At 45.0% G+C, this 62579-nt stretch overlaps 7 protein-coding genes and 2 long non-coding RNA genes across 44 annotated transcripts; 3 read left to right on the top strand and 6 right to left on the bottom strand.

Annotated features, from left to right (window-relative positions):
- Positions 1-13915: 13915 nt before the first annotated feature.
- On the bottom strand, positions 13916-16154 carry LOC120974733 (uncharacterized). The gene is made up of 4 exons (XR_005770081.3): positions 15573-16154; positions 15408-15486; positions 14547-15331; positions 13916-14130 (listed from the first exon to the last, which is right to left on the bottom strand). It is a non-coding gene; the product is annotated as an uncharacterized lncRNA (long non-coding RNA).
- Positions 16155-19170: 3016 nt separating this feature from the next.
- Positions 19171-20533, bottom strand: LOC141041344 (uncharacterized). Its single transcript, XM_073507485.1, has 3 exons — positions 20458-20533; positions 20077-20307; positions 19171-20018 (listed from the first exon to the last, which is right to left on the bottom strand). The coding sequence occupies exons 1-3, from the start codon at positions 20531-20533 to the stop codon at positions 19171-19173; spliced, it is 1155 nt and encodes a 384-aa protein (XP_073363586.1).
- Positions 20534-21736: 1203 nt separating this feature from the next.
- LOC109764728 (uncharacterized) lies at positions 21737-22993 on the bottom strand. Its single transcript, XR_002233232.4, has 2 exons — positions 22794-22993; positions 21737-21908 (listed from the first exon to the last, which is right to left on the bottom strand). It is a non-coding gene; the product is annotated as an uncharacterized lncRNA (long non-coding RNA).
- A 1820-nt stretch (positions 22994-24813) lies between these two features.
- Positions 24814-27656, bottom strand: LOC141042115 (uncharacterized). The gene is made up of 2 exons (XM_073509659.1): positions 27433-27656; positions 24814-26478 (listed from the first exon to the last, which is right to left on the bottom strand). The coding sequence occupies exons 1-2, from the start codon at positions 27646-27648 to the stop codon at positions 25834-25836; spliced, it is 861 nt and encodes a 286-aa protein (XP_073365760.1). The 5' UTR covers positions 27649-27656; the 3' UTR covers positions 24814-25833.
- A 2545-nt stretch (positions 27657-30201) lies between these two features.
- On the top strand, positions 30202-36724 carry LOC123497173 (uncharacterized). Of its 32 annotated transcripts, none has more exons than XR_012203485.1 (16): positions 30202-30508; positions 30626-30695; positions 30880-31111; positions 31476-31566; positions 31653-31722; positions 32317-32375; positions 32826-32894; positions 33525-33750; positions 34788-34897; positions 35020-35057; positions 35143-35303; positions 35444-35522; positions 35636-35790; positions 35878-36017; positions 36105-36185; positions 36456-36724. XR_012203485.1 is itself a non-coding variant. In XM_073509239.1 (16 exons), exons 5-9 carry the CDS (start codon positions 31706-31708, stop codon positions 34890-34892), a joined length of 378 nt encoding a protein of 125 aa, XP_073365340.1. In that variant the 5' UTR covers positions 30202-30508; positions 30626-30695; positions 30880-31111; positions 31476-31566; positions 31653-31705; the 3' UTR covers positions 34893-34897; positions 35020-35057; positions 35143-35303; positions 35444-35522; positions 35636-35781; positions 35878-36017; positions 36105-36185; positions 36456-36724. The 32 variants fall into 32 exon arrangements, 30 of the variants coding, with proteins under 30 accessions (XP_073365340.1, XP_073365337.1, XP_073365339.1 ...); XR_012203486.1 differs by having other exon boundaries at positions 32767-32894; positions 33623-33750; XM_073509239.1 differs by having other exon boundaries at positions 33623-33750; positions 35636-35781.
- Positions 36725-41400: 4676 nt separating this feature from the next.
- Positions 41401-43493, top strand: LOC120974245 (uncharacterized). The gene is made up of 5 exons (XM_073507484.1): positions 41401-41426; positions 42289-42513; positions 42707-43064; positions 43201-43368; positions 43488-43493. Exons 1-5 carry the CDS (start codon positions 41401-41403, stop codon positions 43491-43493), a joined length of 783 nt encoding a protein of 260 aa, XP_073363585.1.
- On the top strand, positions 41857-46708 carry LOC120973815 (putative ubiquitin-like-specific protease 1B). 5 transcript variants are annotated; one of them, XR_012203483.1, is made up of 7 exons: positions 41857-42513; positions 42635-45054; positions 45197-45375; positions 45493-45591; positions 45692-46038; positions 46155-46227; positions 46338-46708. XR_012203483.1 is itself a non-coding variant. In XM_040399994.3 (7 exons), exons 2-7 carry the CDS (start codon positions 45370-45372, stop codon positions 46440-46442), a joined length of 522 nt encoding a protein of 173 aa, XP_040255928.3. In that variant the 5' UTR covers positions 41880-45054; positions 45197-45369; the 3' UTR covers positions 46443-46708. The 5 variants fall into 5 exon arrangements, 2 of the variants coding, with proteins under 2 accessions (XP_040255928.3, XP_040255926.3); XR_012203484.1 differs by having other exon boundaries at positions 41857-45054; positions 45692-45826; positions 45935-46038; XM_040399994.3 differs by having other exon boundaries at positions 41880-45054; positions 45692-45826; positions 45935-46038.
- A 768-nt stretch (positions 46709-47476) lies between these two features.
- On the bottom strand, positions 47477-51041 carry LOC109777987 (protein FAR1-RELATED SEQUENCE 5-like). The gene is made up of 3 exons (XM_073507483.1): positions 50841-51041; positions 48622-50124; positions 47477-48508 (listed from the first exon to the last, which is right to left on the bottom strand). The coding sequence occupies exons 1-3, from the start codon at positions 51039-51041 to the stop codon at positions 47477-47479; spliced, it is 2736 nt and encodes a 911-aa protein (XP_073363584.1).
- A 646-nt stretch (positions 51042-51687) lies between these two features.
- Positions 51688-53919, bottom strand: LOC141042116 (uncharacterized). The gene is made up of 3 exons (XM_073509660.1): positions 53029-53919; positions 52617-52852; positions 51688-52493 (listed from the first exon to the last, which is right to left on the bottom strand). Exons 1-3 carry the CDS (start codon positions 53897-53899, stop codon positions 51810-51812), a joined length of 1791 nt encoding a protein of 596 aa, XP_073365761.1. The 5' UTR covers positions 53900-53919; the 3' UTR covers positions 51688-51809.
- Between the last annotated feature and the right edge of the window lie 8660 nt (positions 53920-62579).

Here is a 62579-nt window from a genome sequence, read left to right as displayed (position 1 = left end):
CCAGCACATCCTTGGCGCTCGCGGCCTGGGGTCGCTGCCGCCATTCTTTCTGGTGCTCGTCGGCGAGAGCGTGCCGGTGGACCTCCATGGCGGACGCCGCACGGCGGCACACGGGCCGGCACTGCTCCTCTACTTCGTCTCTCGCCAGGTGATCCACATCACCGATCCGGCCGCCGCATGAGGAGTGTCTGACGGCCCACGACATCGTTTCCCCAAACTGGCCCGAGCTCCCCTCCGCACGCCACCTCCCCAATGACTCTCCACGGGCCTCCTCCTCCGCTCCGCGGCCGTCCGCGTGGACGAGGTCCGCCTCCGACGCCTCTCCACCGAAGCCGCCAGTGCTCGGCGTGCTGGACATTGGCGGCGCCAAGCGGCGGCCAGTGCGGCTTCCGAGAAGGGTGGCGGCGCAGCGAGTCATCGACGAGCACCGCGCCTCCTTCGACGAACATGACGGGATGAGCGGCGGCAGGAAGATGGTCGGCGACCTGCTGGACATGCAGGCGGTAGAGGCCAGCCGTGACCACGCCGCCGGCGACGCAGAACTCATACAAATACACGCGAGGGGGGAGGGGGTCTGATTGCTTTTGTTTTTTAGATCTAGGGGTGTGTGTGTAATTTTTTCGCTAAGTCAATCCTTACAATCTGGGCCCACTTGTAAGAAAGTGATTAAACGGGTCAAATCACCCGATCAGTGCTTTTTACAACGACTTAAGCGATTTTGTGGTGTTTTTTGCAATGGATTAACGAGTTGATGGTTTTCCGCAAATCTAGCCACAAATGTGGTGGTTTCTTGCAATTGACTCGTTTTGGGTACTGCTGTGGTTGGCGAAATCCATTGACACTTCCGGAACCATGCGATATGGATTGCCGGTGTTACCCTGAACCCTGCTTGGTTGGCAGGTTTGATCTGGAAGTGGCAAAAGACCGTTACAGCCATCCGTCGACGGTGACGGCTCGGTATGGGACACGAAAACGCATCAGCCATTTGCGTGAATTCTGTTCCGCCTTAGCTAAACGGCAGTGTCCGCATTTAATGCTGCCAACGGCCTGATTATTTTAGTCAGCATACATCTCCAATACCCATATGAATACGAGTCCAGGCTCAGATCCAAATGCACATCTGACAGGAGAGATTTAGGGAGCATCGGAGCCCGGGCTCCGAATTGAATATCCCAGAAGCAATAGCATAAATTATTCAATTGTATATAAGCAGGAAGCATCATTGCATGATTTGCATCAATGGCAATATGACATGAACATGATGGACATCAATGGCAATATAAGGAGGAGCATTGTAGGCATCAATTATTCACCTTCATATTCCCAGAATTGCTAAGAAGAATTGCAGGAAGATCAATTGTACCTTGCAAACTTGCTACGGCAGGTCGACAGTATCTGTCTAGCGCCGCGGCGGAGGGAGCGATGGTGCAGACTGCGGAGGCCAAGCAGATTGGAGGTGAGCCGGCGAGGGGAGGGGGCTGTGCGGCTGCCTAGCTGGCGTCGGCGTCTCAGCCACAGCCAACAGGGGACAAGAAATGGGGAGCGGGGGGCAGATGGCGAGGGGAAATAGTGGGCCAGAGGGGAGCGGGTGGCCGACCAGCGACGTCTGGAACCGGAGCGCCCAAGCGGGGCAGCAGCGATGCCCAAGGGAGGGGAGCAGCACTGGCTGCATGCTCGAAGATGAACAGTGGCGGCATTAGGTCTTGCGTTCCTCTTGTTAGAGTAGTCATTATGGTATACGACTTCTAGTCCAAGTCAGTTTTGTACCCTTACCCTAAGTCGGTTTGTACCCTCTTATATACTCTTGTATGCCGCACCAAATCATCAATAAGCAACAGTTTTATTCAGCTTTCATGGTATCAGATACCGGTCCTAGGGTTTAGGGTATGGCTCCGCCAACGCCACAGCCGCCGCCGCCGCCCGGCTACTTCGAGCGCCGGGCCGCACTCATCGCCAAGGCTGCCAACGCCGCGGCCGCTTCTCTCTCGGCTCTCACCATAGCTCCACAAAACTACCCTGCACCCATCCTCGCCGCACCAATATCTCTTGCTGACACAATCTCCGACGTCAGCCCCTACATCCCCATAGTTCTTGATCTCGCCGCCCACAACTACTACCATTGGAGACATCTCTTCGATCTCCACCTCGGCCGCTGCAACCTGCGCTCGCATGTCGCCGCCAACTGTCTTCCCCGCCCCGACGATCCGCAATGGTTGAAAGACGATCTCGCGATCGTCCAGTGGTTCTACACCCGCATCACCACCGAGATCTTCAACATGCTCGATCACGACGGCGCCACCGCTGCCAACATCTGGCACTCCCTCCGTCAGCTCTTCCAAAGCAACACCGACGCTCGGAAAAACGCTCTCCACACCGAGCTTCGCAATATGGTGCAAGGAGACGCCCCGGTGAACCTGTTCTGCCAGCGCGTTAAGACCATTGGTGATGAGCTCCGCGAACTAGGCGATACAGTTAGCGACTCACAGCTAATCAATATCGTCGTCGTCGGCCTCAGCGAAGACTTTGACAAGCAAGCCTCGTTCATACCGATGATACGGCCCCCTCCTACCTTCGCTGAAGTTCGTTCCTTGCTACAACTCGCGGCGGAAACACAAGCTCGCAAGGACTCTCGCCCCAAGGTCTTTCATGCTGCGGCTCATCCTCCTCTGTCGTCTACACCAGCGCCGCCTTCCAGGCCGGCTCCTGCCGCCGGGCCGTCCGCATCGTCATCTGTTCAACCGCCCCCAGGCTGGCGTCCTAGTCCGAACTACCGCGGCAAAAACCCTATCTACAGGCCGCCGTCGACTCGTTCAGTTCCGCCTACGACATCACCAGCACCGAGTCCTGCACCACCCACCAGTGCTCCATCTGCGGTTGCATGGCGGCCTCCTCATGATCCTTGGACGGGGCTTGTTCAAGCATGGCCCATGCCCTGGTCCGCTCCGTCCACCCTCGGTGCTCCGCCGGCATACTCAGGTGCCTGGCAACCCGGCCTTCGGCCGCCTACTGGTGCTCCCGGGGTTCTCAACCCCCGACAGCCGGCCAATGCCTATCACGCCGCCCCGACGTATGCTCCTTATGGTCATTACAGCACCGACGGCGACGCCTACTACACACCTCAGCCGACCCTGCTCCCGACGCCACCCCCACCATAGCCGGCCAATGCCTACTACACTCCCCAGCCGGCCAATGCCTACTACACTCCCCAGCCGGCCCTACTGCCTTCACCATCGTATCCGCCGGCACTGCTTCCGACGCCACCCTCACCTACGACGCCGAGCTGGGATCAAGCTGCCTTTCTCCAGGCCATGAATAACTTTGCTGCACAAGGAAACTCAGGTACGGATTGGATCTTTGATTCAGGGGCCTCTAGTCATATGTCTGCATCTAGTAATTGGTTATCTTCTTGCACTAAATCTCCTTTCCCTTCCATTATCCTTGGAGATGGATCATCTATTCCTATATATTGTGTTGGTCAGGCTCAACTTCCCTCTTCCACCAAACCTCTTTTACTTCGCGATGTTCTAGTTGCACCCGCCCTCATTAAAAATCTTATCTCCGTTCGCCAATTTACTTGCGACAATCTAGTTTCGGCTGAATTTGACCCTTTTGGTTTATCTGTGAAGGATTACCTGACCAAGGCCGAGATCGCTCGCTTCAATAGCTCCGGTGATCTTTATTCTCTTAATGGAGTTCCTGCCGCCACCCCTCCAACATCCATGCTGGCCTCCGTCGATCTCTGGCATCGTCGCTTGGGCCATCCCAACCCCGCCGTCTTAGCTTCTATGCTTAGTGAATTTACCATACCATGTAATAGGGACTCTCATAATTCTGTGTTTTGCGAGTCTTGTCAATTAGGCAAACATGTGCGTCTTCCCTTTAGTTCCTCTAGTTCTTGTAGCACTTATCCCTTTGAATTAATACATTGTGATTTATGGACCTCTCCCATTGCAAGTGTTTCGGGTTTTAAATACTACCTTGTTATCCTAGATGATTTCACCCACTTTGTCTGGACTTTTCCTCTACGCAACAAATCCGAGGTCCATTCTCTTTTCCTTAATTTTCAACGCTATGTGTCTGTTCACTTCTTCCTCCCAATTCGCTTTATCCAATGTGACAATGGTCGCGAGTTTGATAACATTAAAAATCATACTTTCTTCTTACAACATGGCATCCTGCTTAGGTTCTCATGTCCCTACACCTCCCCTCAAAATGGTAAAGCAGAACGCTCTCTTCGCACCCTCAATGATATAGTTCGCACTCTCCTCATTCAATCATCTATGCCTCCCAAGTTTTGGGCTGAAGCCCTACACATGGCCACCTTCCTTCTAAATATTCGACCTTCTAAAACTAAACCCAACACTACTCCCTATTATTCCCTCTTTCTTTCCCACCCCGACTACTCCGCGGTTCGTGTGTTCGGCTGTCTCTGTTTTCCCAATGCCTACGCCACTTCTGCAAATAAATTGTCACCACGCTCTATCCCATGTGCTTTTCTCGGCTTCTCTGATGAGCACAAAGGCTATCGCTGTCTCGACCTTCACACCGGACACGTTTATGTCTCTCGTCATGTCACGTTTGCTGAGCACATTTTTCCTTTCTCACAACGCACTACTACACCATCCAACACCCCTAGCTCCGCAAACACCCCCTCTCCCCGTCCTTTCCAACTATATACTCCCCTACCTGCCAAACACAACTTATCACCACCACCATTAACACCCACCATAGCCAATCCCAACCATACACTCACCCCACCCGAGACGTCCCCAACACCCCCGACCTCTGCTCCCTCCCCAACACCCCCGGCCCCTACTCCCACTCCACCACCCAGCCCTGCTCCCACTCCACCACCCAGCCCTACTCCTTCGTCCGACTCTTCCGCTGCGCCGGACTCACCAGTACCCACCTTACCCCCTCGTGCTATTCCTACAGCAGCCCCGATTAATGATCATCGCATGCGTACTAGGGCCAAATCAGGAATTCATCAACCCTAAGACCGCCTAAACCTTCATACCTCTGTATGTCTCACTTCTCTTCCAAAGAATTACAAAACTGCTCTACTTGATCCCAATTGGGCCGCTGCCATGCAAGAAGAATATAATGCTTTACTTCAAAACAACACCTGGCAACTTGTTCCTCGTCCTCCCAATACAAATATTGTTTCTGGCAAATGGATTTTTCGCCAAAAGTTCCACTCCGATGGGAGCCTCTCACGATATAAAGCCAGGTGGGTTTGTCGTGGCTTTTCTCAGCAACAAGGAATTGATTACGAAGAAACCTTCTCTCCTGTTGTTAAACCTAGCACCATTCGCACCGTTCTTAGTGTTGCTGTCTCCTCTTCATGGCCCATTCACCAACTTGATGTTAAAAATGCTTTCCTCCATGGTTCCCTTCAAGAAACTGTCTACTGCCAGCAACCTCTGGGTTTTGAAAATCCATCCTTTCCAACTCATGTATGTCTTCTTCAGAAATCTCTCTACGGTCTTAAACAGGCCCCACGAGCTTGGTTTCAACGCTTCTCCTCCTTCATTCAAACAATAGGCTTCACTCCATCTCTCTCCGACACCTCTCTTTTTGTGTATCATCAAACTTCTGACACTGCCTATTTACTTCTCTATGTAGATGATGTCATTCTTACCGCCTCCTCTCAAAAGTTCTTAGATCATATTGTCTCTCTTCTTAGATCTGGATTTTCTATGACTGACCTAGGACTCCTTCATCATTTCTTAGGCATTGCTGTTGTTCGAGATTCCTCCAGCCTTTTTCTTTCCCAACGCCAGTATATTCTTGATCTTCTTAATCGTGCTGGTATGCTTGACTGTCAATCATCTCGCACTCCTGTCGATACTAGTTTTAAACTTTCGGCTACCGGTGAACCCTTTTCCGATCCTACTCTCTATCGTAGCCTAACAGGTGCTCTCCAATATCTCACCATTACTCGTCCTGAAATCTCTTTTGCTGTTCAACAAGCATGTCTCTATATGCATGATCCCCGGGTTCCTCACTATAATCATGTTAAACGCATTCTTCGGTATTTAAAAGGAACTCTCAATCATGGTCTCCACCTCAATAATTCTTCTCCAAACTCGCTTACCGCATACTCTGATGCAGACTGGGCTGGTTGTCCTGACACTCGAAGGTCCACTTCCGGTTTTTGTGTTTTTCTTGGTAACAATTTGATTTCTTGGTCTTCGAAAAGACAGGTTACAGTCTCACGTTCGTCGGCCGAGGCTGAATATCGCGCTGTGGCACATGCCGTTGCAGATACAATCTGGATTCGGCAGTTACTCTCCGAGCTACACAGGCCTATTGAGCAGGCCACTATTGTCTACTATGACAACATATCAGCAGTCTACATGACTAGCAATCCAGTTCAACATCGACGCACAAAGCATATTGAGATTGATATTCATTTTGTTCGTGAAAAGGTTGCTCTTGGTCAGGTTCGGGTGCTTCATGTTCCTTCTACGGCTCAGTTTGCTGACATTTTCACCAAGGCACTGCCTACTAAGCCGTTTCAAGATATCTGTTTCAGTCTCAACGTCGTCGAGCCTGCCGTTGATACTGCGGGGGGATGTTAGAGTAGTCATTATGGTATACGACTTCCAGTCCAAGTCAGTTTTGTACCCCTACCCCAAGTCGGTTTGTACCCTCTTATATACTCTTGTATGCCGCACCAAATCATCAATAAGCAACAGTTTTATTCAGCTTTCACCTCTCTGTCGATAGGAGACCAAGTGATGAGAGTGGGTTGCTGCCTTGCTGGGCTTAGCCTGATGGCTGCTGATTTTGGACCTCGAAATCTGCAAAATATGACATGATAAAATATTTCTTAGAATTCTGGGTGTGCCATGGCCAACGTTTTGGCTACCGAATCCCAACAAAATTCCGAGAGTGGGTTGCTGCCTTACTGGGCTTAGCCTGATGGCTGCTGATTTTGGACCTCGAAATCTGCAAAATATGAAATGATAAAATATTTCTTAGAATTCTGGGTGTGCCATGGCCAACGTTTTGGCTACCGAATCCCAACAAAATTTCGAGGGTGGGCGAGAAACGCGGATACCGTGGTTACCGCAAAATTCCGAGAAAAAACCGCTCGAATTTTCAAAACATAATTTGAATTCAAAATTTTCTGAGATAGGAATATATTAGTTCGGAGCTCAAAAAGTTCACAAAGTCGTTGTTGGTGCAGTGGCAGGTTCTCCCCATCTTTACCTAATATTAAAGGGAGGAGATTTTCATAGTTCTCCATACGCACTACTGGAATTTTTCTCTTTGCCGAGTGTTAGGCTCTTTGCCGAGTGCATTATATCGGACACTCGGCAATATTATCTTTGCCGAGTACCTAACTCGGCAAAAATGTGAAACACGGCAAACATGCAATTTGCCTAGTGTTGTGGATAAAACACTCGGTAAAACAATAAAACACGGCAAACAGGGCTTTACCGAGTGTCACACTCGGCAAAGGGGGTCTTCGCTAAACTGCATGGTTTTGGCTGTACAGGTTGCATACGACCTCGGATGAAGATGGTCCAAAGATCAAATTTGTTCATTTTGACGAGACGGATAGTTTTCATGTTGAAAACCTTTTCATTTAAGCCATATTAATTACACTTTTTGGCATGCTAAATATCAATATAGTCTCAAATGACCAAGGTGATGGCCATATTCATTGCATAGTTTATTATAATGTTCCCAAATTAGACACATAGGTGCATATTAACATTACAAACAATGTTGCTAAATAGAGTTTCCTACTTTTTTATACAAAAAAATCAATTTTCATTTTCTCAATGTCAAAACTAGGTGTTTTTTGTGAAGCAACTACAAAAATCAGGGTGCAAAATGGCACCACCATAATTATCACAGTAAGTAGACCATATTTTGTGCACAATTCCTAAGTTTCATGGATTTTCTAGTTTTCTAGCTACTTTCGCACATTTAAATGACTTTATGTCAATTTCCCGAAAGTAATTCAAAATTGAACTGCAAGTGTGTGATAGCTCAGTCATAAAAATTAGCAAAAAATATTTCTAGATACACAAGTAGTCATTATATGGGAGAACCACTTAGAGTTTTGTGAGATTCAACCCTTTGTGATGAATAGCCATGTTGACCATCTTGACCCGTGTTTGAAAAATGAAAGAAAAAGAATACAAGTTTAAAAAGTGCAATCCTTTCGCATGGAGTCCTTTTATGTGTACCAGTTGCGAGGAAAAATATCAAACTTTCAATATTATAAATTTGAAAAAAAAATCCTTCACAAAACGGGCTAACGTGTATGAACATTCATGGCTTTCAAGTCAAAGGACAAAGGTGATGGTCATATTCATTGCATAGTTTATTATAATGTCCCCAAATTGGACAGATAGGTGCATCTTGACATTAGAAACAATGTTACCAAATAGGGTTTTCTACTTTTTTGTACAAAAAAATCAATTTTCATTTTCTAAGTGTCCAAAATGGGTGTTTTTTGTGAAGCAAGTACAAAAATCAGGGTGCAAAATGGCACCACTCCAATTATCACAGTAAGTAGATCATATTTTATGCACAATTCCCAAGTTTCATGGATTTTCTAGTTTTCTAGCTACTTTCGCACATTTAAATGACTTTATGTCAATTTCCCGAAAGTAATTCAAAATTGAACTGCAACTGTGTGATAGCTCAGTCATAAAAATTAGCAAAAATTATTTTTAGATATACAAGTAGTCATTATATGGGAGAACCACTTAGAGTTTTGTGAGATTCAACCCGTTGTGATGAATAGCCATGTCGACCAATTTGACCCTGTTTTAGAAAAAAATAAAAGAAAAAGAATACAAGTTTAAAAAATGCAATCCTTTCGCATGAAGTCCTTTTATGTGTACTAGTTGCGAGGAAAAATACCAAATTTTCAATATAACTAATTTGAAAAAAAAATCCTTCACAAAACGGGCTATCGTGTCTGAACTTTCATGACTTTCAAGTTAAATGACCAAGGTGATGGCCATATCAAGTTAAACGTCCGAATTAGACATACAAGTGCATATTGCCATTAAAAACAATGTTATCAAATAGAGTTTCCAACTTTTCTGTAAAAGAAAATTATTTTTCATTTTTAAGTGTCAAAAATGGTATTTTTTGTAAAGTAAGGTGCAAAATGGTACCACTCCAACTTTCAAGTAAGTAGACCTTACATTATGCTTAATTCCGACGTTTTATGAATTTTTTAGTTTTTTAGCTACTTCCACAATTTAAATGACTTTATGCATTTTTTTATCAGGTCTTTTCCGAGAGCAACACTCGGTAAAATGTGCCTGTCTCTGATTAGTTGGGAGCTAGTGCCACGGATCGATGACATGGCAAGCAGACAACCACACATCTCGTATCTCATGCTTTCTCTCCATGCATCAGAACCACACACGTCTCTATCACAAACAAACACAAACACACATGCATGCCACGCACAGCCACACACACACCTTATCTTCTGTCCCTCTCATCTCTCTCGCCGTCTCACACATCCACACTCCCATACACATGCACACAACCATGGAGAATTCGATGCACGCCGGCAAAGGACTCGAGCAGCTGCAGCAGCCTGCCGGCGTAGTGCTTGAGCACCTCCAGCTTCAGGTGCGCACCGTTCGTTCTCCGGCTCGCCTGCATGCCATCTCTCAAGCAGCAAAGTAGCAGCACGTACGCCGGCGGCCGGCCACCAAGCTCCCTCATGCACGTAGCAGCGAAGCAGCAGATGCGAGGCAGCTGCAAGCGGCAGCGGCAGCACATGCACGCGGCGGGAAGGCAGCAACTCACCAACCACACGCCGGCGAGCGGCGGCACCAACAACCACGGAGGCCACAAGCCACATGCGTCGTCGACGGCGCCACCAAGAGCGGCGGCCAGGCTCATCTCGCATAGACGCATCTTCTTGCTGAGCAGTAGCACCCGCACGCTCCGGCAAGCCAACAACGGACCGGCCAAGCAAGCACACAAGCAACGGACAGGCTAGCTTGGCAGAGGAGAGCGCAACGAGTGGTGACTCGCGAGCTGTGGGCCACTGTAACTCGCCGGCATGAATCGACGTCGTCGTTGACGGCGGCGTTTTTTTTAAAATTTTGCTGAACATCTTTACCGAGTGTACAACTCGGGAAAGCCATCACCTTTGCCGAGTGCAATTGTATCAATTTTTGCCGTTTCCGTCGTCCGTTAGTTATGTTTCACCGAGTCCCAATATTTGCCGAGTACCACAAAAAACGCTCGGCAAAGGCGTTGCCGAGTGCGCAATGGTTGGTTCTCGGCGAAATTCTATTTGCCGAAAGGCTGTACGCCGAGTGTCCTTTGCCGAGTGCAACACTCGGCAAAGGCTTTGCCGAGTTTTTTTGGGCCTTCGCCGAGTGTTTACGGCACTCGGCAAAGCCGTCGATTCCAGTAGTGACGTCACCCTTTTATATCCGTTGACTTTGTATTAACCATAAAGTTTGACGGTTGAGATTTAAATTTTAAAAGTAGATCCACATAAGAGTTTGTAAAAAAAACCTCATCACCTCCTTCCACTGTACGTAAAGAAAACAGGAAACAAAATATGTACGCACAAAAGGAAAGAAAACCGAGAAGGAAAAAGTGTTGGCACAGGTTTATGTTAAAAAAAAGGTGTAGGCTCCTTATACAATATGTACGTGAAAAAATTGCTGCCAAAAAAATATATATACGTGAAGGAACCCAAAATTTTCTCAATCCGGCCTCTTTCTCTCCCGATCTCTCTCTCTCTCTCTCTCTCTCTCTCACCTCCGCTCGGTCGCACATCAGGGAAACAAAAAAGCACCCCCGATCTCTCTCGTGCGCCTCTGCTCGGCAGCAGATTGGGGAAGACAAAAGGCACTCCCGATCTCTCTCGCGCGCCTTTGCTCGGCCACAGATCGGGGAAACCAAGAAGCACCCGCGTCAGCCATCGCCAGAGGCCATGAGCACATGCAGAAGCATGAATAGGCCGTTTGGGGTAGGAGCTGAGCCGTGTGATCCAACCAAGGGCACTTCTAAATCACCGCCGTCCTCACTGTCAAGTGCGCCGGACGTGCACGACACCGCAAGGAGGCCATTGGGGATGAGAGCCGAGCCGTGTGATCCGAATACGGGCACTCCCAGATTGCCGCCGTTCTCACCGCCGAGCCCACTGTACGCGTGCAACACCACAAGGACGTCTTCTAGGTAGCCTGCCGCGGCATCGAGTTGGCTGTCGACTTGATCAAGCTTGCGCACCACCACACAATGCTTCTGGGAACTATCCAATGTCACCTCCACAGACTTCGCCGACACACCATCCGCCGTTCCCGTTCGCCCCTGCTCCACACACGTCAAAACTCCATCTACCGGTTCTGCACTCAGGTATTTACTGAAGCGAACCTTGCAATTTTCTGATATATCTTCATGATTGCAGAAGCCAAGCTCGCATCTCATCTGCTTTTCAATCGTGCCCTATCCAGACCTGAAAATTCGTATTTATGTGGTTAATAAATCCTGTCAAGACTCTACTATGTACGAACAGTTTTGCAAAATTAATTTTTGTGAACCGATGGTCTCTTGTACGTGGTTGGATATTGCAGTGGCGGATTTTTCTGATGTACAACTTATGTACTAGAAAAGATTACTCTTGGAATGATTTGTCCCAGTTATTACTTATTAGTGTTTGTGGTCATGTGTTTCCTGTAGATCTAATATCTATTTGCAAATTTGGATCAGTATACTTGCTTCGAAAGTCAGAATTTCCTGTGCCAGACAAGACAAGTAGCTCAAGAAATAGTTAATGTTTTTCTTTTTGGCAGAGAAAGAAGTGGTTACTGTTAAACATGTGGTATACTGAGCTACTTACCAGTGGAAATTTGTCTAAAGAGCTCATGTTTTTGTAGACTTTTGTGGCTGAAAACCTTTAACGATTTTGTGTAAAACACTGACTGATAGGTCTGTTGCTTTCCTCCTACACACTGCTTAACCTGCGATTAATTCTGATATTTGATTTGTGGCAAGCAGATAATCGGACTATAGATTATTGATTATGCATGAAACATTGTAAAGCAAAAGAAGCTACATTTACATGCTCGATTTGAAGACTTCCCAGCTGGGTGAAGAAGCTTTCGGACAATCATCCAGATCACTCCAATACGCCCAAGTTGAGCATATGTTAGATGGTCTGCATGCAAGGCGTAGTATTTCACTTGGTTGAGAATGCAATTACAGTAGGGACCTCTTCTTTCATCTGTCCAGAAAAATTGATCTATGTATGTGTGTGTCTTGTGTGTTATGCGTGCTTGTGCTGCTTGCGCATATGGCCGAACATCAAATCAAGATGCTTAGCAAATGTACTTGCTTCCCTGTACATTTATATTTTTCCGGGAAACTCACCATACAACTGCCTTTTTATTTAGAGAAAAACATAGACCACAAAGTTGCATATTTGCTCCTGTCCATTTTGAACTCGCTACTCTCGGAGGGCCTCAGTTGGACGTCGTGCAGCGGCAGGGCTGTGGTTCACCGACGATGACGGCGGCGGCACTCCGGCCGTCCATCTTCTCCTCCCCTTTCTTCATCTCTTATCCCCCGCCTCCGCCCAAATTATATTCCACCATTGCCCCTCACAGCATGCATCTGCCGCTGATTGGCACAGCCACAACACAATTGGGCACCGTCCTCTGCCCCTATCTTGAGTACTTCTCCTAGGTCGCCGCCCTCGGGGTGCCTGTCCCTTAGTTACCACCCCATGCGGCATCCCCACCTAGCAGCTGCTGTCCCCATATGACCATTGCACACTACAACTCGCCTCTCTCAGTTTCTATACCCCGCATCCCCCCCCCCCCCCCCCCCCTCCCAAGCATGAAATTAAAGTGTTACGAAAAAAATCAAGGGATCTAGAGGAATAGAGATTGCTCATTGTAACTGTTGGAAAATTAGATAATTCATAATTTTGTTGTTATTTAGTAAGATCGCTCACGGTAATTCAGTTGCAATAGTCCTAAATAAGATTGACTGTTTTTTCACTGGATAATCTACCCACATATGCATCAACATTCCTATGAGGAACAAATGCATTGGCATATCATGTGCAGGGGGAGACATGCAGTATTATGGAATTTTTTATTTGTTTCTTTCTATGTTGGATAAGGTCTACTCCTATTTTTCATAATTGGTACATGTAATTTCAGCACACATATCACAATGGATGGCAAATATATGTACAATTTGTTGTACAATGCATCGCTATTTCTTCAATCGTTGTAGTTTTCTAACCATGGTAAAACTGCTCAATTGTCTAGCCCAAATGATGTTGAAGCTGAGAAGCAACAACGGGTAGGATGTATGGTCTGAATTTTTGCACCGAGATTCAAATGATATCATAGCTCATATGATGCACAACGTTTCTGAAAATCTAGGAACCTATGATCGAATTTAGTTTAGGACTTAGGAGGACGAGAATAAATATCACATATCACGAACCGGCGTCCCGAAGAACCCTACTCTCAATATGTCCATCGTTCTTGTCATCAGCAGCCCGTCATTTTTCTCCCGTTGCAACGCACGGGCATTTGTGCTAGTCTGTCTTTAACGTGTGTGAGGTCGTGGGTTCGATTCTTCTATTGTGTGCGAGGAAGGGAGCTCCATATTTACCACCAGACCACATGCAGCTTCTTGATTTAGAAGAGTTTCTGTCATACTTGACCTCACTGTAGCCGTTCAATTTCAAAAAATTCGAATTTTTTTGCATGGTACGCAGCTTTCTCGTGGGGTAGCGAGAAACGCGGATACCGGGCGATATCCGAATTTTCCGCCCGGTACCCAAAACCTTGGCCATGGCCCACCTGTGCTGCCCACTAGCTACACCAGTGCTACGGCTTGAATGTAATACTGATCTTTCAACCATAGAGATGTTGATAGATGGATATAACAGGAAGAAAATACCATGTTTAAAGGAAATGCTCATCACAAAAGTTACTTTCTTGTTTCAAGACTTCCAGAAAAAAAAGGTTTAGCGCTAACAAAATCGGCATGGTATAATAAACAGATTTCTGCGACAAGGATACAAATTAGCTACCTGCTTCAATGAATCTCTCGGCCAAAATAGCATTTTGGCAGGTAAATTCGCCAAAAAGTGGTAACCTGCATTCAAAAAGATTCCCTTGGTTGGCATAAGTATAAACTTACTGGGCAAAAATGAATATCAACTAAAATATTAGTGAAAAATATGGAAAGATAGGTGAAATAAACATCTACAACACCACCATCTTGCCAAAAATATATTTTTGGATTGAATAAAAAAACTACTGAGTGCAATAGACATAATTACACCCATAAACACCCAAAATAAGAAATAATAAATGAAAGAGTTCTGTTAAAAAACAAAAAAGATATGACAGCACTAGAGCATAGTGTGTTCTAGTCAAACTTAGTTGCGGATTTCAGATGATTATATGTTTGGATTCATACTAGTTTTGAAACCTACCAAAGCATGCTAGTTGAATTTACAACGTAGAAGAACTAAAATTAAGGAATAAAGAGAAGCATAAATAGCTGACCTGAGCTGCTTTAAGACTCCAGGCACTGGAGAAGAAACAGTAAGTGGGCGGTTAAGAATTGCTACCTTAAGAAGTTTGCTCGAGTTCTTCAATGCCCATGTCAAACCATAAGAACCTGCAACAAATCCCTATATATAAGGAAATGAATGAGGTGATTCAGACAGTCCATATGAGAACTTTCATGGCAAGGATTTTCAAAAAAACTTCCAAGTATCTACCTGGACAACTAAGAAGAATGGTTCAGTGATATTTAGAGTACAAGAAGTTCATCAAATGCCTTGTGGAAGTCCTCTTTTACAAATGGTACAACATACATATGCATTTTTTTGCGAGTGATACATGTATCTTTGATTAACTCCAGTTCTGTAGACACATTTGTACTGGGAATTTCATAGACATTTCCTGACCTTTGAATCGAACCCATATCCAGTCTGTCATCTCACGTGGATCAGGAGAACCTACAATTGTATTGCGAACTGTATGATAACTAACAAGCCAAGGATTGTGTTTACAGAACATGGAGCAAGTATTCTGATGATTCTTAAACATTGAAGGGCGTGACACAGCTGACAAAGATTACAGACTAAAACATCAGTTTTATACCAGCATCGAAAGCATGCAGCAACAAGTTTGTTTTCGCGTTTCATTGCCGAAAGTGAGGGTTACATCATACATAAATTGCATTAGGAAAAAAAAGATCAACAGTTTCAAGTTTAAGCTCCACAAAGGTCCGTCACAATCGATCGCATGGTGCAGCACTACCCCCTCCGGATACAAATGTTACCCTAGGAAAGTCTCCACGTCACAAGGATGAGCAAGCAAATTATCTGTTTCCTACTGTCAAAACAAAAAGCAAATTACCTGTTTCCCTCACCAACCATCCCAGCTCTCCTCATCTCATGCTATTGCTGCCATACTCCCTCTCTTTGTCCTCTGTCGTCTACACGCAACAAGGCACGTCAGTCATCAGCCGCCAAAACGCACAGCAAGAAGGATCAGACAAGAGGAAGTGGAGGTCGGCATTACGTAGAGCATCTGGCCGACATTGCCGTCCTGAGCGGGCGACTCCACGGCACCTGGATGGCGCTGCGGCTCCACGACTCCACGAACCCGAACAGGTTGAACGCCGGCTCTCCCTCCTTCTCCTCAGCCTCCGCCTTCTCATCCTTGCTGCTGCAATCGCGCGTGCCTCTCGGTCGCATCCCGCTCCTCCGTGGGCCGCACGAGGAGGAGAAGGCGACCCTACTGCATCTCGGAGTAGAGGGGGCGGAACTGGAAGGCAGGAGGGAGAGTGGAGAGGAGGAGATGGAGGTGGAGCAGGGGCAACCGGACATGGCGGCGGCGGCTGCTCCCTGGATCCGTGGGGCTACCAGCGGCGCCGCTCCCCGCGAGCCACGGGAGCGAAGATTCACGGTTCGGCTCAGTTTTTTTCTTTTAGAACTCTTGCCCCATTTTTTTATTAATGAAAATGTTCATGGGTTTTTACGCATGTCATTCCATTGATAGAAGGAGAAGAAATTACACCGGCAGGCACTAGCGAGGATGCTTTGGAGTAGAGAGGGGCAAGGGTTGCTCAGCCCCGAGATAGGAGGAGTTTATGTTACAGGTAAGATGTTACTAGTACGAGCTTCCTCCTGTATGCAGTTAACCAGGTGGGTATGAGAAGGTGTGACGCCATAAAAAAACGCAAGCGTTCCAGTGTCTCCAAATAGACCATGAAACGAGAGCTGTGAGTGTTCCGATGCCCTTGCGGTGGCTCGGGGGGGGGGGGGGGGGGGTTATCCTTTTTTTGCGGGGTAAAGAGAGATTTCTATTAACTCAAGGTGGCAAGTCAGCCACTGCCAGTTTTACAATATCGCTCATATCCGAGCCCAACCAAACAGCAGTACGAGGCGTACTTCTACCATATACAGCAAGAGCATGGCTCACTTTATTCTGCGAGCGTCTAATAGCAGTAATCAAAATCTCCCTAGGGTCATCCACAATCATCCTCTGGATGTCTGTGACAAGTGCACGCGATCCTGAGCGGTCCATAGACTAAGCGTTTAGCATCATGACCGCTTCAGTGTTGTCCATCTCAACCACAATGGGGCGGTCTGTGCGGTGTAGGGCAATCCCGAGTCCTTCCCTACACGCCGCAAGTTCAGCATCTAGGCTGTTATCACATGTGCGTATCTCTCTACAGGCGGTAAATATGATTTCGCCCGCTTCCGAGCGCAGCACCATGCCGCCTCCGGCTTCTCCTGTAGCCGGCACATAGCTACCATCAACATTCAGCTTGGTCCATCCAGCACGTGGTGCCTCCCAACGCAGCTCTTCCTTCTGCTTCACTGTGCGAGAGCTAGTAGCAACTACCACCTGGACGACCATCTTACCCTTCGCCATATCTCCTTGAGGACATTGATGGATACATAAGAGAGAGTTGATATACCCATGGAGGAATCTGCGGGACGCTTCGGTCGGTGGAGGGATCTTCCCATGGGTTATTTCATTTCGCACGTACCACACACGCCACATGGTCATAAGCACAACCATGTGTGTGGTATCCGGAAGTGGCTCCAGCAGCGAGAACAACCATTCCGGACCTGTATTGATGATGCTCTCCGCTGCTGGAATGGGCCAGTCCAGCGCCATAGCCCTCCACAACTCCACTGCGAGGGGGCATATGCACATTGCGTGGAATCCATCCTCCCGTTCCATTTCACAAAGAGGACATGCATCAGTAAGCTCAAGGTGTCGAGAGAATTTATTTGCCCAAGTAGCAAGCGAGTTGGACACCAGTCTCCATGCAAAGACACGTACCTTTGAGGGAGTAAGGCACCCCCATATGGTCTTCCAGATGGCGCGACAACCATCCGGTGCCCTGCTCGATGCCGTTGCCCTTGGACGCTCGCGCTCATCCATGGCTAGGCGGTAGGCGGAGCATACCGTGAAGATACCGTTATTCTCCGGGGCCCATGCAATAACATCATCAGGGATGTGAGGCGACGTATGAATGTTGGTGATGGTCGCGATGTCCGCCGGGAGGAAGTACTGCTGCAATATCTCCGTGCGCCACGCGCCGGAGGCATCTAGGAGCTCAGAGACCCGCCGCAGTCGGCAGGTTCCCTGTTGTGTGATCGACTTGCCTGTCGGTGCTGTAGGGAGCCACCGGTCACGCCAGATCCGTATGTTGCTGCCGTCGCCGACGCGCCACACAAGCCCCTTTTTGAGGAGCTCCAAGCCATACTGAATGGCTTGCCACGTAGGGGATGCATTCCCCATGAAGACTGTATCCTCAAGCCGACCCTCCGGATAATATCGAGCTTTGAGAACTTGCGCACATAAACTGTGAGGATTAATCATTAGCCTCCACACCTGCCTCGTCAGAAGGGCTTGGTTAAAAAGACGGAAGTCTTTGAACCCCAAGCCGCCCTTCATTTTATGCGCCAGAATATTCGGCCACGCCGTCCAATGCATTTTCCTTTTGCCTTGAGAAGAACCCCATAAAAAATTACGCATCATCCTATTGAGGTCGTCGCACACTGACATCGATAGTTTGAAGACCCCCATGATATATGTTGGGATCGCCTGTGCAACAGCCTTGATCATCGTTTCCTTCCCCGCACTCGACAGTGTGTCACCCCATGCAATAATCCGCTTCAAAAGCCTTGACTGTAAATTCTGAAATTTTCCCCTTGACATACGGCCGTCAGGTGTAAGCAGGCCAAGATATTTCTCCTCAAAAGTGACAAGATTGACGTGCAGCACCGAGCGGACCTTCTCCTGATTGTGTTTTGTGCATGACCTCCCAAACAATACGCTACACTTGGATGGATTAATGCATTGGCCCGTTGCCTTCTCATATGTATTGAGTACCTCGTAAATCCTTGTAGCTTGTGCCTCTTCTGCTTTGAAAAATAAGGGAGTGTCATCCGCGAATAGCAGATGGGAGACCCCCAGTGCACGCCGGCATACTTTGAGGGTAGTGAAATCGCCCCTATTTTCACCTTCCTTCAACAGAGCCGAGAGCCCGTCAGCCACAAAAAGGAACAAACACAGGGATAGAGGATCACCTTGCCGAAGCCCACGCGTCGGTGCAAACGAATTCAAGAGGGTCCCATTAAATTTCACTGTGTATCTCACCGAGGTGACGCAAGTCATAATCCAGTCCACCCACCGGCGAGCAAAACCCAAGTTTTGCATCGTTCGCTTCAAGAAGGTCCAATCTACCCTGTCATAAGCTTTGGACAAGTCCAACTTGTAGGCACAGAAACTCTTTTCCGGGTCTCTTTCCTGCTGAATGTAATGTATGCACTCAACGGCAACTAACGCATTATCTGTAATCATCCGTTCCGGGACAAAAGCACTTTGAGCAGGTGAAATAATATCATCCAATAAAGGCCTCAAGCGATTAACCAAACATTTAGCAACTACCTTGTAGATGACGTTGCACAAACTGATTCTCTAGGTTGTCCACCTTGGGAATGAGAACGATGGTTGTGTCATTCACCCCATCCGGCATTACTCCTGTGTGAAAAAATTCTTTCACGCCGCGGACGACTTGCTCTTTCATGACTGACCAATTCCTCTGAAAAAAATGAGTTGAAAAACCATCTGGCCCAGGCGCTTTCAGGGGCCCAATCTAAAACAATGCATCGGCGATTTCCTTGTCCGTGTATTCTGCACACAGCTGGACATTCATATCATTAGTAACACGTGAGTTAATCAGATCAATGACCGGATCAGCACATAATGAGGTGTCTGCAGTAAACAGAGAAGTGAAATAAGAGGTCGCCATCGCTGCCATGGAGTCATGATCCTTGTGAGCCACGCCATCATCATCCATCAGAACCTTAATACGATTTTTTCGTGCCCTCCAGACTGCCTTCCGATGGAAAAACTTCGTGTTACGGTCACCTTCTCGCAGCCAGTCAATGAAGGATCTCTGCATCCACAACATTTCCTCATGATACAGGAGCTCATTGAGCCGATCATTTGCCTCCCTTATCTCTTTACGATCTGCATTCATAGACATGTGCTCCTCAAGACGAGAACGAGATTTATTTATTTCTTTGATCACGTTACCGAATTTTTTGCGGCTCCAATCCTGAAGCCTCTTCATCATGCTCTTGAGGCCGTCCGCAACCTCACCCAAATGAAGTAGAGATCCCAGCTCCGTCCAGGTGTCCATGATGACCACCAGAAGAGACGGATCCCTCTCCCACATCACTTCGTACTGGCGACAGCGCCTGCCCATCGCCGGTGGGGGTTCTTCCTGGACACACTTGAGGAGAATAGCAAGGTGGTCCGAGCTTGGGGCCACTAGGTGCTCCACCTTGGCCCACGCATTGTTGGCCACTGCTCGGTCCAGCCGGACCTTGACATTGGCCCTCCCGCTACGCCAGTTATCGTATGTGTATGGGAGTCCTGCAAAACCAGGATCATCGAGACCACACACTTCCAAAACATCACGAAAATCAATCATCTGACCTGCCGAATGAGGTGTTTCAGAGAAGTGTTCAAAACTCCACATAGCCTTTGAAGTCACCGATCACCATCCATGGCATGTCCGCTTGCTGATGAAGATCACGGAGGAGGGACCACATAAGATGACGGTCCTCCGTCCGGGGCTCGCCGTAGACGCAGGTAAGCCTCCAAGGTGGTTCACCCTCAGCAGCAGTCACATACGCATCAATATAACGACTATTCATAGCTTTCGCATCCAGACTCAAAGACTCATGCCAATACAAAGCAAGACCACCACTTAGACCAACACTATCTATGGCATCAAAACCACTTAAACCTAACCGAGCACGATATCTTTTCATTTTATTTCTAGACTGTCTAGTCTCACAAAGAAAAACGATACTAGGGGAATGAGTCTGAACCAGACTCACAAGATCTCGAACTGTCCGAGGGTTGCCCCCACCTCGGCAGTTCCAGCTTAGTATATTCATTGCTCCTGACGGGGCTTCGCTGGCCCCGTCAGGTCGCCGGCGGCCCATGGTCGGCTGCCTCCGTAATGTTGTTCCTCTCCTCTTTCTCCTAGTCCTGGATCAAGCCCTCCATCCCGGTGTGCTGTATCTCCTGGTTTCCCTCCATTCTGCCATCCATCCCGGCCTGCAACCGCGGGTTCATTGCGGTAGGGGCCTCGGTTCTCCCATCAGAAGGCTTCGGGTGAGCGGCTACCACAGAGGGCGCCCCATATGCACCCCCACCGACCTCTGGGGTCCCTTCGGTCTCTGGCATAGTCATGCCCGCAGGGGTCGAAGCCAACGACATCACAGGAGGAGCGAACTTTCTCGGCGGCGCCGTTGCAAGAGAAGAGCGATCTGGCGGTTTGCTAGGTTTCCAGACGACCCCCGTTTCGGCTTCAGGGCGTTTAATATAGGCAGGATCCTCCGATTTCTTGCAGGAGATGTCAAGGAGTCCTAGGCCTCCCTGGTTGCGTGGACTAGCCGGACTCCTCACGAATCCAGGCTGCGGGTAGAGGACAGCGGGATCAGCACGGCCAAGGGTGCCATGCGATCTGGTGGCGGACGGGGCCGCCGCAATTCCGACGTCCTGCCTAGGCAGGGACACGGAGAGCAGGCCACCCGTAGCCGGCGTGGCGTCCGGCGGCGTGGCTATCGCCTGGCGATCGCCAGGAACGGGGAGCCACTACCACACTGAGCCCCTATGCCGACGGCCCAGGCCATCGGCATAGCCCTGATACCCGTCGGCATAAGTCTATGCCGACGGCCTCGTCGGCATAGGGCCGTCGGCAACATATGCGTCGGCGTACCCCAGGTCCCCGTCGGCATAGGAAGGCCGTCGGCATAGATGCCTATGCCGACGGCGTCCGTACATCTATGCCGATGGCCCTGGCCGTCAGCAACACTCCGCGCCTAACGGTGATTGCCGTTGCCGCCGTCAAGTGCTGCCCATACAAGAGACGCCACGTGGCAGGGATATGCCGACGGCTTAGCCGTAGGCATAGCTTCAAACCTATGCCTACGGCTATGCCGTAGGCATAGCCCTGCCACGTGGCGCACTCTAGTAGCTCCTGGTGCAGGGCTATGCCGACGGCTTAGCCGTAGGCATAGATGCAAAACTATGCCGACGGCTTTGCTGTAGGCATACACGCCACATGGCAGCTGCTGGTATCACGAGAGCCATCTATGCCTACGGCATTGCCGTCGGCATACTTGCTCACCAGAACCAAAAAAAAAGATTAGCCAAAAAGGCTAGCTATTTACAAATGCTTATACAGACATGATTCAACAACCATGGATTTGCAAACACAGACCATAGAATATTTTTTATGTACATAACATTCCCATTCTAAGACTCCACAGCAGCATGAGAGGAGGTCGAGGGGCGGTGGTGGGGGAGACAAGGCTGCAACGATGGAGGTGGCATACAGTCAGTATAACAAACCGAAGATCCTACATATGAGGATAAATATGTAATCTACACACTGAATTTACCAAAAGAAACCCGCCTAGAACAGGGGCATCCAACTAAAAAGGCAGAAAATTATTGCCTTTCATGAAGATGCTCCAGTTTTGGTTGTATCTATCAAGCATGAGTTGTTCAAGGCAAGCTCCAAAGAGAAAGAAATTGAGCTCCAAAGAGAAAGAAATTGGTCTCTGATTGTGACTGATGATACTTACTCATATAAATTTTCAGTCAAAGTAAAACCAAAAAATTGATGCATATAAACTGAACCAGAATGTGGTGCTGCTAATTCATATGTATATACAGAAGATGCAAGTGTCATTGAGTTGGTTTTAGTCAAAGTAAAAACAAATGGACACATAGAAAACTAAACGAAGGTGGTGTTGATTCATGTGCATGTACAGATTGAGGTGCCATCCAGTTGGTTTCAGTCAAAGTTCAACCAAAAATATTGACACATACAAACTGAAGAGAAGTGTGGTGCTGATTCATATGTATATACAGGAGATGCAAGTGCCACCAAGATAGATAGTTTCAGTCAAAGTAAAAAAACAATTGGACACATACAAACTGAAGCAAACCGTCATGCTTTTTCATGTGTACATACAAAAGATGCAAGTGGTATCCAGAATTTGGATATAGGTAGTACGCTCATGTGGTGAATTTTGTGAATCTATACTCTGCATCTACCAAAAGGACCGCTCCCCTCACATGCAAATATAATTCAGTCCAATGGCTTTCTTCTCCCCTCACATGCATAAGACAAGAGCAGACCATCTAAACAAGCGGATCAGACCTTCACCATGGGAGGGAGGCGAGTGCTACCTGTTGCCGTGCCGTCGTCGAGATCGGGTGGTCCTCCTCCTCGAGCAAGACAAGGTTGTTCCTCCCCTACACTCCAATGGCCATCTTCTCCAAGGACATCTACAAGGGCAGAACACACCATCTTGTCCCACCACTGTAGGGTGAATGTACCTCGGCAGCATGCCGGATCTAGCCGTTAAAATCCACGGGAAATCATATGATGCCGGAAATCCTCGGGACCTGGCATGGTGTAGTCATATGGCCCTTGTAGGGTGTGGTAAAAGTTTGAGCATGTTTCACAGAAGCCTGACCAGAGACCGCTTGTAAACTACACCATCTCCAAGGTAGTATCTAGTTATCGAGAGAGAACGTGTCCGGTTTTGTGAAGGAAGTGTGCTGCCCGTTAATCCGTTGGCTATTTCAACCCTCCATCACGCTTGTATACATATATTAAGACACAATGCAAGTTTTGGTGGCATTGCTACCCCCGAAGGCCCCCAACCGGCCTTACCCTGGCCCCGTTGACCCAGAGATCTAGGCCTTTGACTTTCACTGGACGCCCTTTGATAAACGGACTTTTCCACCTAGTTGTGATAGATCAGCCCATAGGAACATTTCAGAACAAGGTCTGGGCCCAACCCACCATCGGATCCCCCTCGTGTCGACCCGGCGCGGCAGTTTCCCCCCTCCAAGTGCCGACGGTAGCGCCTTCCGTGAAGGGGGTCACACTCCAGAGCTGCATGACGGGTGTTTGCACCCGACACCACACTTCTAGACATGTAAGAGGATCCAACGCAAGATTTGTGGCATAGCTAGCCCCCGAAGGGCCCTGACCACACTCATAGACACGCGAAGAACAATCCGTAGTGGGGGATTTTTTTTTCACATACTCTTGCATCTTTAAAAAATATAAGAAATTGCCACACCTATTATATCACATGTGTCTACACCGTGTAAAAATTTCATGAATTGATCACACTCCGAGTGTTTAGAAATATTTCATGCAACGCCAAAACCGCAGAGGGATTACTTCGATTTCATTGCCATCCGTTGGGGGGGGCTCACACCGGAGCCGCGTATTGCCTCTTCATACATGCCACCACACCTTAAGACGTGTATGAGGACCCGGGGCAATGCTCTGGTGGCATTGCTACCCCCGAAAGGCCCCGACCGGCGTAACCCTGGACCAGTTGACTCGGAGATCTACGCCTTTGACTTTCGCCGGACGGGATTTGACCAACGGACGTTTTCACCTGGTTGTTATAGGTCAGCCCATTCTGATAAAAAAAACATATAAAATTTGTCAAAATTGATCCAAGCATCAATTACTTATGCTTTTAACAAAGTACAAGGACCTATATGCAAAAGTACACGAGGTCACATTTCTAACATACTCAAAAACAAAAACAAACTAGATATTCATAATCTATGGAAAATTCTACCCCGAGTCGACGTATAATTTGTGTATGTTTAACTTTTTTAGAAAAGTTAGATTTAAATGATTCAAATTTTAACTTTAAAAAAATAATAATAATTTAAAATAAAAAACAGATGTCTATGCCTACGGCCATACCGTAGGCATAGTTGTCGGGGCTACCAGGAGGCGCCACGTGGCAGGGCTATGCCTACGGTCTTGCCGTAGGCATAGATGGAAAACTATGCCTACGGCTTTGCCGTCGGCATAGCTCTGCCACGTGGCAGCTCCTAGTAAAAAAAAAGATGATATTTATGCCGACGACCGCCGTTAGGGCCGTCGGCATAGATTTGACGGCGTCAACCCGCCGTCTGTCCTCAGGCGACTAGGGCCACCTCTATGCCGACGGCCTATCTATGCCTACAGCTGCCGTAGGCATAGATCGATGTATGCCGACGGCCTTACTATGCCTACGGCTGCCGTAGGCATAGATGGAGCTATGCCGACGGCTTTTCTATGCCGACGGTGTTCGCCAGGCCGTCGGCATAGCTCCATCTATGCCTACGGCAGCCGTCGGCATAGTTAAGGCCGTAGGCATATAAGGTTATTCTGGTAGTGAGCCCTAATGACATCTCGGTGTCCGATCGTACCTAAATGGTTCAATCTGGGGGAGAGGGGGGTGTGTTATCAATAGCCATGCATGGTCCACCAGTCGAAGAAGCCAACCGTGTCGTCCGGAGGAGTGGTGGTGAGCCGGCATAAATGAAAGATGTCATGCCACACGGTGCGTGAGAGGACGGAACCAACTAGGAGGTGGTGAATAGATTTTTGTTCCTAGTCACATAGGATGCAAACCGACGAGTGCGGAAGTCCATGGCGACCAAGGCATTGTCCTGTCCAACATCCATCCAAGCCGGTCAGCCAAAGAAACATCTGGATGCCAGTGGGTGCACCATGTATTATCAGAAAACTAAAAAATGCTTCGTATCCAAACGGGGCCTTAGTGTTATTAATACATACCACTTCTTAAAAAAAAACATACCGCTTCAGTGACTTGTTGGCAGATATCCTTCTCTGATTGCATGAACTTGATTGCTTCAATTGGAAACGCCTAGTTTTGTCGTTGCTTACGGGAGGCAAATTTGGTCGCTCACAAGATTGCTAGGCAGAGTTATGAGAAAAAAAATTGGGTCGATGAACCTCGAAACTTTATTCTCGATCTTCTCGTGAAAGAGGTAAGCCTTATTTGATTTTCAATAACGTAAGCCATGATGCCGTTTCCTTCATATAACCGTGTTTGTTGGTTTCAGAAACATCCTTCCGTGACAATGTGCCCAAAGTAACTACATTGTAAGCACCAAATTTGATGGCCTCGGAAAGCAGCAAGGGACCAACGGGACAACAAATAATTAAAAGAAAACTTAAATTTTTTCCAGTAAGCAGTGACATTAACAAGGATGCAGAAGTTAATACTATGCCAAATCAGGGGGGAACATATCACAATTTAAATATTCCACATAACACAACACAATATATAAATTATAGTCGGTACATAGTCTGTAGACACAACGTAATAGTTGGACAACAGAAGAAACAGTTGAGCATCTTAGAGCTACACAGACACTTACAGTATAAGTTAATAGCCCTCTACACTGGGGTAACATAACCCTCCAGCACAAGATCCAGCTTATCCATAGCAAGAAGGGACCAAGCAACAACGATCTCAACCGTCGAGTTACCAACTGTACATAAACGCTTGGTTGTTTGGCATTGCTGCACAGGGAAGTCAGCCTCAACATTATGTAGATATTCAAGGCCAGATTCTGAATAGGCTTGAATGACCACTTCCAGCGTTTGCTCTAGTTGCACTGAAACAACATTTCTTGACAGATTTACGTAACCATCTGACTGTTTCTCCATTTCCTCAACCTTACAGTTAACTAACACGACTTCCGTAGGTGTAGTGGGAACAAGATCATCATCAGGAGAAAAGTAGCAAGAAACCCGGCATCCATATTGAAAAGGCCACTCCCCTTCAACAACACGGACACCCACGATAGTGGCCTGGGCTGCTCTAGTAAGGCGCTCAACACTTAACTCTAACATACCACAGCAGCTGTGGATCCTGGGGTTGGCATACTGCTGCATGGAATAGTAATTATAGGTAGAAGAGAACAATACTGTATCTTTGGTATCTGCTCCAGCATACATAATTCTAAGCTCAACTTCAAATTTAACCGTGTCCGCAGCCACAATTGCACGAGAAGGGCCAGTCAAGAGCAAAAAAGGATCCTGCAAGCATCGTTATCATCATTATCATTACTCTACTTAATAACGGACTAATCAACAAGATAACATGCATGACGAAAAAGCAAAGGAGGATGAAGAGAACACTTATGCTGCGTTTGGGTATAGAGTATTTTCAAAGCCATAGTATCCCAAAACCACAATATTATAACATGTAGGCCCTGAATACCACACTACACAAATACTACTGTAATTTCCAATGTTAGAAAAACTAAGTGCACTTGGCATGTTACAATATTGACCAGAGTAAATTTTTTTTATTATGTGTAGTTACTTTGTTTTGAATTATGTCAACTGACTATGAGGGAAAGAATAATTCCAATAACTTTGTGTCAGGACGTGCACAATTTGGTTCAACGCAAGTTAAGATATCTTTGTGTGTCAAGCCTTCAGCTTATGTCGGTTTTAATTTACTTGTGGATAAAGTAGCTATCTGCTAGATACTAATAGATTCAAATTTACATGTCAAGGCTAGCCGCTAGACGTATCAATCTGAGATGATGAGTTATGTAAACTTTGATGTGTAATATAGATAGAGGTTGCTAGGCTGACAGGTTTATGTAAACAAGAAGTAGAAGGCACGAAGAAACATATTCATTAAGGAAAAACAAACCAGGCGATGGCTGCACCACATGCTGTAACTCACTACTGATCAGTTGATCGAAAAGCCTCACTTCAGATATATGCCACGTATGAACAAACATAAAGCCTTTCCAATTCTCTGTTTAAAAAGAAGAGGACAGAGGTAGATTTATTAATACTTCAAAATTACCACAGTTTCGGGAATACTCCTGTTTGTTGGACTATATATGGTTTTCCTTGGATCCAAAGATCTCAAAGTATTTAAAACTATAGTTTTTTCCAAAAACCATGGTATTATCATAAACACTCAAAAAATACTTTGTATCCAAACAGGGCCTTAGTGTTATTAATACATACCGCTTCAGTGACTTGTTGGCAGTTTGCCCTTGACCGGGAGAAGAGAAGGTTGCGATTGCGGTCCACGGTGTCTCGTGCAGCAACCACCCCGTACACACGGAGCGGCCAGCCCAAGTTGGCATTCACATTCACAATTTTGATGGAGAAGATCTGCAGGGCTGGGCCGGCAACAGCAGCGTGTGGCAAGATGCCAGGCGTGGAGTGCGTGAATTGCATAGGGCTCAACGTGGCTGCAGGACCAAATGAAGTCAAATGAATTACTAAATTAACTCAAGTAAAATATTTGATCATGCAAGAAAAAGCTGGGAGTGATCTGATTGCACTGATTGAGATATGTGTAGTCAATTGAACTAAAGTAAGCAAAAAGCTAGCTAGAAGAAAGAAACTTACTTATGTCATCGAATGAACCACATGCTGCTATCCCACTGCCCCATGTGGATTTCCAGGCGGCATGGTAAGAACTAAGGTCATCTACATTCAATTGTCTGCATGAATCCATTATATTTTTCGAGATAGTCACAAATGCTTGGGATATAAGACGAAGCTTCTTGACCTTGTCCAGCCGGATAGGGATACTGGATGTCCTCAGTATAGATGCGAGAGACTGGATCCGGTAGTCGAATTCCTGACACTCATGCACGAGAAAATTAAGTGCCTCCCCATGGTTCCTAACAAGATAGGGCAAACTTACTATCCCGAGCAAGTTGATTTCACTCGAGACCGACAACTCAGACATCTTCTCTATCATCTCGGGTGGCAACTGCTGTGGGGCGTAAACCCCTCCTTTTTTCCTTTGCCTCTCTAGATAAGCCTTCTTTCCGGCGATCGTCGCCAACCCTCGTGATTCGACCTGCCTCTCCAGGGCGGTGATCTCCCTCCTCTGGATCACAATATGGCGACAAAGAGCGTCGGCCAGGTTCTCAGGTTTTGTGAACGTGTCCTCCCTCTTATTGCGGACAAGGTAGGTGGTCCGCCCCATGTCCTTCCTCGACTGGATCTCCATCTCCTCCCTGTATTTCCTCTCCATCCTCCGGAATCTCCGAACCCATTTCATCTCCGCCGCCTCCACTATCGCCTCGCCGTAGTCCCTATCCAGCTTTCGGAATTTCCGAACCCACTCCATCTCCTTTCCGGAGTCCTCCTGCATCAAATTCACTCCCTCTCGTATGCCCTCTCTATCCTCCGGAGTTCCCCAACCGAAACCCTCTCCTTCTCCTTGCTGGATCCCCTCTCCATCTCCTTGCCGAATTCGGGTTGAGATTGAGGTCGGAGGCTAACCAGGCTGGGATACTCGCCGCCATCGCCTAGATTTTTTGTCGTTGTCGAGGGGACGGCCGCCATGTTGATTGGACTAGGGGATTTCAACGAGAAGGCCGGGTGAGGATACTTGTGGTCAGCCCGGCACAGCCGCGAGGGCTATGTCTTGCACAAAACAAATTCCTAATCGGAATCGCGTACGGGCGGACGACTACGGGCTGGCCCATTAGCTGTGGTGGCTCGATGACTTCGCTCTTTTCGCGTCCGGTCGCAGTTTCGGTCGATCAGCCCAGTTTTCTTCGTTTTTCTTTTCTTGCTTTTTGTTGTTGTTTCGATGGGTTCTTTGAGTCTTTATTTTTTCTTCATTATGTTTTCGGTTTTCTTTGTTTCCATGATTTTCTTTGGTTTTCATTTTCTTCTTCTTTATACTTTGTTTTTCTCTGTTTGTTTCTTGGTTTCTTTCTTCGATTGTGTTTCTGTTTTTTGTCGGTGTTCTTTGATTTTTGGTTTATGAACATGTCTGCTTCTTTTATTTTTTAATGCATCTCTACTTTTTATACACGTTATTTTTTGTATACATCTAAAATATTTTTATACATATTTAACAATTTTCAAATCCAAGTTTAACATTTTTACAATGACATGTTTTTTTTTTCAAATACATTTACAAAATATAAAAAAACATTTTTTTTGAACTACGCAGCAAACATTTTTTTTAATATCACGAACACATTTTTGAAAATTGTAAATATTTTTAAAATTTGACGAACCATTTTTTCAACGTATGAAAATTTTTGTTTGAATTACACAAACACTTTTTACATTGCATATATATTTTTAGAAAATGTCAACTATTTTTTTAAACGTGTGACATATTTTCATTGTCACAAAAAATTCATACATATGATTTGTTTTTGTACAGATGATAAATATTTCTAGTTTTTCGTTCACGTTATACATTGTTGGCATACATCAGATACATTTTTCTATATGCATTTAACATTTTTCAAGTGCAAGACTAACATTTAACAAATATTTATGTAAAGCATTTTTGTATACAATAATATAAACAAAATTAGAAAACAAAAATAAATATGTGAAATGAAACAAAAATAAAATAAAAACAAGCACGATATCATCCTCGGCATGACACGACAAGTGGTTAATGGGCCAGACTAGTTCGGGTTCCCTCCAGGCAAGCCGTGCGTAGGCATCGGTGTAGAGAACACATACCCACACCCCAGTACAAACCCCAATCCTACCTATCTATTATCTCGTAGACGAGTTGGTTGAATAGTCCCACAACTTTCAACCGGTTTATTTTCAACCGGTTTATTTTCGTCCCCTCCCCCACCCCACCCCACGCAACCAAAAAAACGCCCCACGAATTTTTTTTTTACGTTCCGTCCACCACCTCCCCTCCGTTGGTTTTACCGTCGCGACAGAACCCGTGGACTCCCCCTGTCAATCCCTCGCTAGCCCTACCTCGTCTCCCGTCTCCAGTCGCAGCCGCCGCCACACCTGCCGGCCCCTGCGCAGCACACCCACGCCGCCACACCTGCCGACCCCTGCGCAGCACACCCACCCCTGCGCTCGGCCACAGCGGCGGCGGCGGCGGCCGCGGTCCGGCTCCAGCGCGCCGGCGGCCGCGACGGAGGCCCCGGAGGCGGTCGTCGGGGCGGGCGGCGCGAGGTGGGAGCCGATGGGCACGCGGGAGTACTACGAATACCGGCGGGCCATCTACGGCGACATCACGCACAAGGCCATCCTCGTCGACGCCGCCGGCACCCTCCTCGCCCCCACCGAGCCCATGGCCCAGGTCGGCCTACGCCCTTCCCCCATATACCGCAGCTCCAATTCATGTTCCTCTGTTTGTTTCGCTCGATTCTGCTGGCCGTTCCCATGGTTGACGGAGGCCGACATGTTTTCTATGCAGTGCACACGCTGAGACAATGCGTGGCGTTTGGAACGACCTGATCCGTGCTCCCGTAGCCCGTTCCATTCGTGTATGTTCGTAGATTCGGGTTGTGAGAACCTGGGCAGATTTGTTTCTGCTGTTCATTTCTGGGTTGTGTGGATTTGTTTCTCCATGCATAACGAATTACTGATAAAAATCTCCCTTTCCTCTGTTAATTGGATATGCATACGGTGGTTTGATTAATATGGCTTGTGTTCTGAATGTTAATTCAGGTGTACAGAACAGTAGGCGATAAGTATGGGGTGAAGTACTTGGAGGATGATATCTTGATGAGGACCTCGAGGCCTTGGAGAGCCCGAGCCCCTCCGAACAAGACGCTCACGGGAGCTCTGCCTTGATGGGGAAAGCAGCGGAGTTGGTGCAGTGGCGAATGTGGGCGGGGTCGGCCGTGGAGGGAGACTTGCTGGTCGGAGCAGCAGGAGCAAGAAGATTGAGGCGGTTCAGGTTTGTCTCTATCTTCCTCCCCCCTCTCTTTTCCCCCTTGTCTCATGGATGAGGTCTTTGGTGCACGCAAGGAGTGGGTCGAACACGAACCATAGCAAGAGCAAGGAGCTGCACGTGGTTCATGGTTTGCCTTTAGTTCCTCTCTCTCTAGATCTCTAGACGTGGGTCTTTTTGTCCATATACTGAACCATTAAGTTGTAAGTTCATGTTCTTTATATTTGTACAGATATTTAACTGCATTAGTGAATGTTCTGGGTCTGATACAGCAACTAAGCTTAGGTGATTCCTCATGTTCTATGTGGATCGCATAGAAAATAGAAATCCTAATTTCTGAAAATAGACTGAATCATGTATATATTTGCAGGGCAAGACAAGAACATTAGTTGGATCCAAAGTATTGAGATTGCAGAGGACTCAACAAAGGGTCTGCACTTATTCTATAAATTCAGTATCAGGTTAGTGCCTCTGTTTAGTGATTATATAGAACTACCTTTAGAACTTGCAGAAACTGAATGCATATAAGAATCGAGGACCTTTACAGTTGATGCATGATGATGATCATCCACCGAGCAGCACATCATCTTGGAAAAGCAGATGCGAATTTCTGCTAGGTATGCTTCGGTTGTCCCTCCCATCAACTCTCTCAACTCCCAAACCATTAACCCCGTCCTGGTTGTTCCTATATTTTCTTTTTGTTTTGTTTTTACCAATGCACTTTTCTTGGCATGTTTTAGTGTGTTCCTTCCTACGGCCAGCTCGACCATTTGCTCTGCAGGGAGCTTTTTAGCTCAGAAGGAGCAAATAATTTGAGAATGCATTGGTCTTTTCTGCAATCTGTTGTACAGGGGGATCTTTCATGTTTTTCTGCAGTTCTTTCTTCTCTTTGGCAATTCATTTGGATTGTGTCTCTCTCAAGCTTGGGATATTAGTTGTATGGTTGACTTTTTTTAGTAGCAGGGAGTAACTAAGTAGTTCACAAGCCAAGCATTTGTAAACTTTGATCATTTATTTGTGGAGAGTATATTTCTTTTTTTGTTCACCGTTTAGATATACATTTTTTGCTTGGCCTGCTGTATTTTCTTGAAGTAAACACTTTATTAGCTCTTTTACAGTTAAAAATGCATGCTTGCAAGTTGCAATATATAGCTGCTAATCTGATGCTCCAATCTTTAATTTGCTAATCTGATATTCAACTTTACTTTCAGGGATAAGCTGGTCAATGCAGGAAAATCTAAAAGAAAGCGACTAAAATCAACATTTGAAGGTACATCCTGTATTACGTTACTGCAGAAATTAATATTGTGGTCTGTTATTGGGAATCATGAGTTTCCTGATAATGAGACCCATTAGTAAGGGTTTGTTCAGAAGGCACTGCCTATATAAATGTGATGTACTGATGTTTTGATCGATTGTCTCTTCACCTATCTGGATTACTTAGCTCGAGCAATTTACAGAATCTTATACTTTAATAAGTACAACATTATTAATTTTTGGAGTAGTAGAGTAGTCATATATAGGTATATAAAGTTAGTCATGATCAGATTCCTATATGTTATGTAGGTTCGGCATATCCTAAATAGTAGAGCATAAAATCGGTGCCATGAAATATTAATTTGAGAAAATTTAATTTACCATTTCTTTCATATGAACTTAAGGAGAAGGCGCTTATTTCACCGGCTAAGGTTTCTGTTGGTTACTTCTTTTCGTCCTTCAGTTCATCGAAAAATGAAGAGGATCATGCCTTTCTGTTGGAATTGCTTTTCTGGTTTAAGCAATCATTCAGGTTATTGAAACACTCTCATGCCTCTTTTGTTCAGTCATTACTAATGATGAGTGTCGTGTGTCTGATATGGTTTCATGAGAGTAATTACCAGTAGTGAGAGGGTTCAGATTAGGGATTACGAATATGAAGTAGATGCCTTATATATAGATGCCTAACGATTCAAAAACTAATACTTATCTCTAATCATCCTTACATGCATGCGAACTATCTCTCTTTTCAGACCCTCTCTCTGTTACACATTTGCATTAAAACAAAAAGTAAAAGGGAAAACTTACTTTGGGTTCATATGGTGCAGACCAACAACAAGATGATTGTTAATGAAAGGTTTGAGTGTAGGTATACTCAAATCAAGGTCTAATTGTTTGGATGACTACTTTTCAGGTCTATGCCTTTAAGTAAAACTATGCATTTAATTATTGTTCTGTTGTGTTATTGATTTAACCGTTTTTATGTCAGCCAATTAGTTCTGAAGGATCCCACATCAGCTAATTTAGATCATGCTACTTTCGACCAAAAATTGCTTTCAGTGAGGCATGCCCTGAAGATGATACAATATCATTCCTCTTGGTGCCCGTGCTAATATAACTCTTATTTTGAAAAAAATAACAATTTCTTTGTATTTAGGAGCAGGATATTAGGTAGAAAAAAAAACAATTTCTGGCGAGTTCTTTGTTGGTCTGCTCCACCTCCCTTGGCGCTTGACCTAGCAGATGTGTGTGCGTGTGCAGATCACCCATGCCTCCACTACGCCACCTGCTGTTGGATGGCACTGGCCGTCCAAGCATGTGGAACTGGAAGGACTGTCCGTCATGGCGGCACAGCTCATCTCAGAGGAGAAAAGACCAAGGTCCTGCAGGTAACATCCCATCAACTACCTGTCTACTAAATAGAAAGCTTCCATCTTGATGTAATTTTCTAGAGGTTAATCCTACTTGCTTGTTTGATAAACCTTGTCATATGCTTCACGTGAGGTTTCTTGTATTGGTAGCAGGCAATGAGTTACTATATATGATATCATATTCCAAATACAATTATTGAACTCATCAGTTCAGCAGATCCTACATAAAAGGTGAAGTGAACAAACAGCATGCATTTGCTTTGGTTTATGGTTTTTTACAGCATCACTGAGTTTGCCAAAAGAAATTTGCCCAAAACAAACATCACGACACTCTGTTTTAGCCTAAACAGAAGTGGCTTTAGTTTATGACATCTCTGAATTTTGAGAATAGTAGGACAGGATCTGCAATTGCACTTTGCAAGTTTTACTGATTTCTTGTGCAAGATCCTAAAATAGTTTACCATTTGATCCCTAGATTTTCTTATATTGTTGAAGTTTCTATAAATATACAATATGTTTGGGGTTTATCTGTGTGCCTAGCATTGTGCAATAGTTATATTTTTCTTCAAGGACGGTGAAAGAGCTATAACTTACCGATCTCCGATTCAAGTTCTTTTTTTGTATGGAGGGCACTGTAACTATCTCATGGTCAGAACATTCATCCTGTTAGTAATTTAGTCTATATTATTTAGTTTCAAAAGAAAATTTCTCTTCAGTGAGAAGTTTCCATTTCTCTTGAGTGAGAAATTTCCGGAGGGCGGCGGTGTTGAAGGGACCCGCGGGCGCTGGCCAAGATCCCGATCGATGGACGCGCCTGGTCGCTGGAGCCAGATCACGCGTCGGCTTGGGGACACCTCGGGGATGTCCACAATAGTGCGGGATGGGGACCGAGCGTCGGGGCATGTCGCGGGTTCCGGTTGAGGGCTTGATCATATAACTGAATTATTATTGCTTGCTTTCTGACATTGTGACATTGAACACTAGAGCTGAATTGACTCTCTTCACAAGATTCACTTTGATACAGCCATTTTCTTAATGACAGTCTTCATGTGAAGGTTTCAAGTACTACATATAGGAGGAGGCAGGAGTGGCTGCAATCTTGCTACGAAATGACACTTACGGAGCTTCTTTACCTAACATGGCCAAGAAGTGTGCATTGATTTAGGTCAGCCTTCACGTCATATATATTTGACCTACATCAATTATCTTGTTGCTTATATCTACTATTCAAACAATATTATTTTAAAACTTCTTGATTTACTGTTAACTTAGTTTATTGGATGGCAGGAGGAGTGTACTGTTGAGATCAATGTCGGGATCCGCAAGTACTACTATTCAGAGTTCCCGTGGACTTTTCGTTCAGGCAAATGATAGCCTTCTTAAAATTGCATTTTGTTGTTGGTGTTTTAGGTTTCTATTGCGTAGCATCAGATTAATATTGCCAAGCATGAGCTGGCGGGGCATATGGAAGATATCCCATGGGCCAGCAGCTGGAGCCTGGAAGCGGATGTTAATGCTCCATAGCAGAGAGTTTAGGTTTACAGCAAGCAGCGACTACCAAATTTTCCATGGTTAGTGTTGATTCCTAATGATCCGTGGTTTATAACATTGACGATAACATCTAGGCTATCTCAAATTTACCATCAGAATAGTGATCTTTGTGCATGATTGGTTTAAATTAATTTTTTCATCCCAGCTCTTCTGTTTACAGTAGGATATAAACGGAGATTGTCATGGAGATGGTTGCCATCAGTTCCATTTTGTTGCACATCACAAGCCTGCCATTTTAGGTTGATATATGTTTTCAATATCTTTACCTCTACTATTTCAAGAATGTGTGATGTGTCACTAGCTTATTCCATTCTTGCATTGTAGTACCTTGAGGTCTGACTCATGCATGCAGATGGGGAGATGCATTCATGTGCTTGCTGTTGCGTGCCAGTAGCTTCGTTCAGTTGCTTCAGTGGGATAAAGTTACTCGATGTGGATTTTGTTCTGTAAACGTTCAACAAATTTGCCAGCGAGTAGTTTGACACATATGAGCATGAGGTTCTTCTGGTAACAAGTTCTTGATGCGTCGATAGGATAAGTTTTACAGAAATGAGATGATCTTCTTAAGGGAGGCATTTTTACATCTTTGCACAGGTGTACTTTTGCGGCTGTACTTTTGTTAATTGAAAGTGGAATTACCCCAATTGATAACCAAATTTTGTGATCACTGCCGACATGGGGTTGACGATGACGTCCCAGAGCCCTTGCCTCTGCTTGATGCTGCGTCGAGCAAGGTCCACCCCTGCTACCAAATGCATTTGGACTCGCATATTTCTATCATAGAGGAGTAAACCTACAAATCTCATCTCATTCTTTCACAGATGAAGCCATCAGATACGTGTGGTGTGTAGAGTCCGTTCTAATCAATGGAAAGGAAGTGGAGGAAGGGAAATTGCCTACAGGTGATACTGATAACTTTAAAACCATTACTATGGTTACAAAATGCGGTAAATATTGCAGACACTGATAACTTTAAAAACATTACTATGATTACAAAATGCGTAAATATTGCAGATACTTCATTTTTCCTATTTGGTACAGTTAGATCCTTATTCGCTTACTTGTGATGTATTTCTGATTGTTTTGACGTGTTCATGAATTGCAAAATGGGGCTTCAAATGCATATCAAATCATGATTTCCAACATGATCGATTTTCATGTCTTTTTTGCAGAGTTATTTACATTTCAACCTGATCACAAGGCCATTAGAGATTGGACTATTCCACTCGGTCCGAACTACATTAGGTCAATTGTACATTTTATTTCAAGTTACGAAGAATACGAGCTGAGAACATATAGGAGCTCTATGTGGTTTAAATATTTTTAGACGAAGTTTGATGTACTTCTCATGAATATCTTCGTAAACAGAAATAATGGTAAACCATGCACTGCTACATTATGTTTCACCAGAATCACTCTTTATAATATCTTGTTGCTTTCATGTTGTGGATACTAATTATCTTCGGCATCTACTAAGGTAAAGCTAAATGTTTTACGAGTATATTTCCATCATGTTGAGTAATTTATTTTGAAGATGATACTAATATGTTAATCGGCTACTTGGTGACCTTAATCGTCCCATTAACTAAATTATTGACCGGTATTGTGAAGAATTACTAACGGCAAAGGTACACCTTTGCCATGTGTTTTGGACAGTTCAAGTTTCCGTGCTTGTAATTGTGCCAATGGATGAACTGATTCATGAGACGTTGGTTCCAAGAACCCAAAAGTGTAAATCGGCCATGCTTTTATCTTCACATCGACCCGCGAAATTCTTATTGAATTAGAATACTTTACCGCGATTCAATAAGAGTAAAAATAGACCTGAAGCTAATGACCGATGTCCATATTTTTTTTGCAACTCATGTGAAAGTGCAACAGGAACATTATATTTCTCTTATTAAATAAGTTGGCTTCTACAAATTCCATGTATGCATATTTGAAAGAAAATATTATTCTCACATTTTTAGTTCCAAGTTCACTATTGAAAATAATAGCCCTTGGAGAGGGAGAGAGAAGGAGGGGGGGGGGGGGGGGGGGGGGGGGTAGGCTTACAGTCATGAAATCGTAAAATGCAGCCACACTTTACTAATACAAGATGTGAAATTTACCGCATCTGCACCATTATGGGTTCGAATTTCAAAATGTTTGTCTGAGGGACACATGTGGCGAGTTTGGACCGGGGAGGTGGAGAGGTAAAAATAGTGAATGGAACAAGAGTGATTTCACGGGAAAAAGGAATAATCGACAATATCGGACTATGTGTGCCCCGGTTGCAACCCACATGCAATTAGCTATAGAAGATAAAACGAGAGAAAAAACTTTTTTTTTCTCTTCTCTAATGGATAAATAAATTTGTACCACGAACTAGGCATGCGCGTGTGAGGGCGGGAAGAGGAGACACATTGACATTTTTCAGGCTTTGGACGAACATTTCTATTCGTAGCTTTCTATTTTCGTGGCAACGCATGAGCATAACGCCATCGTGATAGAATCCTGGATGAAGAGTGGGTCCGGTATAGAACCATGAGGTACTAGCACTAAGATAGGAAGATAGTTGTCGCCCTTGTCCCTTGCTGCTGGCTTGCCACAGCTGCGGCGATCACTAGCTCACTTAGAACACGAGTTAGTGAATTTTGTGGTAAGTGTGAAGGTCGAGATTGAGCGGGATGGGGTTGATATTGGTTCGTTCAGTTACTGTTGTTTGAGCGGAATAATTTTCATACTATAGAAAATGTCGCAAAGTACATTTCATTAAAGATGACTTTGCCGTCCAACGCGACCCTGCATCGGTCCGCCGATGGGTCCGCACACAATTTTTTCCGCAAATTCGAGACAAACAAAGCGGAGCTTTGCCGGAGCCCGGACATCCGACTGGCCTACAAAAAGCCACCACGTGCCCTTGTCCGTGCAGGATGGCGTAAGACTGGTCTTATTCGGCGGAAGAAGAACGTGATGAATAACTGATTAGCATGATGTCCGGCGGAAGACTTCAAGCTAGCGAGCTTGATTTGGCGAAAGGGACACGGCTATCTAGCCAAATATGATTTACTTAGTACAAATCTCTAATTATTATTAAATACATGGTTTGTGCGAAATATTAGAACACCTTCGGCCAAAAACACTGATGTTAATCTATGTTTTCTCTCCAAAAGGCAATGCTTTTGGTCAAGTGTGTGGCGGAAGCTGCTTGCAATGCATTGCATTGGTTGGCCGAAGGTGCATGTAACATGTTAGTTTTGTGTTGGTGGAAGGTGTTTTTTTTAATTAACCATTGTTTAGCATGTTTAAAGTTAGATTGTTACGGGCATTTTTGGTTATGGTTGGATGGCCGGCTCCCGTATCATTGTCTGTGGACTGGTTCCGCATCCATGAACGAATATGGTGTCCGGTTTACGGGTCAGCGTTGAAGATGCCCTTAAATTATCTTTTTAATCAACTTACATTGCACCGTGAAATGAATTTCAATTATTACTCAATTGTTACGGTTTACCTTTTCTATACATGTTTATACTAATTTCAGCAAAATGCTTTAAAAGCCCGTGGCAACGCACGGGCATTCTACTACTATAATAAGGGAGATGAGTTTCTGCCTGTCTGTCATTGAAATTACTCGTACAGTTGTCGACAATTAACAACCCCCCCGGGCGCCGCCGCCAGCCATTGCGAGCGTACTCCAGGCTGGGCTGGAGCAAGGCGAGTTGGAGCTCTACGGTCGGATGGGTCAGTTATTGCTTGCTCATGCATGTCCAACCCATAGCCCTGGTAACAGGAACGTGCAGAGGAGCATTTAGGCTGGCTATCGTGTCGTGTCCGGCTTCTTAGCATAGTTGTATTAGGTTAGCTTCTTTATATACGGCTACGCACGAATCGAATCTAGCACACCTGTTTTTTCATCTTTGCCATGTCTTTACTTCATGGCGGTAGCAGATTGACGATGCAAGGCGTCGAGAATGAAGCCACCCTGGTCGTTGGTACCACACTCTAGTTGAGACTCACATGGTTGCACGCCTCCACCCGTTTGATCGCAAAGACACCATAGACGACGACTTGTTTTTGGTCACTGAGAGCAAAAACAACCAGATCATCAACTGCCATGAAGGCTTCAAAGTCCGGCACCGTTGTTGATTACATGTCAAATAGCATGTTGCTTGATTGCTTATCTACACATGCTAATTTGGATATCCCTAATAGTTATGTACATATGTTAGGATGGTTTAATGATGAGTGTTACAACTCAGATGATACGAATATACGCTTCACTTATAGGTGCAAATTAAGTTGCAATGTAATACGTCGGTATCTTGTTTGTGACGATTCCTTGACTTTTAATCTCACAAGATATATTACTGAATCCTACATAAAGATATTAATTGTGCAACACTTGAGAGCTACAATGAATGATATATTTATATACCATGCGTACACATTGTCTTTTTGATTAGTCTATTTTCAGAATAAGCAAACCCAAAGACGGTTTTGTTTTCAATAGAAGGGAGGATGATTTGCAAATGGACCTTACAAATATAATCACAACTGTTCGCGTAAAAATAATTATCAATGAATTCTAATAGAAACTACATGAATTATTATTTTATTATTCAAAACAAAAATACAACACAATATTTTATAATCTATAGGATGACAAAAGACAAGCACAAATCTTGATGAAGACACTAGGACTAATTGATGGGGGGGTGCGTGCGTGCTAGAGCCTTACTAAATCAACATGCATCAAGTGGACCATAGGCCAACAAGCATGCGAAGATGAGGCACATACGTGTGCTAGCCCAAGACTACGAGAGTAGAACATGTGCACAAGGCCTTGGCCCGCAACGTGGTTCGAGGTGCAGAGGCAGGTGCCGATTGGCCTCATCTGTCTGCTAATAAATAAATAGATTCTCTTTTACTCAAAAAAAAAAGATTCTCTAGCTTTATAATTTAGGCTTTATTGTATTGTCTAGCCATTGCTACAATTTGCATCTAAGAGACGTGTGTACTCAAGATGGCAATGGGGCCTCGAAACTCATTTCTCCATAGGTTTTTATCATATTAGGGGACGGAGATGGGCCTATTTCTATTGGCCGTGGGGCTGCTCTTGGGTAAAATTTAAAACATGCCAGGTTTCATGGGTGCAAACCAATTCCAGCACTACTCGCATCCAAAACCCATCAAAACCCGTGAAACAAATGACATGGGGTACCCATAATAGACCTGAGCTGGCCAAAACCCCATTATCCCACCTCTGTGGACCTGAAACAATCACTTGTAGCTGCCAGGTTAGCACACTCCCTCGTCTAAATCGCATGCTCATCCCCAAAAACTCTAAAATCCACACACCCATTTCTTACCTCCTAGTGTCCCCTCCCAAATGTTGCTGTTGTTTTTATGGTTCATGGGGATGGGTTCCCCGTGGGTACGGAAAACTGGATGGGCAAAAAACTGTCCCCGCGCACAGATTTGGGGACGGGGACAGGCTTGGGTTTCTCTCGCCGGTGGGAGGATGGCCAAGCAAAACCCGAAGGGTCTCGTCGCCGTTCCCATCTTGATGTAGGACTGTCGTCTTGTTAAATCCACAGTGGGATCCGAACTCTTTCATCTTTTGTGTGCTCAGTTTATTATCTGCAATTTCAGATTCTAATTCATCATAATTCCTGCTAGTTCTTTGGTTTCTTGCAGGAACTTGAACCTCGTTCTTCAAGTTGATCATGCCTATGGCAGGATCAACAACTATCAAAGGTTTATCGATTGTCAAGGCATATCATCGGGGGGTATAGCCGGATCGTCAAGATCAAAATGGAAAACGCTTCTTTCCAACCGACTGATCTCTCGCTCTCGTAAATCTCCTCGCGCACCGTCCGATCGCGAGAGATCCGACGGACCCGGTGTAGCGCCCGACGCGAGCTGAGGACGCGTCTATCGGGTCGGCGTTTTCCCTCACCCGCACCCCCTTCCGCCACACCGCAACATTTCCCCTTTCCCCTTCGTTCCTCTCGCCCTCGCTCCAAATCTCTGATGCGACGGTCGTCGCGGCGTCCAGCTCCCGGGGCGGCGAAGCTGACGCGAGGTTGACGAGGGGAGGCGCGCGAGGAGGTCCGCGAGGAGGCGGCTGAAGACATGGACGGCGACAATCTGCAGGACAGGTACCTCGGATCCTTCTCCAAAATAATACGGAAATCCGCAGCAGAAATTCGTAGTAGAAAGGCCAGACGATCTATTTTAGGGGAGGCGGATCGCCGGCTCGCTAGAGTTTTAGGGGCGGGCTCGTCGGTAGACATCTATTTTTGGGAGAGGCGGGGTGGTCTTTGTTCTGGATCTGGAGCAGGAGTATTGCCAGAGCCCATACACTCTCTCCGGGATCTCGCGCTCGCAACTACCTCTGTTTCAAGCTTGTTGCAATCTTCCACGTCTTTTGCACTGCACCTTGCTGAAGGTCATCAGTGATGGCATGTGTGTGTGCTGCTGCTTTTTTGACAGGTTTCGGTGGTGCTCACGACTAATGCTGCAATGTCGTCGACTGCATGTGGATTTATGCAGACGGTTTGCTGCTGTTTTTATGTGTGTAGCAGGTCTGATGATGCAGAGATATGATTAGACGATTTTTTTTGCATTTGTAGTACTTGCGAGTTGTAGATTTTAGTGTAGTTTTGTCTATTGTTGTGTTTGTTCAGGAGGCAGTTGTGTTGCATTGCAGTACATGTTACCCCAGGATTTTTACCCATATTGCATGGAAATTGCAGAAGTAGTTGTTTGTGTTTGTTTTTATTTGATATCTGTTAGTGATAGCTATATAAGTTTTCCCTTTCAGAAGTTAGTGAAGATGCTACATTGCATTTTTTATGTGGCCTCCTAAAATGAATGACCAACCAGCATTTTCATGCAATGACCAAGTACATTTCAGATTTTTTTCACGAGTTTCAGATTTTTCATGCATTCCTTCTCTATAGCTTTTAGTGTTGTTAATGGGTGTTCTGAACATTTCCTTTTTGTTCTTTTTTTTTGCAGTGATCCAAAAATGGATGATGATGAATCTTCCGATAGGTCGTTTTCAACGCGCTTTTCAGCTAGCCGTTTGCGTGAGGTTGCAGAGAAGGAGCTGAATGCTAACAAGAGGGCAGTGCTAGAGAAGTCGAGTTTTGGTTCGTTGTTGAAGATCAGACCATTTTCTGTACCTCTTGAGCTGATTGACTGGGTAGTTATGAGAATTGACACTAAGCATTCTTTGTTCAGGTACCTTCAAATCACCCTCTGGCCCATTTCATTTTGTGTGTGTCTCTGTTGCAATGTTCTTTATTTGGAATTGCATAGCAATGTTCTTCGTCCTCAAATTTGACATGTGCCTTTTGGTCAGCCATAAAAAGAAGACTATATTGTTCACTAGAGACATGGTGCAAAATTTTTTTAATGTCCCATCCGGACCAAGGGTAGTGGAGCTGCTGAAGAGGAACGAACGTTGCGAGCTGCGCGACATATATCGAGAAGGCACAAGGGCTCCAATTAAGAAATCCATTTCTGTAATTAAGAAAGCATCGGATAATGATGTTGTTACTTTAGAGAGGACTTGGGTTCTTTTATGCCTTGCTCTCATGCTAGTTCCTGGCACCGGCAACATGGTCTCGTTGGACTACCTTGCTAGCTTGAAGGACTTGGATGAACTGAATGAGTTTGCGTGGGACGAGCATGTGTTGGCAACTGCGTTGAGGGAGGCGAGGAATTACCAACTAAAGAGGGAGGCTGGGGCAAGTGGCTTCTGGATAGGGGGCTGTCTACCTATGTTCGTGGTATGCCAAACGCAAATCATTTTTGTCTATGTTTTCATTGGTTCATATTTTTGCTTTACTTTATTTTATTTTGCTCGCAACAATCATATGTACGTACAACCTTCTGATTTGTTTTCTTTTTCAAAAATATATGTAGTTAATTTACATGGATTTCCTGGATGTGCCTCGGTCATTGATTAGTGAGGAGACGTTCAACTACTCGCTGCCCAGGGCTTGCTTTGTGTGCAATGCAGATTTTGAGCTTGTTAAAGAATTTGACAGGAACAAGCTCACCCTCGAGAAGGTTGATTTTGGAAAGCGCAATGTAAGAGCAGACCCAATCTTCCTTTTTTAAAGATTTCTTTCGGTGATAAACATCTTACTTTCTTCTTTTTGGTGATTGTTGTATGCAACATCGTCCTTTGTCTCAAACGCCATATGCAGTACTGAAGGCGGACAAGCAATGTGAGGGTCAGAATCAACATCATCCGGCAAATATCACTAATAGAGCTGACAAAGCCAACACTCAAGTCAGTGTTGAGGGTGATTTAGGTGCCAAGTTTCGCGTCTCTCTGGATGAGTGGCTGCAGCCACTCCCTTCCTGCCAAGAGTTAGAGGTAGAAATGCACTACCTTTTGTTAGTGCATGATTTTGCTTCTTTGTGTTCTTTTGATCTTCTTTTTTCATTTTTATTTATGCTTACCCCCATTTGTTTGTTTCTTATTTTCTGTGCCAGATACCTTTGCACTTGAAGCCTATATATGAGAAGCACAAAAATCTCTATGCGGCAGAGTTGAAGAAAGTTGTTACCTCTTTTGGGCAGGTCCTGCAGTCAACTTTCTGCAAGCGGTTGGGTCTCATGTTGATGGAAGCGCACTCCAATGCAGTGTCAAACCATGAGCACAGGAGTGAAGGTTTTGTCGCCCCAAGAGTCATTGCAACAAGCAGTGTCGAGCGCACGGGAGCGGTGACTTTTGGCACCCCAACAGCCACTGCAGCAGGCATTGCTATCCACTCTTCCAAGTGTCCATTATCGGATCCTGATTCCCGGGCAGAAGCAGGTGCTGATGATCAGAACAAGGCACAACCTGGTGGTGTAGTTGCTGCTCCCAAAGTAGTGGAGACCGGTGCATTAGCTGAGAAGGTTGGGGTGGAACCGGAACAGGGGGCGGGTCAAAGCACAAGCGTTGCTAAGCGTTCCAGGGCTGCTGCGTTGCAACAAGGTGAGAGTAGCAATCATTCTCATGGGAAGGATTGTGTGGAGCAGGAGGAAGTTATACATCAGGGCGGAAAGGTGACCCCCAAAGATGCTTGCAACATGGATCCTTCGGGAGCTTCTGATAAGGTTGAAACACCAGTTCTTTCCCAGGGCACGGTGCAGGCAATGATGGTAACTGCCTTGGAGTGGGAAGATGGCCCATCTTGTGCTCTTTTCTCGGAGGGGACCGAAGACTATGAGTGGATGAATCAAAAAGTAGACATACCAGTCAAGCATGTGCAGAATTCAATCCCATCAGTGCCAAACTTTGACAACACTCCTCAAGTTGAAAGGCCTAGCAACCTCCCAACCGCAACATTTGACACAGCTCCAAAGCTCCCTAGGGCAAACGACATTCCGGGGCCTGTGTTTGATGTGTCCCCCATCTCATTCAAAAACGCTTCCTCCGATGGACCTCAAGGTTTTTTCTTGCTTCAGAACACAAGCTCCTTTTTATCTAAGAGTTTTCTCAGTGCGTTTCCTTTTTGCATTCTCATTTTTCTTTCTGTTTTTTGTGTTGTTGCAATGTTGTGCAGTAGTAGTGGATTTGCACGAGACAACCGAGGCGAATGTTGAGGTCAGGGGTGAGTCCAACAGTCTTGGTAAACAGTCAAAGAAGAAAAGGGTGGCTGTCTCCCCAGACAATGTGCCAACGATGAAGAAGATTAAGGTTGATGCACACGGTGATGCCTTACACCATCAGTATGTAATGACCAGATACAAGACAAGAAAACCAAAGAAAAACGAGCTTCTGTGAGTCATATGATGATGCTTTTCTATTACTCATTTTTGCCTGAAATCTTTATTTTTTGTGTTTCCATAGATGAAAGAGTTTGATATGTGAGCATATCTCTTGCTGTTTTTATCTAAAATCAACACAAATTTTCTTTTGCAGGCCCGACTTCATTGAAATAGATGGCTTCCATACATCTCTCGAGAATTTTCATGCATCTCTAAAGCCAAGAGCGGAGATTGACAATGAGGTCATGACCTTATACCTGAAGACATTCAACTATGATCAGTCAGTGAAGAAGAAGAAGCCAAAAAAAATTTGTTTTCTCAGTGTTGATGAGTGTTAGTGTTCAAATCTGTTTTTTTTCTATCTGTTTGTTTCAATGCTTTTTTGATTTATCATATAGTTGTGGTCTGCCCTCTAATATTATTGTTTTGTTTTGTGATTTTCTCCATCAGTTGAAACTCAGTGCTGAGCCAGATGTGTTTGATCTGAAGGTGTGCGAAAAAGAATTTAAGAATGCTTGCTTACAAAATCACATTTCAAAATCTGACCTGGTAAGTTCTTATCTTGTTCCATCTTGCATTCTTTTTCTATTTTTTTACATTTTTTTTCTAAATGGATTTTCTGGTTCTGCTTTGTTTTGATGCATTGCAGCTATTCTTCATGGTTGTACACAAAAGGCACTGGGCAGTAGTAGTTGTTAACATCACCCAAAAGGAGTTCAATATCTTTGACTCCATTAGGAACTCGGAAGACCTTTTTGAGATGGACAGGATCACTAAGAATGTGGTAATGCTCCTGTTGGAGTTTGGCGCAACAAATCTTTTCCTTCTTTTTGCTTTTCCACACCGCACACTTATGCATTTTGTTTGTCCATGTTTTATCGGGTTTGATCAGGTCGCAAACATCAAGAGTGTTGCAATGAGGGAGCCACTTTTTAAGCACAATCTCGAGTCTTACTCGCTATTCACCCCACTTGATTACCCTCAACAAAAAACTTAGTAAGCATTTATATCCCAGCAGAATATGTGTTTATTTTGCATTTAGAGACATTTTTCTCTTTTTTCACCTAAAGCTGCTTTTGCATTTTATAACTATATACCTTCTATTTTTTCAGCTATAACTGTGGCTACTATAGTATTTTATACATGGAGAATTGGGATGGCCTTGTTATGCTGTCATTTGGCGAGGTATTTTCTTTAGATAGCAAACCATATTTTTTTTTGTAATTCTTCTCAACTTGATTGGGATCTGTTTCATGACTAAATTTTTACTTGTTTCCTGTCTTATTGCTTCCTAGGATTACATCCCAAACCTTCGGAAACGCATTGCAGCAGATCTGTTGAGACACCCAAGCAACAAGTTGGACCCCGCGCATCAGCTGAAGCTGCTTCTTCAGCATTAGATGGGTGTTTTCGAGCTTCTGCAACAGGAGGAGTCATGGCGGCGGTGGCCTAGTACTGCTGACGCGAGTTATTGTAGCTAGCTAGACTGTAGTTGGGAGCATGTTCTTGTCGCCAGCTCGAGTGTAGTTGAGATCTTGTTCTTCTAGCCAGCTCAACTGAACTTTTTTCACAATGCAACTCTGAATGAAGCACAGGAATGTTTCAGTGTGTGACTGTATGCAAGGATTTGTTTTTTGTGAAGCCTATTCAAGATTGTTTGTCAGCTTATGCAAGGATTATTTGTTTTTTACTTGCCTTTTCAAGAAGACTGTTGATATACTTTGACTGTACCTGGCTTGAGATCTTTTTTTTCTCACAAGTAGTTACAGTGTATCTGCTAGCATCTCTATTACTCATATGGAATTAGTAATTACAGTGAATATACACCTTTTTTTATATGGATTTAGTAATTACGGTGAAGTTCGACATCATCAATGAAAGTCAATACACTGTACTCACACATGTAATCGTGTGTGAAGTTGAATAATCGCAACAATAGGGTGGGGTTGGGGCGATTGTCGGGCTGTTGTTTCTCTTCATCTTCATAACTTTTCAATCTCACTAAAACAAAAGGAAATGTAATGCAATATCCTTTCTATGTGGCAACGGGCATGTCAAAAGTTTTTGCTGCAGTTTCTCCAGTGTGTTTTTTATGGAAAAGTTTTTAAAACAGGATGCTTCAATGTACTTGTATGTTTAAGTAGCCAGCAACAACATCATGCATTGTTGTCCCAAGGAAACCTTTCAAAATAAAAGCTACAATGGTGGAAGTACAATGAGCCAGCAACAATATCATAAGCAACAAGGGGAATTGTAATTTCAGAAAAAGAAGAACATTATATCAGGCACAACTCAATGCATGATGAAATAACTACTTTTTGTCCTCTAATGTAAATTGCACCATTCTCTTTGTCAAGAAACTAATCTATGTAACCAATATTACAAATGTGTAGTAGCAAGAGAGTTTTCTTTTTCTTTTTCTGGTCGAAGTTGATCACAGCCTAAGCTCTGTTGCTCTAGCCATGCTAGCATCTGTCTTCATTGCAGCTTTTAGGTAGGGACATTCTTGCACAGCATGACCTTGCTCTTCACAGTAGGGACATTTTTTGACCCCCATTGCAGCCTTCAAGTACTGGCATGTTTGGACACCGTGACCTTCTTCGTTGCAGTACGAACAAGGAGGCGCTTTCTTCTTTGGTCCAGGTTTTCCTCTGGGCTTGGTTTGCTTCTTTTCATCTTTCTTAGCTTTATTCTTATGTGCATCTTCTCGTTGCTCAAGCAGAGTCTTTCTCCTCTTTGATTTTTCAGTCAGACGCCCTTTTTTTGGAACACGTGCGGGGTTCTGAAGCATGGCATCGCCATCAGGTTGCGGCACAGTGGTTGGCTCGGGGGTTTGTTGTTGCTGTTGCATTGCTTGCGGCTGATTTGCTTCCTGCTGTTCTGGGAGCGCCCCTTGCTTTGCTGCAGCTATGAGGGGCTCAAGTTGGTGAGCTGCATCATTCATTATTTTGTAGGCAAGATCATTGCTGCAAGCTTGTGAAGCCAACCATGTATACTTTCTGCACAAGGCGTTGTACTTGAGAGTGTTGGTTGCAGGGTGCCCAAAATCTAGGAGACATCCACCACCGCTCATTGCCGTTGTCGCAGCTTCTGACCACCTCTCTAGCATGTATCTTTGTGGAATTTTTTGGACATTGAGATGCACCATTACCCTTATGATGTGTGCACAAATAATCCCATTCATCTCAAAACAGTTGCAGCTGCATTCAAACTTCTCCTCTGCCAACACAACATTCACTGAAAATATTCGGGGGTTCTCAAAGTAATTTGAGTGCAGCTCAAACCTCATGCTTGCATTGTCAAGAGCAGGGGCCAGGTTCATGATGAAGCCTGTTGATGCCATGACCTCTTTTTGAAACTTGAGAAACACGCTTCGGGTATAGAAGTGAACTGCTTGGCGCTCAAAGTTGTACCTGAATGTTGCAATGAAAAGGTCAATGATTTTGAGTTTTTCAAGTTCCCTGTTCTAACTTTTTCTCTCTACAAAGCACACACATACCTTGAGTAAAGTGGTGCAGTTGTTGCGTGGCCTATGAAAGCTTGATTGTCTTCACGGTCCAACATTGTTTCTTGAAGCACCTCATATTGTTGTACAAATCTCCAGACAGAGTCTTGAGGGTTGACAAATATCTTGAAGTAGGAGTTGAGACCCTCAGACCGCCCTGTAGTGCTTGTAAATGGGAAGAAGTTCTTTCGGAAGTATGCTGGAGCCCATGTCTCTCGCTTACGCCACATGTTGCTTAGATGTCTGTTGTCAACCAATTCAAAGCAATGCAGCATATGCTGCCAATTCTCCTCGAACTCATCCACCGTCTCCGAATCATTGATAACCCCATAGAAAACCTGCTCAAAATTTTCATCCATGCTCAGGATCCTACCCAACTTTTCCCTTGCTTTTCGCTGGACGTGCCATTTGCAGCACCTATGCACTGTGTTTGGGAAGACATCTTTTATTGCTGTTTCCATTGCCTTGTCCTGGTCAGTCATTAGGTTCAATGGGTGCTCATTATTCATTGCAATCATCCAATGTTGAAACACCCACTTGAAAGTTTCTATTTGTTCATTTGGCACCAAGGCACAACCTAGCAGCCCGTTTTGCAAGTGGTTGTTCACACCAACAATAGGAGCGAAAGGCAGATTGTACCGATTTGTGCAAAATGTTGTGTCAAAGAACACACAATCTTTGTACTTTGGGTACAATGCTCTTGTCCTTCCATCCACCCAAAACAGAGCTGTCACTTCGTTTGTTTCTTTGTCAACTTCTGTTGCGTAGTAGAATTGAGCATTCTCAGCTTGACGCCTCTTAAAGTAAGCAACCGTCATATCCATGTCCTGAAATGACTGATTTTGTCGCAGCTTGGAATGCGCATTTGAAACATCCCTCTTCACATATGGCAGTTTCCTCCGGTCTCCGCCATGGACCATTCCAAGCATTCCCATGCAATTTGTAGTTGACAAGTTTACATCATGCATTGTCATCAGTAGTTGGTAATCTTCTTCTGGAATTTTGCGGTGTGAGCGGTAGAACCTCACAATCTCCTCATGCTGCATCAAAGGGTGTGTATGCTGTGCAACAAAGTAGGTAACAACCCACTTATTGCCCCTGAGGCCAACAATCATATGAGCTTTGCAATCATAACGCATAATCCGATTCCTCTGACGCTTGACTGTCACATCCATTTCAACCCCGGCCTGCTTGCTTGATGAGCTTCCCCCTGCTGCAATTCCTTCCGAGTGGCTGCTTGTCTCACATGTAGTCTCCGGTTTGCCAGCATGCACACATTGGAAGACCCTCTTGATAAGTTGTTGTGGACCTTTCTTCTGGCTGTTCTTTGAGGAAGCTATGCGTGAGCCAAAACCCGTTCCAAATGCGTAGTCATTATAGAACTTTTGGGCATCTTCAATTGAGTCAAATTCCATGCCAACATAGGGCAGAAGTGGCTGAGATGAAATATCATCATCCTCATCTGCATCATGCATTCCACCGTGAGTGTTTAGGACACCACCTGAATCCCCACCACCATGACTCGTGAAAGGTTGCTGAACAAAACTCTCCTCATTTGCCGCCCCATCTTCGGTATGCTACATCATTGCAACAACAGTAGAACAACACCATCAGTAGCAGTTGAACAGTATTTGAGGTCAACATTTCTTTGCAAGAGAAACATTTTTTATAGATGAAACATCAACATGTATATCAGTAGTATATTTTTTCATTGCAGCATGTTTATAAGATCTATAGGTAGTACTGTAGTAGTACATTTTACGACATTTTTTGGTGCTGCATAACTTTTTTATCAACTTCAAATAACATTTTTTTTTCATCATAGAGTTTTTGTGCTTGCTGAAATCCATAGACTAACACCACTATAACATGCATAAGGTCTCTAATCTACTACTTTTTTTGCTATTTTCAGCAGCAAAAATATTTTTCTGAAGCTGAATTTTCAACATTTTTTTTGCAATATCTGAAATCTAAAGCAAAGCAAACATTCAGTAGTCTTACATCCTCTGAATTTAAAGCAAGCAAACATGCAGTGCTGTTGCATTCTCTGAATCAAAGCAACATTCAGGGTCACTGAAAGTAACCTTTTCCAATTTTACACAACCTTTTTTTCTTGTTACTGAACTGAACCAAAGCAACATAATGTGTAGTTTCAAACATTTTTGTTTTTTCTACTTTTTGTGAATTAAAACCAATTAGCATAGCAACATCCAATGAGCATAACTGGCAAATGTCAATGCAGCACATAAACAAGTGGAGGATTTTAGAGGATTTGGCAGCAGGGGAAGCTCACCCAATTTGCAGCGGATCCAGCCGGAGGAGCATCAGAGAAAACAATTGGAGGATCTCGGTACATGCACGTAGCAGAACTTTGTCGCCTGAGATCAAAGGCGCTCGCCGGAGCTGAAGTTGTCCGCCGGGGAACAGCCGAACCCTCGCCGGAGCTACCACCTATGGCGGAGTAGGCCATGTCTCTGGCGATGTGGTGCGCCATCGCGGGCAGGGGGTGGGGGGTGGGGTTGGGGAAGAGGTGGAGGGAAGGGGAGGCGGCCGCCGGATCGCGACCGATCCCCGGTGGGGCGAAGCGCCCGCGATCTGCGGGTGGGGATCGACCTATTCCCGTTTCATTGCAACCGCTCGCGTGGAGGTGGGAGCGTGCGCGTGGTTCAGCTCGCGTGGATCGGACGGACCAGCGTTGTTCGATCGGACGGATGCGAACGCGGTTTACAAATCCAGCATATCACCCGACCTACGCCTAGCTGCCGCCGATCAAAATTCACCAAGTCGATAGTTATCCCCATTCTCATCGAAAGATCAGGTCGCTGTCACATCATGCAAAAAAATGTCACCCCTAGTTTTGTTGTGAATCGAATAGAACAGTGGCACTTTGTGAAATGCTTTCACACAAACAGCTTCAGAATTTGCATGGGCGTGGCCCTAGCAGTGATCGATTGCTTGATGACACAGTGACACACATCCAAACAAGGCCTTAATCCACTTGCCTCTAGCCGTAACCACTCTCGAAGAGTTTTAATCCCGCTAACACACAAATATACATACAGCAAAATAAAAAATATTGCCAAATGAAGCTAAATGAAAGTTGGTAAAAGAAAGGAAGAAAACTAGATAGAATAACGATGCAAATCAAACACTCGAGTGCGAGCAGGTTGATATACGCAGAATTTGATTTTGACAAACCACTAGCATAACAAGTCCTATTATAGTCAGTACACAAATAGTTGGATCAATACACTCAATTTTTTCAATCCCGCCCTGCGGCATAGCCCTCCACCAACAGATCCAACTTTTCCTTTACAAGGAGGGACCAAGCAACAGTAACCTCGACCGTAGAGTTGTCAACTTCACATGATAGGTTGCTTGTTTGGCAATGTTGGACACCGAAGTCCACATGACCCTCTACAGGTTTACAACCAGCTTCCGGGTAAGCCTGTATGACAAGCCTCAGTGTTCCTTGTAACTCCACTGGAACAACATTTCTCGACAGATGAAGGTAACCATTTGATCCTACATCCATATTTTCACCACGATAATCAAGCAAAACAACTTCCCTAGAAGTGGGACCGATATTCCTTGTTGCAGCAGACCAGGAGCAAGCAACTTTGCATCCACATTTGAAAGGCCAACCCCCTTCAACAACGTGAACACCCACAATGGTGGCCTGGACGGCTGTATCAAACTGCTCAAAGGTTAATTCTGCATCACACCAGCAGCCACGGATGAATATTGAAGAGATGCTATCAACAGTTGCGGGCCTCAGTTGACGGACATTTAAATCATAATATGCACTGTCATAAAGGTGGTTGCAAGAACTGATCAATGGTGTATCTTCTTCGGCCCCCTCATTTATTTTGAGTTCAACTTCAAAGTCAACAGTGTCGACAGCAAAAATTGCACGAGATGGTCCAGTCAAGCATAGAGAAGAATCCTGCAAGGATCATATCATTATTCTTGATTGCAATGATTTCCTAGGAAAGCACTCCAGTGGACTAGGAAAGTAGGAAGAGGAAACAAAGAAAAATGAGGAGCAAACTGAATGTATAGTACATACTTGTTTATCGAGTTTTTGGTAGTTATGCCTTGATCGAGAGAATATAATGTTGCGGTTGCGGTCCACCGTGTCTCGAGCAACGATCACACCATACACTTTGAGTGGCCACTTCAAGGTTTTTCCTTTCTTTTCCAAAATCCTGATGGAATAGATCAACAACGTGCGCCCCGCAATAGCAGCAGGGGATGGGATGGCACGAGGTGTGCAGTGGGTAAAGAACATAGGGCTCAATGTAGCTGCATCAACAAAGTGTCAACCGTCAGAAATCTCACATGAATGAGTAAACTATTATCTTTTCTACATTCAAGGAGAAATGAAGTTAGTGATCTGCTAAAATTTTGTAACAAATGGAAGCAAACAGATGATACAAATTTAATTGATGAGTAAGCTGAGTAGCATTGAAGTTTTTTACTTGTATCTTCCAAGCCACCGCACCCTCCAATCTTGCTACCCCATACACGTTCCCAGCAGTCATATTCTTCGCCGAAACTTTTCTGTTCATCAGCTATCACCTTTTCGAGATACTCCAATGTGGGTCTATCCTCCTCCTCCTCATCATCATCCTCATCTTCATCCCCATCCTCATCCTCACCCTCATCTTCATCTTTATCTTCATCTCCGTTTTCAATCAGCGCCAACTTGTTCTCATAACGAGAGCAAAATCTCAAGTACTTGGTGAGACTGCATATTTCGCTGGGAATCTCCTCGTCATCATCATAACAATCATCATCACTCTCAACCTCACTCTCAATCTCCTCATCGTCATCACCACAGTCATCGTCACCCTCAACCTCACTCTCACTCTCAACACTCCTGCCCTCGCTATATGGGTCGAAATTCTCCACACTCTTACTCTCAGCAGCCTCGGTATCTTGGTAGAAATCCTCCGAGTTCCGCTGTAATCTGTATGTAGTGCTAAGCAGCTCGGAGGCCTGGTGAAAGGAGACGCTGGGGGCACCGGATTTGCGCAGAAAATACGCCATAGACAACATCCGGTGGCCCAACTCCTCCATACCTTGCAAGATGTTGTCGAGTTCTTTCTCGGGTAGCTCCATTGTGCTCGATTCCATCAGTTCGGACGCCGTTTCCTTGGCCGCTTTTCCGGTGATCATCCAAGACGATTTACTGCTTTCCTCTTTGTGTATCCGCCTCCACCCAGAAAGGCTAGGAGTAAGTGAGTCAAGCACGTCTTTGCGCTCCATCCCCACGGATACCATCTCCTTCATCCGGTCCTTAATCGCCCAGGATTCCCAGTCGATCTCCTTGCCGGATCCCCTCTCCATCTCCTTGCCACCGGCTGTCGCTCTCCTCTCTGGTTTTTTGGGGGATTGAGATGAGGTAGCAGGCTTTCCACGCTGGGGCACTCGCAGCCGCCGCCGCCGCGTAGATTATCCTTTTGTTGTTGTTGTTCAGGGGAACCGTCCCCGTCTTGATCGAGTAGTATTATATGGTTTCAACGAGACGGCCGGATTATACTATGACTAGTGCAGTTTTCCGGTACTGTTATGCGATCGGTTGTGGTTTTTGTTACGTGATCGGTCGTCCCACTGCCCACCCCGCGAGCCCACGTCCCTCTCCACTTTTCCTCACGACACCGATCCAATCTTTCTGGCTCTCTCCCGGAAACTGATTCTGTACATCCGGATGTAGACAGCCAACGCATCAACCTCCATGCGCGCGCGACGCGTGTCCACTAGGGCCCACGCACCGCGTATCCTCTTCCTCGTTATCCCGATGAAACATTTTCCAGCCGCACGTCTCAACGCCCGCCCTTCTCGTCTCTCTCTCCCTCTGAATCATGGATCTCACCATCGGACATTCTAGGCCACCATGGTTGAGGGCGACGACTGCTTCCGTTGACGGGTGCTGCAGGGCTGGACGTGTGAGCTGCTGCAAGAAAGGAGGGTGCCGGTGCCGTGAGATAGCTAGTGCTGCAGGTGGTGCGGGATGTCGACGACCACGGCGCAAAAAGCGTGCTGTGACGGCGTCGAACAACCACGGCGATGCTGCCTCAAGGCGCGCATCAATGGCCGCGGCCCCCGGAGTCGAATAACCGCGGCGATGCTGCAACCACGCCGCTGGCCGCGATGATGCTGAGACCGCGTCGACGACCATGACGGGGCAGCGCCGGAAGCATCGGATGCTGCGAGGTCGCTCGCCGACCGAAGCACCGGTGCTGCAAGGATACTCGCCCGAAGCATCGGATGCTGGGAGGTCGCTCGCCGGCGGGAGCACCGGTGCTGCGAGGTCGCTCGCCGGGAAGCATCGGGATGACGTGAGGCCGGCTGCTGCGACGAGGGTTGCAGCAACGGTGGCTATCGGGCGAGCCTGCTACTGTGACGAGGTGTCACGGTAGTGGTGAACGGCGACGAAGCCGGCTGCAGCAAGCGGTGGTGGTCGGCGGTGAAGCCGGCTGGGTTGCTGCAGACGAGAAGGTGGTCGGACGACGGCGTTCTGGCTGCTGCGGTGGCTGCTTCAGAAACGTCGGCTGCTGCGATGGTCGTGGTCGTCGGCGTCGGAGAGCCGGCTACAGCGACAAAGCGCAGGGGTAGAGAATTTTATGGAAGGTTACGTAACCCTACGTAGAACGTTTCGTAGGTGTAGAATTATCGCGCGTGACGAGTTTTGGGGATGACGAAGTGAAGGAAAAGCAAACGTTGACTCATCCAACGGCTATAAGGAGGCGGATCGGACGGCGGACCTGGATGATCTTTTTTCCTCCCTACATCCGGATGGCACCTAGCGCTGGCCCTCCGTCTCCCTCGTGGGTTGTGTCGCTACGCCGTCCGCGTTCCCATCCATGTTCCCCGTTCGGCCGTTCGTCGGTGCTCAAGGCCGGACGAAGCCGGCCGGCACCAGCGCGTCCGCGTGCCGAGAGTGGCTTGATGACGTCTCCAGCCAACTGCCAGTCATTGACCATGCAACTGCCGGTCGAGCTTGCTGCCGGGCTGGAAGCGAGCGACTTCCCCGCGGGTTCCTTCCAGTTGTGAGGATGCCAAATCTGTGGATGGCAACGATGGTGACAACCCCAACCCATTGGCATGGCTTCCCGCGGGCTCCCTGGAGAGGGCATTGGGGTGGCCGTGGTGGCCTGGGTGCGTTATAGGGGCACGTGCTGTCCCACTTGAGCGGCTCGGCCTCGGCGCTGGAGAGCGTGTTGTCCGGCCTGCGGCGTGCCGATGGTGGTGTGGCCGTTGTACGCAGAGCAACGGATGAGGGTCATGGTCCTGCTAGGGAGAGGATCGGGGTGGCAGTGGCACTGCTGCTGCCTCGGAGGGAGGCCGATGCCATGGTGGTGCGCGGCGAGATTGTAGGTGCATATGAGCTCATGGTGGGTGTGGAAAAAGTACCTCGGGTTGACCAGCACCGCATCAAAACAAGGCGAAGAAGCAAATCAGCCGACACAACTCTCGCCGGACGCCTCTATGGAATGGAGACCCGATACAAGTGTTGCCATGCATCTCAGTCAGGTCAGCAACACGTTCACCTCTACCCGTCAGATTCAGAATTATTTTTGCATAGCTATCGGTGTGCATCTTTGATGTGTGCCCCCAACAGTATCTTTTTATTTCTGTTTAATTAATGTTGTGTACTGCATGCTACTATGTTGTGACTGTGGTGGTTTGCTTTATATATAAAGCTAGGTGCAAAAAAAATTCAGTAAAGAATTCAATAGACTAGGAGTTGGAAAGCACGTGCCAACCACTGCAACTTTTTAATACTTGCTATGCGCATGCTATCTGACATGTTGATATGTATTATCTCCTCGCAGTATCATGTACTACCTATGTTTCGAAGTCTAAGACGTTTTTGCAGTTTAAATTGAACTGTAAAAACATCTTACATTTAGAAACAGAGTGTGTGAGCTTTTGCCCTTTGAAAAAATAAGTTGTGTAATGCATGTGTTTCCTTATGTATCAAAGAAAATTGATTGGCACTTTAAGCTATATAGGTCTGGTGTGCAAGCAAGCTAGAAGAAATTTCATCCGAGCATCCAAAGGACGATCTTGATGAAATCCCACAAGAAATTCAGTGTACACTATCCGCAAAAAAAAAAAAAAAAAAAAACAGTGTCCACTGTGCGAAGAGGAGAAAATGATGCTTTGTTGGTTCTAGAACGATTGCTCAAATCACCCAGGAGCAATACATGCAGTACATGCTGTTGGAGTTAACCTTGTTGTACAGGTTTATTTCACTTTGATTTATTAGTTGCATGCATATTAGAGTAGAGCATAGCACGTTTAATCATGCCAAGTTGTGAGTGCCGCATTAGGCTGTGCAAGCAGGGTCTTGCGGACGAGACTTGCCTGCGCCCGCGCGTGCGTCTATCCATGCTCCAGCCTACGTGGCTTGATTTGATTGAAATAAAATAAGGCAAGGGTCCACCCTGTTAAAATCAGGGGGAGTGATTAGATTAGGAAGGAAAAAGAAAAAACAATAGCCATAGGATGAAGTGGGAGCAGGATGGGAGCATGAGGAGGGAGCAGGCAAGCCAGATCCGCGTCTTGCATGCATTGTTAGTTAGAGTGGTGCATATGTGGTTGCATGGATAAGGCTGGCTTAATTGCGACGCTAATGGTCAGACGTGGAGACTACAGGATATGAGAAGATGGCCGAGTCGTGAGATCATTAAGTGGCCATTTCTATCGGCTAGTTGAGTGTGTTTAGTGGACAGGCAGTTATGAGCTTGGCCGTGTGTCCTATGTGTGCTACCTACTTAAGTTGTAATCAGCCGTGAGAAGAAAATAAGAGGAAAACGGCACAAAGTTGTGTGCGTGTCAGACTTGCGTGTGTTCTTCTTCTACCTGTTGTGTGTGTTGTTTCTTCTTCCTCCTAAGAAACCCAAGACGTGCTTGGATCGAGCTACCTGCCTGCTTGCTTGGCTTTGCACGTCCGCGGGTATTGCTCCTGGGTGATTTGAGCTGCGGTTTAGGTGGCAATATGCTTAGCCTGTACTTTCCCTGTACGCATCTACTCCGAAGAAGCTAATGCATGTCTGGATTATGAAGGTTACTCATGACCAATCAGTTGGCTCTCACAAAAATAATAAACAAGGCTGGCCTTTTTTTGCGCTTAACATGGTGAGAGCGAACGTTCAAAAAAAGAAGTGTAGCCTGCTGATTAAACCATCCATAACTAATTTGTTTTTTTCCCTCGTACCAGGACTACATGTATTGCATTGTCATCTATAGCTAATTATTTGAAACTAGCGGTCGATAATATCATGCATTGCTGTCAAGAGCTTTATATACTTATTTTTTGTGAAACAAGAGCTTTATATACTCCATATCACACTGCACCCTTACATAAATAGATTGGGTACAAAGGCTAAACGAAGAAGCATGTAATGGTCTGAAGACATACATTCTACACACGCTACACTATTTAAAAAATAAAGAGGAAATCCATTCCTAATTTAACTGATGAGAAAAAAGGACTTTGTGGAAAATAACAGAACCGTACAGGAGCACGTGTCAAGGTAAAAATATAAAAAATGTACTTTTTATTAAATAGAGCAGTAAAACTACATGCATTAGTTAATTCATTCGTAAATACATAGACATGCCCTCAAAGGGTCAGGTAATTTTAGCAATTATTGATGAATACATACGTACCATATTGCATTAGATAGGTAAGAAAATGTGCCTAACACTATTTGATATAATATACAGCAATTATATGCCACAGATAGACAAGCGATAAAGTCATTTGGTCAAAGCAAGCAAGGTGCGCATGGAAAAAGCATACATAAGTATGCTATTGCATTAACAGAGAAGCGCAAGCACAATTGGACAAGTGATAAATGTCAGTGGACGAAGACGAGCAAAATTTATGTACGAATCATCTAGTGTTCACATTTCATTTTTGAATTACACAACAAAAATATTGGTGAAAAGACAAACAGCAAAAGATGTGTAGTCAATGAGGAAAAAACTAAAGAATATATAAGGCTAGGGTTTTGCTTCGCAAGCCACATACATCGATGGCATTGTCTTTTCGTCGTCACACACCAAGATATTTAGCTACAACTTCATACCACTTTCTAAAAAGATTTCTTCTTATTAGAATACTTTATATAGTTTGAGTAACTTACCCTTTTGTATATTAGAATCCAATATGGTTTATTTGTGGGTCCAAACAAATGGCAAGAAAATATAACTACATATAATCAATTTAGATGTGTAACTATACGGACCCGAAATATTATATTTGCATGTGTGGAAGCATCTCTAGATATGACATTGCACAACACAATCGTGATAATGATGACACAGTTGTACTAGACATCAATGTTTGATTTTTCAGGTTGGTTGAAAAGTTTTGAAAAAATGTGGATAAAACAAATACACCAATTGATTATAAGAAGATGGAAAGGAAAAAAAGCAACCAAACACTATATAGATTGGCATGTCATGCATGGAGCACAATGTTTGGTTCTCTGTTGTCACATACCAAATCAGTTACCAATACCTCGATGCAAATTCACTAAGTAGCCCACTAATATTTTCCTCGTGATATAGATATTGGCCACAATATTTTATGTTGAATGACATACTGGGTTTAATAATCGACAACTTCTTAAAATTAAATTGCAACATTTTCCATCTGCAAGATAACATAATGAACAATGGGTTTTCCGCACTATGCTCATAATATCACTAGTAGAAAAACGACCTTACGTTCACCTCATTAGTCCCGGTTCGATTACGTCATCATTAGCCCCGGTTCGTGGTGTACCTATAGTCCCGGTTTGTGTCACAAACCGGGACTAAAGGGGTGGTGGCAGGCTGGCGTCAGGCCGGGGCCCCACGAGCCCCTTTAGTCCTGGTTTGTGACACAAACCGGGACTATAGGTTAGACCTTTAGTCCGGGTTGGAGCCACCAACCGGGACTAAAGGGGTCTAACCTTTTAGTCCCGGTTGGTGGCTCCAACCTGGACTAAACGGGTTCTGCAATTTTCAAACTCTACCCCCTCCCCCTATCACCTTTTCAGTTTTGAAAAAAGACAAAATAAAATGATAAAAACTTCAAAAATTAAAATCCTTCGAGATGTAGTTATGTTACTACATCTACTAGTTAGGGAAATTTAAAAACATAAACTTCGACGTGTTTTGCAAAAAAGTTTTATGAAAAAGTAAAATGGCTATAACTTTTGCATATGATGTAAAAAAATGTATAATATATCAAAATTTTCAACACGAAAAGCTTGTTCCGATTTCGACCGGCGTAGTCCGTTTTGCAAATTTTTAGAATCCTCAAATTCTGAAAGGAAAAAAGTTATGCTCAAATTTCATTTTTTTGAATTTTGGTCAAATCTGGTCAAACTACTTACTCAAGAAATATTAGTGTTACTAAATAATTATTTCAGTTTTTTGAATTTTGGTCAAATCTGGTCAAATTGTGGTCAAACTATGGTCAAACTACTTATTCAAGAAATATTAGTGTTACTAAATATTTTTTGTTTTTTTAGAATAATAGTTTCAAACTCAAACGGTGAAATGTGTGACTTCATGCTCAAGCTAAACTCCTGAGGGTTAATAGGATTGACAGCTTATTATTGTCAGGAAAACAACTAGTGCAGACTTGGAAACTAGGGTGAATAGAACTTGAAAGTTAAGCGTGCTCAGGCTACAGTAGTGAGAGGATGGGTGACCGGCCGGGAAATTAGACGATTTGGAATAAGGAGTGCTCCACAATTGAGCAGTGATGAGGGGTAATTAGAGATAAAATTGTCAAATAATTCAATAATCTGCAAATTGGAAAAAATTCAAACTTTTTTTCAAAATAAATCACCAACCGGAACTAAAGGTCCCCAGCCCCCGGCGCGGGCTTGTGCCACGTGGTGGGTCTTTGGTCCCGGTTCGTTTTGAACCGGGACTAAATAGGGGGGGGGGCTTTAGTCCCCACCCTTTAGTGCCGGTTGTAGAACCGGGACTAAAGGTCCTTACGAACCGGAACTAAAACCCGATTCTGCCCTAGTGTATGTTTTCATGGAACTTACATGTCCACCTCATACCAACATCTCAATCATAATATAGATACTAAAACAAGAGAAAATCTACCCGCGCAAATATGCGGGTCATCCTACAACTTATATAATAATCAAATACAATATTCTTTAGTTTTCATTTAAATTTCATCAAAATATATTACAACCAATCCCCGCAACAACGTACGTGGTATCATCTAGTTTATAAAATTGTTCACGTAGCTTAAAGAAATGTTCACACCGTTTTAATTAAATGTTCATACATTTATAAAAGTGTTCAAGACATTTATCAAAATATTTGAACCATTCAACAAAAATGGTCATGATATTTAACAAAATATGTGTACCACTCAATATAAATGTTCGCAACAATTAATGATATTTTTTAATACATCGTGCCATGCAAAACCTTGTTTGTGCAATTTCTAAAATATTTTATGGCCTATATAAAACTTTTTGTAGCCAATTAAAAAAAATGTTCAAAACACTTACAAAATATTCACATGTTTATAAAATGTTTATTTAAATGTAAAAAATCATGAATTTAAAAACTGTTCTCCCGTTTAAAAATATGTCCATGCCAATTTAAAAAATGTTCATGAAAATCTCACTATAGGCTTTCAAAGACCGCAACTAAAGTCTGCCCCCAAAGGGGCAATTTGGTTGCCTCCCTAAAAAAGCTGCCTGACTCGAGCAACGATCTCAGGCGTCTGATATAGTAGGCATGAGGCTAAGATTGATGCCTCGCCAGCTGGCTGCCTGTCAGGGCATGAACCAAAAACCCCTTAAACACAGGAACTAGACAAAAGTCAATGGATCATTGGTGGGGCCGCGCCAATATATAACTCGAAATCATAATATTGGAACTTACCTTGCAAAAAGGCAAGCACAAACACCTTGATATGATCAATTTGGATCATACCATCCCATAGACACATATAGACCAATGGAGATAGTCGTCCAATAACTGAGTCCATATTGTTATCAGAAATGGGATGTTAGTCCACTGGAAATAGCATGTGTACATCATGCCCTGGAAATGAGGTTAACTCATTTAGGAACATGTTGATTCTCAATAACGTACTCTGATTGTTAAACCTACTACCAAACATTCCTGTTTGTTGTTTCAGCATTTGTCGAAGCTTCCTCTTGCAAGCAATGAAATTTTTTGTACTTCATAAGTTTACCTATGTGGTACCTTAATTGCTCATCATTCATTTTGAAAATGGAACATAATCCCAATAATGAAATTGCATCTGTTGTTAATCCTACTAAATCACATGCATATGTTAGAAACAACATGTAGGTGCCTAGGCGGCTTTGATCTAAATGATGAGCAACTAAGGTACTATGCGTGTGCTAAGTGTATGAACATATCCGAGACCTACAAGTGATGGTTGATGGGCAGTGGCGACCCCCCCCCCCCCCCCTTTTGGCCACTGCTAAATAAGGTCCATAATTTTATTTAGTCTTAATGTATAATCTGGAAGGTATTGTTTGGCCAAGTTTTTCAAATATGAAAAGAAATATGTATCTAAATTAGGAAAATCATCACAAATAAAAGGTTGCAATTGTAGATATAAAATGAAATCAAAAAAGAAAGACTATTTAGAAGCCATCAACAAAAATAAGATAAAAAAATGATGGCAATTGGGGCATAGGAGTTGAAAGGAGTACCATTGCCCATGAGTTCGAAGTAGAAGTTACTAGACCACCAACCAATGAGAAGGAACTGCGATGCAAACAATTGAAGTTTAGTTTAAGACTAGGAAAAATTCGAGGCTTGTGTATTTCAATTTCCAAAATGAAGGTGCATTAACCCTAAGGTTTTCACCGGCGCGGGCCGGCAGGATTGTGGGACGGCGGCAACGGCCAAGGGAGAGGGTCGCAGGCCGGAAGTATTGTGGGCAGGCGCGGGCCGGCAAGATTGTGGGGCGGCGGCGACGACCAAGGGAGAGGGTCGCAAGTCGGAA

The sequence above is a fragment of the Aegilops tauschii genome, chromosome 2, assembly GCF_002575655.3.
Source record: "Aegilops tauschii subsp. strangulata cultivar AL8/78 chromosome 2, Aet v6.0, whole genome shotgun sequence".
In the NCBI taxonomy this organism is placed as follows: Eukaryota; Viridiplantae; Streptophyta; class Magnoliopsida; order Poales; family Poaceae; genus Aegilops; species Aegilops tauschii.
The sequence above is the reverse complement of the archived record's forward strand: the minus strand, read 5'-3'. Positions and strand labels throughout refer to the sequence as shown.

Coding starts and splice junctions, on each gene's coding strand:
- LOC141041344 (XM_073507485.1), bottom strand. CDS start 20,533: ATGGGCCGCCGGCGACCTGACGGGGCCAGCGAAGCCCCGTCAGGAGCA. Junction 20,308..20,457: donor ACTAAGCTGGAACTGCCGAG/GTGGGGGCAACC, acceptor TTGATGCCATAG/ATAGTGTTGGTCTAAGTGGT. Junction 20,019..20,076: donor CATGCCATGGATGGTGATCG/GTGACTTCAAAG, acceptor CTCATTCGGCAG/GTCAGATGATTGATTTTCGT.
- LOC141042115 (XM_073509659.1), bottom strand. CDS start 27,648: ATGCAATTCACGCACTCCACGCCTGGCATCTTGCCACACGCTGCTGTT. Junction 26,479..27,432: donor GCCAACAAGTCACTGAAGCG/GTATGTATTAAT, acceptor CGATGCTTGCAG/GATCCTTTTTTGCTCTTGAC.
- LOC123497173 (XM_073509241.1), top strand. Junction 32,895..33,622: donor TGGTTTAAGCAATCATTCAG/GTTATTGAAACA, acceptor GTGCGTGTGCAG/ATCACCCATGCCTCCACTAC. Junction 33,751..34,787: donor AAAAGACCAAGGTCCTGCAG/GTAACATCCCAT, acceptor CTTCATGTGAAG/GTTTCAAGTACTACATATAG.
- LOC120974245 (XM_073507484.1), top strand. CDS start 41,401: ATGGACGGCGACAATCTGCAGGACAG. Junction 41,427..42,288: donor GGCGACAATCTGCAGGACAG/GTACCTCGGATC, acceptor TTTTTTTTGCAG/TGATCCAAAAATGGATGATG. Junction 42,514..42,706: donor ACTAAGCATTCTTTGTTCAG/GTACCTTCAAAT, acceptor ATCCGGACCAAG/GGTAGTGGAGCTGCTGAAGA.
- LOC120973815 (XM_040399992.3), top strand. Junction 45,592..45,691: donor ACATTTCAAAATCTGACCTG/GTAAGTTCTTAT, acceptor GATGCATTGCAG/CTATTCTTCATGGTTGTACA. Junction 46,039..46,154: donor TACCCTCAACAAAAAACTTA/GTAAGCATTTAT, acceptor CTATTTTTTCAG/CTATAACTGTGGCTACTATA.
- LOC109777987 (XM_073507483.1), bottom strand. CDS start 51,041: ATGGCGCACCACATCGCCAGAGACATGGCCTACTCCGCCATAGGTGGT. Junction 50,125..50,840: donor CTGGATCCGCTGCAAATTGG/GTGAGCTTCCCC, acceptor GCAATGATGTAG/CATACCGAAGATGGGGCGGC. Junction 48,509..48,621: donor GATTTGTACAACAATATGAG/GTGCTTCAAGAA, acceptor AGAAAAAGTTAG/AACAGGGAACTTGAAAAACT.
- LOC141042116 (XM_073509660.1), bottom strand. CDS start 53,899: ATGGAGAGGGGATCCGGCAAGGAGATCGACTGGGAATCCTGGGCGATT. Junction 52,853..53,028: donor CGGTGGCTTGGAAGATACAA/GTAAAAAACTTC, acceptor TTGTTGATGCAG/CTACATTGAGCCCTATGTTC. Junction 52,494..52,616: donor ACCAAAAACTCGATAAACAA/GTATGTACTATA, acceptor TGATCCTTGCAG/GATTCTTCTCTATGCTTGAC.